The following is a 70,753-nucleotide window of genomic DNA, read 5'->3' on the forward strand; positions in this document are numbered from 1 at the left end:
AGAGGTTAAGCTCCCCCTGGCGGTTTTACAAGGCGACGCTGGATAGCTAGTCACGTGACACACGTGATACCGCGTGATACCCCGGTGGGCGTGTTGCGGTATGCCGTGAAATACCTCACCCATTTTGAATGGCTGCATCTGTACAAATGTCAATTTTTTTTTGTAGATTTAAAGGTGTTCTCTGTTTTCAAAGGATAGGTTCTTAAGTGGCATTATGATTTGTTATTGATTTTGTATCATTGTATTATAAAGTTTGTGCTTTCTGTGTTTATATCGTATTGTGAACTTATTTTTTAAACAAATGCTTACAAAGGCAAACACGGCACACATCTGTTTATACCAGTGGTGAATTGTACATTTTTATTAAGTACAAGCTACTGTGCACTTCTGGGAGTATAACAGGTTCGATATAAAGTGGCAAAAATATAAAAGGGGAAAATACCCCAGACTGCGTGTAAAGCCCTCGTTGTGACTTTTTTAGATTAAAATGGTGTACTGTGCACGAAATGTTGCAGAAACACAATCTGATATTTTGATAATTATTATTTTAATAATTTGATCAAATTGAGGCCCAGGATCCAAATCTTCAGTTCTGACTTTTTTAAGTGATATCTTTCCTTCCTGTCGAGGAAGTCACACGATGTGAGCAATTGTTTTTTTTACGTTGCGATCCAAAGAGCCTCAGACGCACTGTAACCAAACCAGGATGGATTCTGCTGGGAGCCGGACTGAGCTCATTCTCACTCCCTGTGCTAAAAACAGAATAAGCTCTTCCCCGAACATCGTCTACAGTTGCTGGATGGTGCTCTGCGTCTTACTGCTCCGGCAATTACTTTGACGAAAGACAGATCACTTGTGCGCTTTTAACCTTCTCGCAGCTACGGGCGAGACTGACGCTCACGAGATGAAGGCACCCGCTGGAACACATTCTCTAACTTTCACAATCGCGACAGACTTCGCTGTGTCAGTGTTCTGTGTAAAACGTCGGTTTGAACATCATGGGAGCTGTTTTTAATAAGCTGCTGAGAAAAGAATATTTTAATCTTCCTGCTGTCAGTAGTATTGTGAATATAGTTGACCCTTACCTGAATGAAAACAGGATGTAAAGGAAGGGTTTCAGAAATCAAAAGTGTAACGCTTACGGTCGACAGGCGCTGTGTAAGAGCCGGCGTACCAGAGCGGGTGACGTCACCGCCCTTCCCTGTGATAGCAGGACCACAGCTACTGGGCTGTGGAGAGATCTCTCTTTGGCTCACGGGGCTAGGTCGCTGCAGAGAGACGCGGAAGTCCCGGGTTCGAGCCCTGGACGGTGCAGGGGCCGACCTAATGCGGCAAGGGCGCCCGCCTGAGCCCCCGTTGCGTTACATTGGTGTCAGAAGTGGGATGGGATAGCCCTTCGCCGGGGACGGCGATTTAAGCGGGGGAGAGTGTAACGCTTACGGCCGACAGGCGCTGTGTAAGAGCCGGCGTACCAGAGCGGGTGACGTCACCGCCCTTCCCTGTGATAGCAGGACCACAGCTACTGGGCTGTGGAGAGATCTCTCTTTGGCTCACGGGGCTAGGTCGCTGCAGAGAGACGCGGAAGTCCCGGGTTCGAGCCCCGGACGGTGCAGGGGCCGACCTAATGCGGCAAGGGCGCCCGCCTGAGCCCCCGTTGCGTTACACAAAGCTTTATTCCCGTGCTTACAGTCTGGGTAATGGGAGACTGCGCTGTTCTGCTTCCTATGGTCATATACGGGTTTTTCGCATGAAGCCGTATTGAACAGTATTTCTCGCGTTGTGAACGTGTGCACACAGCTGTCCCCCGGGTTCCAGTTCGTGCGTAATTACGCATCGATGAAAAACCGGAGGTGGAAAAAGGGTGTGGAAATATCCACAAGTCGTGGTCTTTAAAATGCATTTGGTTTGACGGCGTTCTGTGCTTCCATTGCGAAGATATGGACAAAAGAATATTCGTGCTTGGTCAAAAAAATGTCATAAAACCGAAAAAGTAAAGGCTGAGAAATCATCCACAATGTATTTTGTACACAAAGCAAGTGTTTTTGTAACTCTAAGAGGTTTCGTGAAAGCGCTACAGGCGTGCTAAAATCGTTTTCGAACTTCGAGCTAACTTTACCCCGGTCTCAATAAAAATGATCAGAAACCGAAAGCGCTTCCTATCCGGATCAGTATATTCCGATACCACTGGTTCTACCGAAGAAATAAGAAAACCCGAACTCAAAGCAGTGTGTTGCCATTACGGGTACTCTGTCTGCAGCTGCTTTAAGATCTACTCACACCGTGTTGCCATTAAGGCTACCTAGTTAAAAAAAACTTATCGTCACCTTTTTGAACGTGATTATTAGACACCCGCTAAATCTCCACCGAGTTTTCTTGAGAGATCGTTCAGCGAGCAAGTAATAAAAACTACTTCGCTTCCAACCTCTGCTGTCACGATAAACTCGAACGTGATGTTCTGCAGATGTGCAGTGTACCTTTCCTCTTGTCGTATTCAAGAGTACTCACTGTGTGAGCTCCTCACTGCGTGTTCTGTACTCTACTGTGATTTAATTTAGATGATTACGTGGAGTAGAGTGACAAGATCTACTTGAACATTTTCGTTTTTTGAAATGAAACACTAAATACACTACTGTAAATACAAGTAATGGACATTTAAAATAACCACAGTACAGCTAGAAGAGTGAAAGATAAAAGACTATTTAGAATGACATTCACAATAGAATTAAAAACGGCACAGCCGCCCGAACAGGGACTTGAACCCTGGGCCCTCAGATTAAAAGTCTGATGCTCTACCGACTGAGCTATCCGGGCTCTGAAAGAAGACCGACACTGTCGGGATCCTCGCAAGTCACGTGTCTCTTGTTCCGAGAGCAGTCATACCTGACCCGTCTGGAATGACCACTGACAGACTATCCAGAAGCGACGGCACCAATCCCAGTAGAATGAGTGAGAAATACAGCATGACATGGGTAGTAAAGGGGCTCCCACAATCCATCTTTCCTCACATTACTGATTTTTTTCAATAGCATTTGGACCTTTTTTCACATTCAGATTTTTTTCTCATTTGATAAAATCTTTTAATCAACAACATTAAAAAGAAAACAAATGGAACATTTTTTGGAACAATAATTAAAACAATCTTTCAATGCCTTTGTTGTATACGTGTGCACACCCTTTATAAAGGGAGTTGCAACAGTGCTGAAATTTAAAGAGCATTTCTGTAGAGAAAACAGCCTTGATGTTAAGCTTAGGGAGCCTGTCTTTTAGAAATTCTATTTCTTAACACCTTGCACAGCCTCCCGACAGACTAACAAATATTTTTTGGAGAAATTGGCTCACACACCGGAAGACACTCACGTTTATTTACGTTAGAGTATGTGAATAACAGTTTAACCGAACAAGTTTGTAATTGTGATATTGTTAAAATTCAATAAATCGTCTCTCAACAGTTAGAATTTATTAAGAAATTGTTTTATTTCATAAACTATAAGACAATTAAGAGAGTTTATAGGTCATATCCGTCGCTTATGTTCTTTTAACTCTAGAGTTCAGGATCCAAACCCAGCTGCGGACGATTGTGTTTCTTGAATCTCTTGTTATCATCAAAAGTCGATGTGTAGTCCTTCAGTACTTTCTCGAGTTGTGCCATGGATATTTTATACGTTCAATACTTGTCATGCTCTTTTGCATTTTCCTTAACAAACGGAAAAAGTTAAAAGTGTGTTTATGGCTGTGCTTCACATCTACACGAGAGCACTTGTAACAGTACAGGACACGCAGTGAGGAGTTCGTGAAGCTTTCAGTTTAGTGCGGAGTTCAGAAGGAGGATTCGCTCGCTGAATGATCTCTCAGGAAATCCCGGGTGAGATTCAACAGGTGTTTTCTGCAACAGCCACGACAAGTGTGAAGCAATCTCAGGATTTCTTGAATTTGAACTAAATTATTAGTTCAAATTTAGGATTTAACAGAACTAAATGAGGTACATTTAAAACAGCAGCGGAACTCTGCAGCACGTCGAGTGTGCCTGCATTTAATTGTGTAAACCTGGCTCTCTCTGAACACGAGCAAAGAGTTCTCACTCAACAACAGATTGCAATGTGAGTACTGTAAGATAAAGCACCTGGAGATGCCAGGGATCGAACCCAGGACCTCATACATGCGAAGCATGCGCTCTACCGCTGAGCTACATCCCCGATGCTAAAATTTGCGGAACAGACTTAGAGATGTGCAAATGCTCACTGATCACACCACTCACGAAGAATGCCTGCAGTTTCCCACTTTCGCGTTTCTTCTACTACAGAGTAAATTCATAGGAATGAAGAAATAAGGAAGGAAAAATAATCGCATCGAAGCTTAAAGAGACTGGGCACAAATTAATCTGTTATTTTTGTATCCAGTTACATGGGCGACGGTGGTTGATTCCCAGACGGGGGAGTGCTTTTTTTCTACCTCCTTACTCGACTGTCTTTCAATTCTATTTTATTTGTAAGCTTTTTGCATCTTTTAAGTGCTCTTGATTAAACTATGCATAGAAAAACAGCAGTGCTGATGATTTAATGTAAAAGGGTGAAAGGACGCCCCAACCACAGGAATGGTAACAGGAAGGATCGTGTTCTTATTTAATATGTCCTTTTGAGATGTCTTGTCAATGCACACAGGCGGTAGAGCTGAATAATTTACTTTTAGTGGTGTTTTTAAACAAAGATGGAACACGTTCTTTCTATACCAGGAAGAAAGGAGCAGACTTTACTTTAAGAGGCAAAATGACACCTTATCAAAGCTAATATTAATTAAAATGACATCACAACAAAAGAGTGGAGCCTTGAGTGAATAAAGCCTTGAGTGGAGCCTTGAGCTTTCATTGGACGTCTGTGTCTCCATAACTTTGTAGGTAAGAGAGGATTGTGATAATTTGCAGGCGCTTCTCGGAAGTGCGTTGGTGGTACAGGCGCCTTCCAAATAATTGAGCCAGGTTTGAATCCCAGCCAGTGCAAACCCAAATCTTTTCAAGATAATCTGTGGTCCGCTAACACATCTTTTGAAACACTACAACAGGTAACACCCCGTGTAAAACATCATGAGCATCTGTTAAACCTCTCTACCTGCCCGTTCCTCACAGAAACATGACGAGGGTCTAAAGGGACATTTTGAGCCGTAGAAACATTTTATCATTCCGTACTTTCCTGTGCAGTCAGGCCAGTTCTACTTTAACTGCGCCCGACAACGGAGGTAGTTTTGAAAACAACGAGAGTAAAGGCACACTGCACGTCTGCAGAACATCACATCCGAGTTTAAGGACAGCAACATCAGAGATTGGAAGTTAGGGAGTTTCAGGTCTGTGTTTTCATTATAGGTTCAAGAAAATCTGAATACCTTTTCAAGAAGTATTTCAGAATCCCAGTCAAAGACAGTACGAATGCCGCATAGATCTGCATTGTACAATTAGTATACTGTTTGTCCGTTGAATCAAACACGCCTTATGAAGCATTTCTAAAACAGGAGAGATCGTTAGGGAATACGTCTTCCTGTAAAAATAAAATTACTTCAAGGGCACTATAAGCAGAGGTGTGAAAGCCTGCTCTACAGAAGAACAAAAGCCAGAGATGCCAAAGAGGTCGAGATTTCACCACATGAGAGAAAGCATCTCAGAAAACGAAGTTGCGGTCGTTTCCACACATTATAAAACCACTAGGTCAAACAAGAGCTGAAGAGCCGCTGTTGAAAGTAACACGGCCGAGCGCTCTAAGGAGCTGGCTTAAACCTTAAGCCTCTTCAGGAGCATCTGTTGGAGTCACACTGCTACAGCGTATCTCCTTGTTAAGTATCCCTTTTATTGTTGTTGCTACCTCCAAAAAACTAGCAATGTGGGAGTCTCAATAGTAAGAAAACATAACTGTTGCCAGTGATTAGTGCATATCCTGCCTTGATTTTTAGTCAACAAAGCTTGTCTCTCTTCACACCCATCTTCCGAATGATCGCCTCAGCATTGGGAAGGAACGTGCGCTTGGTACAGCCCCCCACTCCATGGTCTGATCACAAACAGATCCGGTGAGCTGTCAGTCGAGGTTGGAAGTAACTAAAGCACTAAGAATCTGACTTAGGAACGAGAAGACCGTGTTTTTTTAAACGAGTAAGGCTGACGTGCCTGTCGAAATTGTGTTTCCCTTTCACTGTGTTGTATTTGCCCTATTAGTACAACATCAATTGTGATGTCATCATTGCCCATTGGTTTGTCTTGTTGTCATTGTGTATTTTACATTACAGGAACTGAAAGTACAGACTGCTTTAATTATAAGAAAGTTTTTTTTCTCTTTCCTGATGTATTGGTATTTGAAGGCTATTGGGCAGCAAGGATTTATCTTCCTGAACTCTCTATATAAGATATGGGTCCATGATCATCTTAGTTTAGATGTACCTTTTAAAGGTGGTATTATTCTCCATTGTTCAGCCTTCAGACATACTTGGAAAGTTTTAGGCACAGACATAATCTTTCTTAATCCCCTTTTATCCTGAGGTGACGTCCCAGGCACGCTTGCCCCCTGGGAATATTCACTGTGCTCTTCAGGCTTTTTTTCTGATTCTTCACAGATTTTTTCTCCTTCAAACATGTCACCACTGTCTGTGCTGCTGTGTGCAGCCCATGCATCTTCTGTATCTCCTGATGAACTTCTGAGCTCTGTGTTGCCTTCCAAACTATGTCTCTCACTTTGACTTGAAATATGGACTATAGATTGTATACTGTCATCTGGTTTTGAATACTTACCAATACTCACCTCCTTCTGCGCCCTAAGCACTTGGATTCTTACTTTTTTTCTATCTTCATGCCAAATCACTGATAACCATTTCCTGTTGCTGGAGCAATCCTCTCCAAGGACTCTGTTTGACAGTGTTGACCACATATTGTCATGCCACTTAATTTTTTTTTCTAGCTTAAAAAACTTCAGAAATTCTTTGATCTCATTCCCTACTCCACCAGCCACAGGTCTGGCCTCCTACTTCTCTGTCCTTCTTTAAAATGTGGCATTGCCAACAATCTGAAAAATAGGGAACACATCTGAATGAAGTGGAAACATAATTGAAATTCAACTCCCAATGGATGTTAATAGTGTAGGAGTGCAACAGATGTACAAATCCATTCAATGTTTTTATTTCTGTGTTTAATTTTTGAGGGACCCTATATTTTGATATAGCATCAATCACAAAACAGCATTCTGTCAATGTCACGACCACCAGCCAACTGGTGGAGATCAACATGTGTTAATCCACCAGCACATGCTCTACTGTGCAGCAAGCAGCACTGTTTTAACCATTCAAACCCGCTTCCCGCTACTCGGTATTGAGTCTTCTCTTTGAGAGCTCTACCTCGCGTTTACTCTGAATCTCGCTTACTGGTTATGGACTCTCTTTTGCCTCTCAACCTTGGACCTCGCCTGACGTTCTGGATTGTTCGCCTGTCTCAATAACTACTTACATCTGCACAGGATCTGCATACCTTTTCACTGAGGATTTCTGACAGTCACAGCCACATAAAAAACTAGAAAAGAAGTATGTGTTTCTTAAAAAAAAAATACCCCCCGAATTGTTTTTGTTTTTTTTAAAGTCAACATATCTGGGTTGTGTTTGCAAGATTTTTAAAAATTGCAAAGTTTGTGTGGGTATGATTGTAAAAAATCAAATCATAACTGAAGAAGGCTCCATGGTCAAAACATTGTGTTTTCTTCTTCTCTTTTCAGCATGGAATAAACCTATTACTTATTCCTTGGAGATTACCATGTGCCAATAAGATATGATCACTGTATTGACCATATACAATTTCTTGCATTAGGAATTCCTATTTTGCATACCACAGCTTGCTCTCCTTGAGACACGCATACAGGGAGAGAAGCTGGGGGTCAGAGTACAGGGTCAGCCATTTATATGGCACCCCTGGAGCAGTTGGGGTTAAGGGCCTTGTTCAGGAGCCCAATGGAGTAGGTGTCACGCCCTCTGCAGCCAGAGGGCGCTCCTTCTCTGTCCCGTCCCTAGTTTCCGGTCTGCTGTCCTTCCGGTCTTTCTCTTTCCCTTGGGCTATATATTTCCGGGTCTTGCACTCTGTCCTCACTCAGCATTGACGTTCGGATGTCCTGAGACCCGCCTAGCACCAGGGCGCCCCACGTCCGCTCCCTGAGGGCATAGGTTTCTATACGGCATTCCTGAACTCTTTGCACTAATGAGCCCGGGCCTTTTTCCCGTCTTGCCGCTACGCATATGGGTCTTTTTCCGCTCTCCTGCTCCCCACGGTGAGTCCCTTTGGATGTCCGTGACAGTAGGATTCCTCTGCCGACTGTGGGATGTAAACCAGCAACCTTCCAGCCACAAGTGCAGATCCTTAGCCACAGAGCCACCGCTCTGCCAAATGTGCCAATTCTTTAAAGGAAGTCCAAAAAAATGCTAATTTATTTTTAAAAATAGTTGCTGTAAATAACATCAGTGGCTATTGAAGAGTACATACAAGCACAGAGACAAGTTAATAAACTTGGAATGACTACTTACAGCTCTGGAAAGACCGAAGAAATTGTTTCCGGTTGTTAAGGAACAAGTAATAGGTTTATTCCAGGCTGAAAAAAAAAAAAGAGAGAAAACAATGTTTCGGCTGTGGAGCCTTCTTCAGGTGTGAGAGAGAGAAGGCAGTAGGCAAAGGTAATGTAGTGGGAGAACAAAGGCTGGGAGGGAGGAGGAGTGAGAGATGGGAGCAGGGGACAGAAAGAGAGGGCAATCAAGAGGTGTGAAGTCAGAATAGGTGTTGAGATGTGTGAAATACAACTTCCAATGAATGGAGAAAATTTAGTAGAATAGTAGTCTGTTGTTTAGAGAAGGGGGAAGGTGTGATCCTAGCTGCAGGATAAGTTTGGTTTCGGTAGTCTTTCTAATGTATGAGTTCAGAAAACCATCTTTGAGAACACAGATGGAGAGATTAGAGTGGTCATGGCCATCAGAGGTGAAATGAGAAACAGTGGTTTTTGGAGAGATCTTCAATCTTCACAGCCCTGACATGTTCTCTGAAGCGGTCTCCAAGTCTCCTTCCTGTTTCTCCAATATAGAGAGAAACTGGGCATTTACTGCAAGAGATACAGTAAATAAGGTTGCTGGAGGTACAAGATGCCATCTGGGTGATCCAGAATTGTCCTGAGGGGCCTTGAATGAGTGTGGTGTTGGATGTGTACTTGCAGGCGATACAGCGAGCTCTGTTGCAGGGGAAAGTACCTGGTGTGGATGGTTGCTGAGAGCGGTCAAGGGAGCTGTGAACACGAAGGTTGCGCAGATTAGGTGATTGGCGATATGAGATGATGGGGCGGTCAGAAAAGAGGGCCCCAATGGAGGGATCATCCTGTAGGATGGAAAAGTTGTCGTTAACAGTCCTGGGTATAGGAAGTGTGTTAGGGAAGCACCAAAGGAATGCGGTTGTTATGGTGGGAGTTCCTGATTGGGTTGATGGTCCGAGGGGTGTTTTTGGCTCGGGCAAGGGCCCTGTCAATAACACTGCTGGGGTATCTTCTGTTGATGAAAAAGGAGTAGATTTTGAGGGTTTGATTCTGGAAGTCGATGTCGTTGCTGCATATTTGTTGTAGCCGAAGGAACTGTGAAAAAGGGAGAGAATTTTTAGTATGTTTGGGGTGAAAACAAGAGATAGCTGTGTGAATCCGTGGGTTTGTAATAAACGGAAGTGGAGAGTCTGGGGTAGTTGATGGAGAAGTTGATGTCCAGAAACGGAAGAGTAGTGGAAGATATGTTAACCATATATTTGAGGGACAGGTGGAAGTTGGTGAAATGGTGCAGGAAGCACTTAAGCTGATTGTTGGAGCATGTGGCGGCACTGACGCAGTCATCAATATATCGCTTGTAGAGGTCAGGGACATAGCCAGTGTAGGAAGTGAAGAAGCGTTCTTCTACCCAGCCAACAAAGATATTGACATAGCTGGGTCCCATTCTGGTGCCCATGGCAACTCCACTCACCTGTTGGTAAAAAAGATTATTGAAGGAGAATGTGTTCAGTGTGAGAACCAGTGTTTCTGGTTGTTGTCCTTTAATTGATCTAATTTAATTGCACTAATTTCCCCCCCCTCCCACTCATCAGCTTTTGGATGAGAGATTCTGACCACTATATAAGATCAGAAGCAGTAGAAGAAACTGGCTTCTTTTCTGCTTATTTAACACACTCCTAATGCAAACAACACATTAAGAGTACAACGGAAAGGTTGCACCAAATGGGATCAAGCAATTTAAAACATATGTTCAAGGTACAGGAAAATTGTTATAGAGATGAATGGTATTCATGAAACAAATAATGTTGCAAAAAACTTTGCCAAAAGTCACAACCCATTTAACATTCATCAGACAGGTTGAATCAGTTGGATATCTCTTAGGTTCAAAATGCACTCAACGGCTGTATAATGCAAGCTCAAGAGTCAAAAGAACAGTAGTGAACTACAGTTCTTACAATAATAAATAGCCATTTGATCTTGTGAACGATCTATCATACACCCTTGAAATGATGTTACAGATTTGGAAGTTTGCACAGCTTGTAGTCTTTCTAACTCCATGAGACACACAGACAGGGAGAGAAGCTGGGGGTCAGAGCGGGTCAGCCACTGTGCTCTTGTGCCAAACAGGTCATACAAAGACTGCCATTCCTTATATCTTTCCCTGAACCTGTGTGTCACTTCCTCACCTTCCAGAAGCAAAATATCGAGCTTCCACACAATAAAAATTGTACATGACAGCAGACAATGGTCAGAGAAAAAAAAACAGGGGTTAGGCCTGTGGTCTTGCAAGTAAAATCACGTATCAAAACAAAATGCGTGAGGCTTGGGTCCCATTAGACTAGTGCCATGTGAAACCTGCCCTCCCCTGACTATGAAGTTTGAAGCCATCTTTCAGTTTAAAATCTTTACATAATGTTTGCAATAATATTGATGATTTATCAAATTGGACCCATCTCTCGCCCCTCATTCTGCCTTCTCTTTCTAAAAGATAATTAAAATCCCATCCCAATCAATATACTCAGTTCCTGAATTAGGACATATCTGTCATGTGAGCAACTCAGACAATATATATTTAAGAGTTTAAATTAGACATTCATGAAACCCAGATACACCACCAGTGCTCTCCCTGGTTTCATTACAGGGTGCTGACGTACCTCTACCATCTTATTTTAAATTAGAACAGCTATACCGTCAGATTTATTTTCTTTGGACCCACTCCAGATTGATGGGCCCAATGTCCACAGTTCTTCCATATCCTTATAGCAGTTTTTAAAGGGTAACCCACACTCCTGTAACAACACAATATCAGCATTTACCTTCCTCACAAATGATAGTATAGTCCTTGCCCTTAACTTGGAGCGAATGCTTCTCACATTTATTGACACAATATTAAGAGCCAAACTTAAAGTAGGACCAGGGGAGAATAAAAGCTCTGGCTACAATCATTCAGTAGGTGACACCTACCCAACAGGCCTCCCCCCCCTTTTGCTTTAATTGTCTCCTCCTCCACCACCCCCACAATCCATAGGATATTTCACCACCTGCCCTCCTTGAGTCTTTGGTTCTAAAGCTTGGTCAGTAAGATCACATATATTAGAGACATCTAAACCCATGGGAGAACCTACCTGAGGACTCGGAAAATGATCTTCCCTCACTCTTCTGCTCGGAGTTAAATCATTTTCTAAATCCAATGTCTCTTTTAGACTGCACCCTCTGTTCTGTACATTTCATTTGAGCACTTTCAGTCTCCACAGGTGGCAGGCTATTGGAAGAGCAATGGTCTTCCCAGTTTTGTTCTATTTGCAAAGGAATTTGGACAGTCTTTAAACACATGACCTTCACACTCACAGAGATTACATTTCCTCACACTTGTACATTCAGTATATGCATGTCCAATTTCCTTGCACTTAACACACACCACCTTTGTACAGGCATCCACAAAGTGACCCAGCTCCCCACATCTCCTGCACGGTTTTGGCTGCCGTTGGTAGAACACAAGGCCTCTATTTTCACCTAATCCAATCAAAGAAGGAATGTGTTTAAATCCACCATAACCATTTTTTGTCTTCATGCAATGAAACAGGTACTCTCCATGCACAGTTCCAGATGCCATCATCATCCAAGACTTTCTGAAGCTCACCTTTCACTAAACAATACTTAGACAACCATGTCAAAACATCTTCCTTCATCACCATCTCATTAAACATGCGAACAATCACAGTCCTATTAATTAATAATAATTGCTTACACTTATACAGTGCTTTTCTGGACACTCCACTCAAAGCACTTTACAGGTAATGGGGACTCCCCTCCACCACCACCAATGTGCAGCATCCACCTGGATGATGCGACGGCAGCCATAGTGCGCCAGAACGCTCACCACACATCAGCTATCAGTGGGGAGGAAAGCAGAGTAATGTAGCCAATTCATAGGGGGGGATTATTAGGAGGCCATGATTGGTGAGGGCCAATTGGAAATTTGGCCAGGACACCGGGGTTACACCCCTACTCTTTTCGAGAAACGCCCTGGGATTTTTAATGACCACAGCGAGTCAGGACCTCGGTTTTACATCTCATCCGAAGGACGGCGCCTGTTTACAGTCCAGTGTCCCCGTCACTATACTGGGGCATTAGGACCCACACAGACCACAGGGTGAGTGCCCCCTGCTGGCCCCACTAACACCTCTTCCAGCAGCAACCTTGGTTTTTCCCAGGAGGTCTCCCATCCAGGTACTGACCAGGCTCACACCACATTACAAAGATCCATCAGCTTCTGCCATTCAAACATTCTAATCAGGCCCACATCTTTTTTTCTACTCTATTTTTATCCAAAATTGTTCCAGTAACTTCGCCGATTGAAACTAATGTCAAAACCAATTCCCTTCAGCAAAGTGATTAAGCATTTGACATCTAATGCCTTAATCCTTTCTCTAACACCTTCCTTGAAAAGTCCAACCGTGAAATATCACCCGAGTGAGCCAAACCCTCACCACCCTTATACACCAAAAGTGAACAAATGTAACGGTGCATGCCGACCCTACAGGCCGCCATGGCCGTTACAAATGTGTCAAAAGCAAACTAAACCTAAACCGAAACCTCTGCTGTGCACCAAACCCACCAAAACCCTATTCCCTTAATCTTACACTTATACAAAAACTCCACTCTCGACTTCTGGGTTTAACCCTTTACATCTCGAACACTGGTTAGAGACTCAGTGTGTCCCAGGCTCAGCGGTTATATAGGACAGGACTCGGTGAGCTGCAGGTGAAACTCGTTGTTCTGTGCTCCCCGTGCGGAATGCGCGTCTCCTCCCTCCAGACTCATCAAACCGCCTTCATACTCTACAGCGGGAAAAAAAAACTCCCTTTACTGTCTTCATACAGTACATCCCTCTTAAATCCCAGAAACACAGAAACTCCAGGGCGTTTCTGTGAGTCAGTACTAGGTTTCTCTGTTCGAGGTTACAAGCAGAAACAATAAAAGCGCTGAAAGCAGGAAGTTATTTCTCCTCATAGGCATAAATGTGTAAAAATAAATGTTCTGATTCCTAAAACCTAATAAAATCCATGTAAGTCTCCTTTTCATCCCTAATGCATATAACTGAATAGAAACCAGTCAAGTTCAGCTACTTTTCTGATGTATATGAATACACTAGTTCTGGTGCAGCTCTTACAACAAAGATACTTAAGAACTTTTTTTTCATACGAGCTCTTGCCTTTTTTAAATTGAATATTTTTTCATTTCAGTAAATCACACGAAACACCAGCAACACTCATTGTAAGCATCTGACCAATCACATTCCTGAATTTTAAACCCATTTAGTATTTATTTTTAACTTGTTTTATTTTTTTTAAATTTCAAAACCTGTTTTAAGTATTCTTGCCATTTTTAGCATATTGTAAGTGGATTTTTTCAAATATTTTATTTTTTAAATCATATCAACCCATTGTAAGTTCCCATTGATAATTCCTGAGCTTTATAACTGTGTATTATTTCTTTTTACCTTTTTTAATTTTTTTATTATTTTACAGAGCTTTTTAATATATTGTGAGCATTTTAGTGTCATTTTAAAATAGGACTATCAATGCTCCTGACTTTTAAACCTGTATTTATTCTGACATTATTCTCTCCACCTGCAGATGAGGGAGGTATTTGATTTTAAATTTGTTGATTTGGGGGGAAAATGTACATTCATTTCCTTGTATGTATCACCAGTGGGAAACTTTTTTTGGATGAATTGCATTTTTGGATGAATTGCAATCTTTACTTCAAGGCCTTCAGGCTGATATAGAAATGACGGGAGATTTAAATGACACATTTGATAAATCAGACAGGAACAGCATAACATCTAAAATGGCAGAACCCTCTAAAGTACTGAAAAAATTCCGGCACATTCATAATAAATACAATTTATTTAATTTAAAGCATAAAATTTGCTTTAAAAAGAAAACCACAATTTGTACGATATCATATTTCAATATCGACCTTCAGATGAAGAATTTGAGGATTTGAATATCATTGAAGAGTACATCGATTTTGGGACAATGTTTGCATCTGAATAATCCTTCCTCCTGGAGAGAAGGAAAAAAAAGTTTTGAGTCTCAGTCTTCAGGATCCCCCCCAAAAAACGTGCAAATTTGTTTCTGATGTATTTTGGATAAAGATATAACTCTCATAGAAGATACATTTTATCAGTTGAATGCAGTCGATACTTTCGACTTTTTATATGATGATAGGACCTACATTTAGGGCTCAGTACTGATAACACTGCTGCTATTGATGGAATAGAAATAACTGATGTACTGGCAGTTTTTTTTCTGAGGCAAGAGGTCCTAGAACACCTCCTATAAAAATGTTACGATTCAGAGCAAGAAATATTTTTCCACCTCACCTAATGCTATTGCATTAACGAGGCTGAAGTTGGCTTCTTATTCGCCAGCTGCTGCTTTGCGTTTTTCGTTCCATCTTAAATGCTACTGGTGTCATGTTATGTCGTCTTTCGCCTGTAGATGGCTCTCTACAGTCATTTTTAAAAATACTTATCCGGATGTATTATTGTACATTTCCTCAGTAAAGGGGAATATGTAAGTAGAGACTGTCCAAATTGCATTTTTGTATGAAACACATTTCAGAAACACAACTCACAATAAAACAAACTGGCATGTTATACCACGAGTAAATAAGACAAAGGCAAAACGTAAATTCACTGGCACTTCCTGCATATTTTCCACGACCTTGCCTTCTGATCATAAAAAGTCTCAAACTCTTGCATTTTACAAGAAATTTTAATATAGCAGTTTTAAATGGGACATTTAGAACATGGCATATGAGACTATATGGTTAACTGAGGATGAGCAGAGGGTGATCGAACCTACCTCCTGGTTATAAAAATGTCTAAAAATTCTGACACAGATGTGTGATAGACAATGGAAAAGACTATCAAAATCCTGAACTTCAGGACATTGTACTGTACCGTTTTTTTAAATACGACCCTCTGAACATGGCACGAGAGAATACATTGTCAAATGGTAAATGCAATGTTTGCTATATTTCTAGGACCCTCCCTCTTGATTTTAAAATCATCTCATATTTCTGACATCAAGGTGTGAGACACAATATAACAGACTGTCAAAATCCTGAACTTCAGGACATTTTATGATACCATTTTAAAAATATGACCCTCTGAGCATGGCATGTGAGAAAATGGCATGTGAGAATGCATTGGGAAAAGGTGAATGCAATTTCTGCTGAATTGCTATTGCCCTCCCTCCTGATTACAAACTCGTCTCACAATTCTGAGACTTAGGTGTGAGACACAATGTAACAGACACTATTAAATTTTGAAGTACAAGAGATTATACTGTTACGTTTTTTTTTTAATATTGACCCTCTGGCATGTGAGGACTTGTAGTCAACAAAGTAGCACACATTCTGCCAATTTGCTTTGTCCCTCCTTCCTCGATACCAAAACATCTTAGTATACCGACACTAAGGTAAATGTCTCTAAATCCAGAAGTTAAGTTGTCAAAGTATATCGGAGTCAACCGATACTGATCAGGTTCTGCTGCTGCTGAGCCCGCAGCCTTCACCATAAGGTCCAATTCCCCAAGCCTGTACCCTTCAGAAATTGCAGTATAGAATGAAAAAAACTCCAATAGATATCGGCCACTGTTGGCGATTTTCCTTTAAGAGAGATAGATAATACTTTATTAGTCCCGTAGGGAAACTGACAAATGATTCTCCAGAAATTTATCACTTTCACTTTCACTCCAGTGTATCACTTTCACTGAGACCGAGGAGTGTTAAGCTGTACATGAGTCTTTGTGGCTCGGTTGTTAACAAAAAGGGTGGTGGTTTGAGCCTTCCCAGGGACGCTATGAGCCTTTTAATGTACACACCCGTCTCACTTTACCTCCACGGCCGGTCTTGTACCGCAATCAAATACAGAGCCCGCAGGGGGCAGTAGGCTCGCAAATATAGCTCACTGTGTATATAATGAAGAAGCAGAGGTTAGTTTCTCATCTGCATGTTGCAGAGCCTTATGCAACTCACAACAACAGTTGGGGTTTGATCCCTGCACGGGCTATTAGTTGAAAGACCATTGTAAATGACGTGTAACAGATTTATCCAGCTGGCTTTTATGTTTCATACTAAATTGCTATCTTGAAACCAAAATAATTAGAAATATGGAACACAACTGTTGTTCCCCATGAAGGAAAGCTGTTTTACACTGACGTCACTCCTTTTTATTTAATCCAGATTTTAAAAACAACTCCGCCCTATCAAAGGAAAATGTTACACAAAAGTTGGAAAGCACACTCTGAATCCATCTGTATATTTGATTTCCGCAATCCGTTCAAGGCTGCCTATGTTAATCGTAAGTGTATAGATGAAACATTTAATATATTGTTCAGTTTAAATCAAAATGCTTTAATACTACAAGAGAGAAGTATAGTATGGAGGTTGCGACAAATGTGTGATTTCTTGGAAGAAAACTACTTTTCTTTGCGTTAAAAATTAATTCGAAACAATTGACACACAAACCCTTTGTCTTTTTTAAAGAGATTATATCTTTAAACAGACAAATGTATAAAATGTGTTTTTTTTTACCTAGAGATTTTGGACAGGGGCGATGTATTACTAGTAGAGGCTGCTGACTAACACTGTACTGTCTGGAGATCAGCTCCATTTGCAATAAAAAAACGTGCGTAACAAAGCTGGAGAGCAGCTGAACTTGTGCTCAGTAGTCAGTATGGTGCTGAGGGTTCAATACTGGCGTTGTTGTATTAGCACAAGCTGCACAGGCTCTGAATCAGACCATTTCAATTAGTCTGATCAGTGCAGGACAAGTTCATGTAGAATTATTGCTTTGTCTGTCTCTTGTTTGTATATAAATGGATGTCTCTGATAACTTAATGTTAGTTTTTATTTTAGTTTTAGTTTTACGATGTAGGTCATGCGTTGATATATGACATGTCTCATTCCTGATTCAGCTCATGCTCCATAGGAGAGAAGAGATTCCTCCTGTTTCTCGTACAACAATATCAGAACAGAAGCCCATGTCACCCATCTCTGATTCAAGATCGAGTTGCATCTTCAACATTTTGTTTTTGTTTCTGATCATAATTTTCTTTAGTTATGATCGATATTGAACTTTTTCTAAGTAAAACAAAACTAATCAAACATGCAGGCAGATTTTTGAAAAGTATTAGGAGTTGACAGGGCGCTCCTTAGGAATAGTCGTCAGAAAATGTGAGAAAAGGAAAGTTACATAAACTCTCACACACAGCATTAAAGACTGGAATCTGATCATAAAAAAACTAGCTGTCTCCCCGTCGGTAATCAAACCCCGGTTTCCCGCATGACAGGCAGGGACACAAACAACTTTACTAACTAGGAGCGTTTGCTAGCTATTAGGAGGCATTTACTCTTAAATATGTTACTGTTTTGGGTTTCGACCTTAATTTTCCCGATACCAGTTTTTTACAAAAGTAAAGGCACACGGTACATGTGTGGCACATCACGTCCGAGTTTAGTGACAACTACCTCAGAGATTGTAAGCTGGGTAGTTTCAGATCAGATCACTTTTTGTATCAAAGGTTCAAGCAAACCCGAATACTTTTGCAAGAGACATTTCAGAATCCCAGTCAAATCCAGTACGATTGCTGGATCCTTTGAATTCGACTGAACTATAGCACAGATCTGCAGTCCACCATTAGAATACTGTGGGTGTGCTGTATAAGCCATACCGCCCAAAATAGTTCTAAAACAGGAGAAGCATCCTCGTTTAGGAATGTGGTATAAAGTGAAATGGTCTGGGAAGAGTCCTACGTTTGAACAGTTCAAAATAGACGTCAAGGGGTATTTACGGACTCTTTCGAAATGTAAGAACAAGCTGTGCGGACCTTATCTTTATTTACCTTGTGTAATCGTTTTTCATAAAGTGTAATTGTATTATAGCATGTGCCCCTGACGATTTTCTTGATACGTTATATGTGCTCTTGTTTGTATTGTATGTAGTTTTGTTGTTCAAATAAAACGTAAAAGACACAACTTTCCGGATGCGGCTGCTGTAAAAATAAAATGACATCAAGGGTGCTGTACGCAGAGGTCTGAAACCTGCTCCACAGAAGATCTTTATCCAGAGGTGTTAAAGAAGTCGAGATCTCGCCATGAGAGGGGAAGCATCTCAGAAAAAGCAGGTGCAGTCGGTTCCACGATCATAACGCCACTAAGTCGGGCGACAAGAGCAAAACCCACCCGGCTTCCTCCGGGCAAGTAATGAGACAAAGAGACAACACACAGTGGGTAGCGTGGCCGAGCGGTCTAAGGCGCTGGATTAAGGCTCCAGTCTCTTCGGGGGCGTGGGTTCGGATCCCACCGCTGCCAGGTGCTTCTGTCGAGACCCCCTTTCAGCTGGCTTCAGACGAAAGGGAGGGAACTGCTTTTTGGCAGTCTCTCGAGAAACTAAGCAAAGTGTTTAAAGATACTTTCTCAGCTTGACATCAAGGCACAAAACAAAAACCTTCTTGCGTCCTCTCAACCCAAAAGCGCTTTGCCACTTTTTGCGTTATGCAGGGAACGACGTCTGCCCAGATCACTTTTGTGTCAATGCAAATCGTAGTGTGCCCTCCGTTTTAATGTTGGCTGTGCTGGCGTGGTGCTTCTGTCTGTGAAACTTGAATGTTCTGCTTCTTCACACCAAATCGTCGGCGGGGGTTGAGCTTGTTAAATCTTTGCGCATAGCGCTCCTTTGGAAGTACTTTGTCCAAGTTCAAAAGCGATCGTAGGATTTACTTCATGCGTGCCAAAAAGCATGCCTCGCACGACAGATTTAAATGGGGAATGGAGCCTGCTTCTTGCTGTTTTTCCTGTGGTTGCAGTTACAAAGTTGATCGTGCTTTCACATTCTGTTAACAGTATTCACTGGCTGAGCTTTATCAGTTGGTTCGTAAAGGAATCTCTGCTTCGGTTCCAGAAAAGTCATCTGTGGTGTGTTTTTTTCCGTGCCCATGGCAGTCTTTTAAAGCTGGTAGTAGTGGCGGCGAAGTTAATTTTTTATCCTCTTTAAAAGAATAAGGACGGGCTGGGGCGAGCTCCATTTACCACTCTTTCAGCTAACCGCCGAATTCGCGAACTGATTACACTGCAGAGCCACAGGCGCCTCGCTTTTCTCCATTCTCTGGGTCAGGGTGAAAAAAAACTTGCTGGTATTAGCTGGCCTGCTGGGAGCACCTCTTCTTCACTGATAAGCAAGATTTGTGTTTCATCTTTCTCAAGCTGTATAGATTTCTTTCAAAACAAGTTGTTCCAGAAAGGAAACGAACACTTGCATTCACCTGAATTAAAAGGCATGGGATTTGCCCGTAAGGATAAATTCTGTACAGTAAGACAGGAAGAAAGGCACCGCTGGGAATCGGACCCAGGATCTCCTGTTTACTAGACAGGCGCTTTAGCCAACTAAGCCACGGCGCCGGCAAAGTGCTGTCCTTTGACAGCCACATGGACACGTCTCAACTGCTCTGAGACATCTGCATTCGGTGTGCACCGAGCCTGCTCGCCTTGCAAGTTTCCTCATTTACATGCGATAGCTCCACCACTAAGAGAAAGGATGAGAAATGGCTTTTATCTGGCACTTTTCATGTCAGAGGATCTCAATCTGCTTTCCGTGTACAAGAGGATGTCCAACTCATGTAGCTAAAGACGTAGACGACAGTGCTCCACTGAAATCTTGATCTCACAACCCTCGGCATGACTCCGCTGTGTTCTGCTTTAGACAAAGGGGGGAAAAGACTTCTTTCATCACACGTTTTGCACTGTTTACGGTGTTCGCAGTGCTCTTTCTTAAATGAAAACCAGGAATCGGCACCATATGAGGTGAGACTAGATAATATTGGATCAAGTAGCCTCGCCATTCCATGCGTGACGTGCGCAAAGTGTAATTCCTGTCTTTATAGTGTGCTTGTTAGAGACTTAGCTGGCACCCAGAGCGCTTTAAATCCGGGAGTCAGCAGCCCAAGACAATAGAGCTTCCTTCGTCTATGTTTTTTGCGTGATGGGGGAAACCATGCGTGTGCTGCAAACGATCTTAGTATCGAAGTGCCGTCCCACATAACCGATCCGAACAATCTGCTTTACAGAGGAGCACTGCCGGAGCTTATCGTTGGCAAACTGAAGACCAGGCTGACCTCTTCTGTGACTCTTGAACACTGAGTCTCAAGGTTGTGAATTCAAGCTCCACGCTGGCGGGAAATTCCATAGGTAATGATCACATTTTCTTGCATGCTAATCAAAAGAAATATTAAGAAACTTTTCCCGATACCAGTTTTTTACAAAAGTAAAGGCACATGGCACATGTGTGCCACATCACGTCAGAGTTTAGTGACAACTACCTCAGAGATTGTAAGCTGGGTAGTTTCAGATCAGATCACTTTTTGTATCAAAGGTTCAAGCAAACCCGAATACTTTTGCAAGAGACATTTCAGAATCCCAGTCAAATCCAGTACGATTGCTGGATCCTTTGAATTCGACTGAACTATAGCACAGATCTGCAGTCCACCATTAGAATACTGTGGGTGTGCTGTATAAGCCATACCGCCCAAAATAGTTCTAAAACAGGAGAAGCATCCTCGTTTAGGAATGTGGTATAAAGTGAAATGGTCTTGGAAGAGTCCTACGTTTGAACAGTTCAAAATAGACGTCAAGGGGTATTTACGGACTCTTTCGAAATGTAAGAACAAGCTGTGCGGACCTTATCTTTATTTACCTTGTGTAATCGTTTTTCATAAAGTGTAATTGTATTATAGCATGTGCCCCTGACGATTTTCTTGATACGTTATATGTGCTCTTGTTTGTATTGTATGTAGTTTTGTTGTTCAAATAAAACGTAAAAGACACAACTTTCCGGATGCGGCTGCTGTAAAAATAAAATGACATCAAGGGTGCTGTACGCAGAGGTCTGAAACCTGCTCCACAGAAGATCTTTATCCAGAGGTGTTAAAGAAGTCGAGATCTCGCCATGAGAGGGGAAGCATCTCAGAAAAAGCAGGTGCAGTCGGTTCCACGGTCATAACGCCACTAAGTCGGGCGACAAGAGCAAAACCCACCCGGCTTCCTCCGGGCAAGTAATGAGACAAAGAGATAACACACAGCGGGTAGCGTGGCCGAGCGGTCTAAGGTGCTGGATTAAGGCTCCAGTATATTTGGGGGCGTGGGTTCGAATCCCACTGCTGCCAGGTGCTTCTGTCAAGACCCCCTTTCAGCTGGCTTCAGACGAAAGGGAGGGAACTGCTTTTTGGCAGTCTCTCGAGAAACTAAGCAAAGTGTTTAAAGATACTTTCTCAGCTTGACATCAAGGCACAAAACAAAAACCTTCTTGCGTCCTCTCAACCCAAAAGCGCTTTGCCACTTTTTGCGTTATGCAGGGAACGACGTCTGCCCAGATCACTTTTGTGTCAATGCAAATCGTAGTGTGCCCTCCGTTTTAATGTTGGCTGTGCTGGCGTGCTGCTTCTGTCTGTGAAACTTGAATGTTCTGCTTCTTCACACCAAATCATCGGGGGGGGTTGAGCTTGTTAAATCTTTGCGCATAGCGCTCCTTTGGAAGTACTTTGTCCAAGTTCAAAAGCGATCATGGGATTTACTGCATGCGTGCAAAAAGCATGCCTCGCACAACACCTCTACATACCCGACCACCACTGCATCATACAGCTGCCAGGGCACCTCACCGTGTCAGGCCACCACTGTGTCACACATATTTCAGCATGATATATTTTATGGATATTATGGAATATAATGGATGGATATCTTAGTTATCTTTCTAGTTCACAGGTTTGCATGCATAATTTAATTTTGAAAGCCACTGAGACATCAGGTACTACTGTTGTATTTATGAAAAAAAAACAAAACAAAAAACATACTAACAACTGTGCCATCCTACTCCTTAGTTAATACATTTTATTATTCATAAACAGTTAACATTGTTAGCAAAATATTTTGAATTATATTTAACCCTATTTTTTCTTTAGTTTTGTATTTAACTTATTATATGATAGTCAGACTTAATGTATATTGGAACAATGAAAATATATTTTTACAAGATTTTACATTAAGCACTTAAAATTAATATGGATAATAATAGTAAACTGTAACATTCTGTAACAAGATCGGTTAAACTGTGAAGAAAATGCTTTCAGAGAAAATGTTTCAGGTGTGAAGAACATAGATCTCCAATGCAATTTCAACCAAACCTGTTCCCACACACCCTGCCCCCACTACCATTAGAATATACACAAACATTTTAGCGTTTCATTCTGAGCAGAAGACCCTCACACCTGAAGAGTGCTGGCTGTGACGAATTAAACCAGTTTTACAGGTTTCAATCACAGACCATGTGACATGGGAGTCAGGAAACTAACACACAGCGCCACTGGATTTGATAACGCTATAAAAACGCTATAAAATAATGTGACTTGGCACAGAACAAGTTTACAGCACAGTACAAAAAGAAATGCTGACCATGACTTTAGAAGCATAAATTGCCTTACACTCAATTTAAACACAAGCTGTCTTTAGCCCTCTAAGCTGGTTCATACAGAAATGTAGAGATCCAGGCTCAGAACACACAGCTTCATTAGCGAATACATATGCAGGACAACTAGAGAAGACGTTTTACAGAGGATGGATTTTTGAAACATCCCATCAGTGACATCACTGAAGTCAACTCCTAGGTACTGTAACTGTCGTGTGGATAGTTTCACAAGAATCAGACAAAGGTTTAAGCATCGCTTGTTCTAGATAAAACTGCAAAAAAAAAAACAACAACCAATAATTAACTTCTTTGCGGCTCTGTTTGCCCAAATCATATATTCACAACGTGAAATCTAGAAAATAATATTACGTAACCAAAATCCGCAATATGGAAACAGAACCTGTGTAATTGTTGATAGATGATGTACACGTAACATTTTTTCAAGACGAAATACAACATTTAAAAAATGACTTGTATGTACTTGATATCTCTAATCAATCCACGGGGACATTGTTAAAAGCAGAGTCCCCGCACAAAACGAAACTAAAACACATACCGTTTCGCGCTTCTTATTAGTTGCTCAAAAGTAATTTGACCGTATGAAATGCATAATATAAACCTAGAAACATATACGTGAGCAGTACTTAAGCACTGTAGTATCGGTGTTAAGACATACCTTTCAAATACTGTAAATCAAGTTAAAAATATCTCAAGACCGATTCTGGTCATAATGAAACCATGTTTCGTGTATGTTTTCTTTTTCATCTTGAAATAACTCATTTCTAAATACCTTTTTCACTGTTAACATCTTGCAGCAACTCTGCAACAAAACATACACTCTGACAGTTCATCCTGCTACCAACATTAAATAAAACAAATCTTAAGATTTCTATATTTATGTCTTTATTTAGTGGTTTCATTAGTGACAAAGGCTAAACTTTCTTGGAAAAATGTCTTTTATGTGTTGCGGAAAAAACTGACTTGCTTTAACAAAATATGTTTACAAATCCTTTCACCTGGCATTTTCGTAGTTAGAAATTATGGAACGCTCTGTTAAAAGCAAGGAAGTGTTTATGTCCGTTGCAGTTCTTTTGCAACATGAATTTAATTATATTGTTATTAATTTCTTGAGATACTCGATTCCATATTATATTACCTTTTAATAAAATTCTAAAAGTATGCTTGTTGACTACGGTATCACGTTAGTTAAAGACTTCGAAGCTTACAATGTTTAGGGAGAAATGGAATACTGGTGTGTATTTTTTTCTTTAAAGTACCGAGACCAGCCATATACTGTATGTTTATGTTCCAAAATTAATATAGTTTATGGCCTTCACACGCGTTACAGTATGCTCCTATTCTTTTTATGCTCAGCTACTAAGATTTCCCTTCAGTGGTAAAATTAGATATGAATATTCAATACTTAAACGGGCACAGTTAAGACATTAAATATACATATACATACTGTATACAGTACAGTTTGCATACGGTAATATGTTTATGTTACGCGATTAAAAAATAAATAAATAAAAATGAGGAGTCCAGCACCAGCTGGATTTGAACACACAACCTGCCAGTTGGTAGTCATGCACCTAGACCAGTAAGCTACAAGACAGCTCACATGAACAGGCAGGCGAAACAGCCCTACAGAGCCCTGTCGCAGTACATGGATATAATCATACCGTTATTAAATTCTTGAGATACGCGATTCCATATTATATTCCCTTTTAATCAAATTCTAAAAGTATGCTTGTTGACTCCGGTATCACGTTAGTTAAAGACTTCGAAGCTTACAATGTTTAGGGAGAAATGGAATACTGGTGTGTATTTTTTTCTTTAAAGTACCAAGACCAGCTATATACTGTATGTTTATGTTCCAAAATTAATATCGTTTATGGCCTTCACACGCGTTACAGTATGCTCCTATTCTTTTTATGCTCAGCTACTAAGATTTCCCTTCAGTGGTAAAATTCAATATCTACAACGGGCACAGTAAAGACGTTTACAGTAAGTCTTTCTACGACAGACCAACGGACCACGAGTGCCCCTGTCGGTCAACCAATCACGCACCGCGGTATTTTGCGTCATCGCGCGTCACGATGCACGACGCCGTAGCCAATTACCTCCGGTACGTGTCTGTACCGCGCACTTTGAATGGCTGCATCTGTAAGGAGATTGGAAAATATAAGAGCGTCTGAAACGTATAAGTACAGTACAGGTGGACGTAAAAGTAGTTAGATAAACAGTTTTTGTATTTTTATACAATTAGTTGCAATAGTGGAAACAATTTGGATTTTTTCGAATGTCTCGAAACCAGACATGCTGAAACGCTGTAGGTTTAGAATCGAGACTGGGGTGAATAACATCTTGTGAGAAGATCTGTTTACCTAACGATTAGATCCTGTAAATCCCTTGTAGCCTCCCTAAGTCTGTCCCAGTCCAGTGGATAAAAATGTATTGTTAATGGAGTGTTGGTTTCTCTGTTAGGGGATACTGGAGCACTACTGTCATGCTTGTTTCACTCCTCTGTTCAACAGTGTGCTATAGAGTAATGTATATGGGGAGATGGCAGGAAGCCACAGGAGTATTGGGGCAGCAAGTTTTACTTACCGAGTACCAGATTTTAATGGGTGGTTTTATCCCAGATCTATTGGGTTGGAATATTATGCATTACAAAGAATGACTATCCAGAACAGGGTATCACGTGGCTTCAACTGACTGTGATCACTCAGTATGTTGATGGTATTCTGAGTGCTTCCCCTGACGAGGAAACCCACAAGTCTGAGTTGCTTCAGCTTTAGAGTGTCTAATATTAAGCAGTTATAATAAGGCCCTTTTGTGTCGAGCATTGTGGAATTTTAACAGGGCCAGGGTGCAATGTTTTTACGGGGTGAGCACAACTTTTAACAGATCTGCTTAAGGGGGGAGTGCAGTACAAGGACAAGATTGCCTTGGTTCCAGCAGCAAAAGCTGCCTGTAATAATTTGAAACAAGCTCTCTTACAGGTGCTGAGACTGGGGTTTCCTCAGATGGATCAACCATTCCTTTATATGTAAGTGTGGACAAAGGGTTACTGTATATGTATATAATGTATGTATTTGTTGCATGTAGGCCACAATTCTGGATGGCTATGGAGAAATAGGATTCTCTCACAACGGCAGGGACTCCAGTTAAGAATACTGGGCTTGTCTCTGAACTGATTTGTAGTTTTACAGCTGCCGACAGAAGCAGCTTGAGTAAGGTGTAAATAACACAATAAATAAAGAATTCCAGTAACTCAAGGTAACAACCATGCAGATGCAGATGCCAGACGAGCGGCACTGGGAGAGCGGGAGTCTGAGACCCCTGTGAAACCTCTATTGGGGAAAGGGGAGAATTCAGGTTGAGGGCTTTAATAGATGTTTAATAGTGGTTAGAACAAATGTGTAAAAATGTGGGGTTGTATAATGATGGGATGTGGGCTGGCACATACCCAAGTGTATGACAAAGATGATCCCGTGGTACGGACTGCCCTTCCCCTTGGATACTGATCTAGGGGCATACTACACTGGGAAGGTGTGCCAGGCTGTAATTGCCTCACTAGGGGTAAGTTAGAAGTCACATTGCCCCCATCACCCACAGTCTGAAAGACCAACTAAGGAAATATCAACTGAAGGAACACCGTGGGTAGATGCTCTACCTGCAGTCCTGTGCGGTTTGCGGGCTGGAGCAAACAGAACTGTGAGACTGAGCCCATTTGAGATCATCACGGGCAGCCAAAGAAACTCCCTGGAGGCCAAGTTTGGCTAACGCACTGATGAATTAACTAACTCTCTATTAAAGTATTTTAGGTTTGTTAACTGAAGCAGTGCACAGGGCTCGTGAACACGTGCCGGACGCTTGGGGACCTCCAGTAGAGGGGAGACACGACCGGATACCTGGCGAGTGGGTGTAGGTGAAGAAGAGATACCCTGCCAGACGTTGCAATCCTGCTGGGAGGGACCATATCAAGAGCCACCAACTACTGACTGTGCCATCTGAGTGACAGGATGAGATCGCTGGATCCGCGTATCGCACTTTCACCGACCCACGGCACCAGAGACTGAGTGAACAGAAAGAAGGATGTTGTTACCGTTTCTGTGTCTGATGTTTCCTAAGACCAACAGTGTGCTTGTTAGGCCTGAGGAGCATTTCTGGGGATATGGTATCAACACATTCCGGGTGTTGGCATATCTATAAGCCAAAAAATTATAATCGGAGTTGGGTCAGTATTGCTGTTCCAAGATCCTGACGATAGATCTCCACATGGCTGAGGTCTGCGTTTGGGTCCTGGAGTAGGACTTTATGTATTTGTAGGATTAGGGTTGTTTTATATGTATAATTGTAACTATCACTTGTACAAAAACATCAATAACATCTTGTTGTAACTGTGGAACACACAATGTCATGGTAATGCATGCCTGTACATCTAAAAAGGAAAGATCTGCCCTGACATTGTATGTGTAAAAATAGGCAGTCCTGACGTATGCCATATTTTATAAGGGGGGAATGAAGTAAGAGATAAGATGTAAAAAGGGTTAACTTAAGTCAGTTCTGCCTGAAAATTAGACTTCTAAGCAACAGGGGTTTATGGCAGGAAAGGGGGTTAACTGATAAGGATTCCAGATGCGAACAAGGAACCCCCTGGGGGCATAATCTTAAACTGACCATTTGGGCCTCTTAACTGGCCAAATACCATGACCCTCCCCCCCTTACCATAACATTGAATGACGTCTGAAGCAGCAAGCAAGGACTATATAACCTAAAAGTTTGTACCGGCACATCGAACAATACTTCGGTTTTGTTGTTTCGTGCGGGAAACAAGACTTCAGCTTTATTGTTCCTTGCATGCAATAAACTCATCTGTTTTACTTCATCTTGGGATCAAGAACCTTATTCCTTCTGTTACAACAGTACCAAACGCACGTTTCTTCTGTAACCGGAGCCGATCATTTGCAATTGGGCTGTGCCGACAGACCAGGACGAGCTCTGTCGGCTCAAAAGCAGCGCAGGACCTGCAAGTACAAGAGAAAGATTAGCATCCAGCGGGGGCCTCTTAGTGAGCCCAAGATCTCATCAAGAATCGGCTCCAGCAACAGGGCTGGGCGCATTGTTCCATTCTCCGCCCACTCTCGGTGTAAACAAGTCCCTCCTGGTCTCTGCTTGAAATGCACTTTCCTGCGTTTGCTTTGGTGTAAGTGGCTTCCCCTGCATGGGCGAATGTGAAGAAGATCCTTAGTAAGTCATTGAAGAAAACCGAGAAGAGGTCGGAGTGGCCTCTGTCGTTCATCAACGATCAGTCAGGCAGTACTCCTCTGTAAAGCGACGTTCGTTCACATCGATTGGCTTTTTCTTGCTTTCATTCGTGCAAGTAGTAAAAGCAGACGCCCCTATTCTGCCGTGACCCGGATTCAAACCGGGGTTGTTGCGGCCACAACGCAAAGTACTGACCACTATACGACCACGGCGAGTTACCGATACACATGGAGCAGGGCGGAAAAGGATGTGCTCTCTTCGTGTGACAGAATTCGGAAAAGTCCTGACGTTGCATTTCAACTGAGCCCCAGTATACATCGACCCTTCGACACTCTGAGTGACAACTCTCTTGCGTGTTCTCATATTTATGTAGTTTGCTTGCATGATGCCCGGAACAGCAGGGTTGTGTGCTCCCATATGGTTTAGCGGTTAGGGTTCCTGGTTTTCACCCAGTCAGCCCGGATTCGACTCCCGGTATGGGAACGTGTCAGTTTTGCCACCTGCTTTCCAAAAGATCAGCACCGTGTACGAAGGAGCCGCATTAAAACTACTCGAACGTGCAAAACGTGCGAGAAGAGGGGGAGCTTGTTTCCAGCCGAAACTTCTCGCGTGTGAGACGAGCTGATCATCGCTGCAGGAGGGTTACTCTGGTAGACAGGGCTGACCTTCGGCAATAGGATTTATAGTCTCCAAGATGATATTTGCACTTTCTGGAGAGGCGATTTTCTCCACTTCAGTAGCCCGATTTCGTCGATTGCGTGGAGAGGGCTGTAGAATGTGGCGCCGCCTTTCCTGCTCCGTCCATGACAGGCGTGCTGGTCTCTGGAGAGAGAGCACGGTCCATCAGCGCACTCCAATAAAGGCACTGGAAGCAGCTGAATCGCATTGGCGAAGCTCAGCGCTGGGCCGCTGGGCAATTCTTACCACCGTTTCCGTAGTGTAGTGGTTATCACGTTCGCCTCACACGCGAAAGGTCCCCGGTTCGAAACCGGGCGGAAACAGACATCTTTTGTCGCCAGGCACAAAAGGGGATTGGGGATTCGTCGAGCGCTGTGATCGAACAGACCCACTCACCTCTTAGTGTGGCGGGATCTGCACAGTGCATGTCACAGCGAATCCTGCTTTCACTTCAATGCGCGTCCTGATGTACCCCAGTCTCCCGCGTGACAGGTGGGGACAGGTGACAGGTCCTATACTAACGAGGAAGACATCGCTCTCTCCGACCCCCGGCATCGTGTCCCGACCCACCGTGCTGGAAGCCGACGCGTGCTGTGATTCCTTTACGGAGCAGAAATGACAACCGAGGAGCCGAGAGATCATTTCAGCATTTCGCGTCTGAACGGAAAACACAAACGACCAACTCGGAATGACTTGCCTTTGACGCTTCTCAAAGCGTTCTTTGTGCATCGAACAGACCCACTCACCTCTTAGTGTGGCGGAATCTGCACAGTGCATGTCGCAGCGCTTCCTGCTTTCACTTCAATGTGCTTCCTGATGTCGAGTCGTGTGCCGTGCGGAGGCTCTGAAAGCGAGAGCAATGAAAAGGTGCACGACGCTGTGAAAGAAAACAGAGAAGTGAAAGGCAGTCATTTCTCTAAGGAGGTGAAAGAAAAGCTACTCCCCGTCGGGGAATCGAACCCCGGTCTCCCGCGTGACAGGCGGGGATACTTGCCACTATACTAACGAGGAAGATATCACTCTCTCCAACCCCCGGCATCGCGTCCCGACCCAGCATGCTGGAAGCCGACGCGTGCTGTGATCCCTTTACGGAGCAGAAATGACAACCGAGGAGCCGAGAGATCATTTCAGCATTTCGCGTCTGAACGGAAAACACAAACGACCAACTCGGAATGACTTGCCTTTGACGCTTTTCAAAGCGTTCTTTGTGCACGACGACTGCGCCGCCTAGCAGATACAAATGGGTTGTACAACTTTGAACTAGCAAATGGAAGAGGGCTAAGCCCCCTCTCTTTTAGCCCAGGTTCGATCTGTCTCCCAGAATCACCAGGGCGCACACACACACACACCCGTGCCGTTGAAGTGCTCTGCTTCATTTCTAAGGGCAACTCAACATTCACTCCTACCCCGAGTGCAGAAAAGACAGCATCCACAGCAACAACAGCTCAGGTCTCTGCACAGGAGCTAAGCTGCCCTCATCTCCTCTGCTCTGCGGCTCCTGCGGAGTGGAGTCCCGCCTGGAGCCGTGTTTGCAGGCGGCGGCTCCCCGCGCCCTGTCTGTGAGTCGTGTCCAAGAGCTCCTGGGAGGAAGAGAGAGCCCTCCCACTCGGGGGCTTTTCCACGGTCTGTGTGAGGAGGGGCGGGTGTGTCCAGTAGCTTATCGAGCGGAAGCCTGGGGCGGCGGAGAGCTGTGATCGTGCAGACCTTGAGGTGTCACCTCTTTGTCTGCTTTCCCGCCCCCCCTCCGCCCAAGCTCTGCTCCAAAGTAGCCCGGCAACCCCTCACACCTGCACGTGTCACAACCTAAGGTGCGGTCATGAGACACCCATGGGGTGTCGTTCTGTTCTTGCTAATTGTTTCCTGCCCGTCGCAGGCAGGAGTCCATGCGAGGAAGATGCGCTGGACAGAGCTCAGAGGGCGCAGCTGGGTGGCTTTCCTTCTGAGTGACGTTCCTGCAACACTCTCCCGCTACTCTTGGTGCGCTCATGCCACAACACAGGAAGGCTGGAGCAGGTGGCTGTGGTCTTTGCGCACTGCCGAAATAGCTCAGTTGGGAGAGCGTTAGACTGAAGATCTAAAGGTCCCTGGTTCGATCCCGGGTTTCGGCATTTTGTTTCATCGCGCCCTTTGTTCCTCTCTCCAGCGCCACCTGCCTAAAGTGACGCGTCCCTTTCTCAGCCCGAAACGCAAGCGAGACACCAGCAGCAGTCCCTACAGGTTTCCGTAGTGTAGCGGCTATCACGTTCGCCTAGCACGCGAAAGGTCCCCGGTTCGAGACCGGGCGGAAACAGCCTCGTTTTGCACGCTCCTGTACTTCACAGAGGTCTTGAGCGACCGGTCATTTGTTCCCAATGTATTTCCGGTGCCTTCGTGCACTCTTGTACCAAACGCACGTTCCTTCTGTACGCGGAGCCGATCATTTGCAATTGGGCTGTGCCGACAGACCAGGTCGAGCTCTGTCGGCTCAAAAGCAGCGCAGGACCTGCAAGAACAACAGAAAGATTAGCATCCAGCGGGGGCCTCTTAGTGAGCCCAAGAGCTCATCAAGAATCGGCTCCAGCAACAGGGCTGGGCGCATTGTTCCATTCTCCGCCCACTCTCGGTGTAAACAAGTCCCTCCTGGTCTCTGCTTGAAATGCACTTTCCTGCGTTTGCTTTGGTGTAACTGACTTCCCCTGCATGGGCGAATGTGAAGAAGATCCTTAGTAAGTCATTGAAGAAAACCGAGAAGAGGTCGGAGTGGCCTCTGTCGTTCATCAACGATCCAGTCAGGCAGTACTCCTCTGTAAAGCGCCGTTCGTTCACGTCGATTGGCTTTTTTTTGCCTTCATTCGTGCGAGTAGTAAAAGCAGACGCCCCTATTCTGCCGTGACCCGGATTCGATCCGGGGTTGTTGCGGCCACAACGCAAAGTACTGACCACTATACGATCACAGCGAGTTACCGAGACACACGCAGCAGGGTGGAAAGGGCTGTGCTCTCTTCGTGTGACATAATTCGGAAAAGTCCTGACGTTGCATTTCAACTGAGCCCCAGTATACATCGACCCTTCGACACTCTGAGTGACAACTCTCTTGCGTGTTTTCTCATATTTATGTAGTTTGCTTGCTTGATGCCGTGAACAGCATGGTTGTTCGCTGCCATATAGTCTAGCGGTTAGGGTTCCTGGTTTTCACCCAGGCGGTTCGACTCGGTTTTGCCTCCTGCTTTCCAAAAGATCAGCACCGTGTACGAAAGAGCCGCATTAAAACTACTCGAACGTGCAAAACGTGCGAGAAGAGGGGGCGCTTGTTTCCAACCGAAACTTCTCGCGTGTGAGACGAGCTGATCATCGCTGTGGGAGGGTTACTCTGGTAGACAGGGCTGACCTTCGGCAATAGGATTTATAGTCTCCAAGATGATATTTGCACTTTCTGGAGAGGCGATTTTCTCCACTTCAGTAGCCCGATTTCGTCGATTGCGTGGAGAGGGCTGTAGAATGTGGCGCCGCCTTTCCTGCTCCGTCCATGACAGGCGTGCTGGTCTCTGGAGAGAGAGCACGGTCCATCAGCGCACTCCAATAAAGGCACTGGAAGCAGCTAAATCGCATTGGCGAAGCTCAGCGCTGGGCCGCTGGGCACGTCTTACCACCGTTTCCGTAGTGTAGTGGTTATCACGTTCGCCTCACACGCGAAAGGTCCCCGGTTCGAAACCGGGCGGAAACAGACATCTTTTGTCGCCAGGCACAAAAGGGGATTGGGGATTCGCCTAGCGCTGTGATCGAACAGACCCACTGGACCCACCTCTTAGTGTGGCGGGATCTGCACAGTGCATGTCACAGCGCATCCTGCTTTCACTTCAAGGCGCGTCCTGATGCACCCCAGTCTCCCGCGTGACAGGTGGGGACAGGTCACAGGTCCTATACTAACGAGGAAGACATCGCTCTCTCCGACCCCCGGCATCGTGTCCCGACCCACCGTGCTGGAAGCCGACGCGTGCTGTGATTCCTTTACGGAGCAGAAATGACAACCGAGGAGCCGAGAGATCATGTCAGCATTTCGCGTCTGAACGGAAAACACAAACGACCAACTCGGAATGACTTGCCTTTGACGCTTTTCAAAGTGTTCTTTGTGCACGACGACTGCGCCGCCTAGCAGATACAAAGGGGTTGTACAACTTTGAACTAGCAAATGGAAGAGGGCTAAGCCCCCTCTCTTTTAGCCCAGGTTCGATCTGTCTCCCAGAATCACCAGGGCGCACACACACACACACCCGTGCCGTTGAAGTGCTCTGCTTCATTTCTAAGTGCAACTCAACATTCACTCCTACCCCGAGTGCAGAAAAGACAGCATCCGCAGCAACAACAGCTCAGGTCTCTGCACAGGAGCTAAGATGCCCTCATCTCCTCTGCTCTGCGGCTCCTGCGGAACGGAGTCCTGCCTGGAGCCGTGTTTGCAGGCGGCGGCTCCCCGCGCCCTGTCTGTGCGTCGTGTCCAAGAGCTCCTGGGAGGAAGAGAGAGCCCTCCCACTCGGGGGCTTTTCCACGGTCTGTGTGAGGAGGGGCGGGTGTGTCCAGTAGCTTATCGAGCGGAAGCCTGGGGCGGCGGAGAGCTGTGATCGTGCAGACCTTGAGGTGTCACCTCTTTGTCTGCTTTCCCGCCCCCCCTCCGCCCAAGCTCTGCTCCAAAGTAGCCCGGCAACCCCTCACACCTGCACGTGTCACAACCTAAGGTGCGGTCATGAGACACCCATGGGGTGTCGTTCTGTTCTTGCTAATTGTTTCCTGCCCGTCGCAGGCAGGAGTCCATGCGAGGAAGATGCGCTGGACAGAGCTCAGAGGGCGCAGCTGGGTGGCTTTCCTTCTGAGTGACGTTCCTGCAACACTCTCCCGCTACTCTTGGTGCGCTCATGCCACAACACAGGAAGGCTGGAGCAGGTGGCTGTGGTCTTTGCGCACTGCCGAAATAGCTCAGTTGGGAGAGCGTTAGACTGAAGATCTAAAGGTCCCTGGTTCGATCCCGGGTTTCGGCATTTTGTTTCATCGCGCCCTTTGTTCCTCTCTCCAGCGCCACCTGCCTAAAGTGACGCGTCCCTTTCTCAGCCCGAAACGCAAGCGAGACACCAGCAGCAGTCCCTACAGGTTTCCGTAGTGTAGCGGCTATCACGTTCACCTAACACGCGAAAGGTCCCCGGTTCGAGACCGGGCGGAAACAGCCTCGTTTTGCACGCTCCTGTACTTCACAGAGGTCTTGAGCGACCGGTCATTTGTTCCCAATGTATTTCCGGTGCCTTCGTGCACTCTTGTACCAAACGCACGTTCCTTCTGTACGCGGAGCCGATCATTTGCAATTGGGCTGTGCCGACAGACCAGGTCGAGCTCTGTCGGCTCAAAAGCAGCGCAGGACCTGCAAGAACAACAGAAAGATTAGCATCCAGCGGGGGCCTCTTAGTGAGCCCAAGAGCTCATCAAGAATCGGCTCCAGCAACAGGGCTGGGCGCATTGTTCCATTCTCCGCCCACTCTCGGTGTAAACAAGTCCCTCCTGGTCTCTGCTTGAAATGCACTTTCCTGCGTTTGCTTTGGTGTAACTGACTTCCCCTGCATGGGCGAATGTGAAGAAGATCCTTAGTAAGTCATTGAAGAAAACCGAGAAGAGGTCGGAGTGGCCTCTGTCGTTCATCAACGATCCAGTCAGGCAGTACTCCTCTGTAAAGCGCCGTTCGTTCACGTCGATTGGCTTTTTTTTGCCTTCATTCGTGCGAGTAGTAAAAGCAGACGCCCCTATTCTGCCGTGACCCGGATTCGAACCGGGGATGTTGCGGCCACAACGCAAAGTACTGACCACTATACGATCACAGCGAGTTACCGAAGGTCAGCCCTGTCTACCAGAGTAACCCTCCCACAGCGATGATCAGCTCGTCTCACACGCGAGAAGTTTCGGTTGGAAACAAGCGCCCCCTCTTCTCGCACGTTTTGCACGTTCGAGTAGTTTTAATGCGGCTCTTTCGTACACGGTGCTGATCTTTTGGAAAGCAGGAGGCAAAACCGAGTCGAACCGCCTGGGTGAAAACCAGGAACCCTAACCGCTAGACTATATGGCAGCGAACAACCATGCTGTTCCCGGCATCATGCAAGCAAACTACATAAATATGAGAAAACACGCAAGAGAGTTGTCACTCAGAGTGACGAAGGGTCGATGTAAACTGGGGCTCAGTTAAAATGCAACGTCAGGACTTTTCCGAATTATGTCACACGAAGAGAGCACAGCCCTTTCCGCCCTGCCGCGTGTGTCTCGGTAACTCGCTGTGATCGTATAGTGGTCAAAAAAGCCAATCGATGTGAACGAACGGCGCTTTACAGAGGAGTACTGCCTGACTGGATCGTTGATGAAGGACAGAGGCCACTCCGACCTCTTCTCGGTTTTCTTCAATGACTTACTAAGGATCTTCTTCACATTCGCCCATGCAGGGGAAGCCTGGAAGGCTCCACAGCCGAAACATTGTGATTCTTTTCTTCTCTTTTCACCAGGAATAGTCCTTTACTTGTTCCTTTGCAGCCTACGCATGCTGACGCAGCTACCCACCCGATATCTAACATTCTATAATCACAACTATGAATGTCCACTTTGGGTATTTTTTCCATGATTATTTATTATTATTATTTATTCTGTCATTGAAGCATATTTTATGTCATACTGAAGTGTCATAATCACTGAAAAAATATTTTTTTAATTTAGAAAGTAAGAAAATGATAAATCACTAGGAATTGTATTTAGCCTTTTCTGATCTAGATTTTCTATATACTTTAACATGCCATGTTCATGTCACAACTCATAAATGAAACAATGAAGTGTCGTAATTACAAATGTACATAGCGTCGGGACATTGAGATGTTTTGGTAATGAGGAAGGAGGGACATGCAATGTTCACAGGGTCAAATTTATAAAACGCTACAGTAAAATTTCTTGTATTTCGGGAATATGATAGCCTGTTACATTGTGTCTCACACCTCAGTGTCAGAATTTTGAGACATTTTTATAACCAGGGGTAGGTTCATAGCAATAAGCAGAAAGTGCGATCATCCTTTGCTCATCCTCGGTTAACCATATATTCTCATATGCCATGTTCTGAATGTCCCATTTAAAACTGCTATATTAAAATTAAGACTTTTTATGATCAGAAGGCAAGGTTGTGGTAAATATGCATAAAGTGCAAGTGAACTTATGTTTTGCCTTTGTCTTGTTATTGTGAGTTTTGAAAATTGGTTTTCGATTTTCTGAAATGCGTTTCACACAAAAATGCAATTTGGATAGTCACTACTTATATATTCCCCTTAACTGAGGATATGTACAGTAATCCATCCCGATTAGTACTTTTAAAAATTACTGTAGAGAGCCATCAGAAAGGGAATGAAAACTTGCATTAAACAAAATCAAGCTGCATGTAATCATCCATAGTGAAACATTTTGTAAGACAAGACAGGAAGAAAGACACTGGTGGGATTTGAGCGCAGAATCTCCTGTTTAATAGGAAAAAAACTTTAACCAAATCAGCCAAGATGCTGTCAGAGTATTAAAATCATGTCTGCGTCAGTGGTTACAGCTGACTATCGCTGGAGGACAGTTCACTGTGAACAAGTCAGCCTGAATAATGAGGGGGAAGAGACTGACCTCTGTGATGCACTATAGAGTTACACTAACCTTCTATCCAACTGTTCTATGCTGCATTCTACCCTAGTGGTAAATATTGATTTCTGTGGGTGTAATATTCCTTTTTTTGTCAAATATTATCAAGCACAAATTTTGCTGTTGAAAATAAGCCTAGTGGTTTTCAATGTTGTGATCCTTTTTCCCCAGTGTCACCCAAATTGATACATTGTGCTTTGGCAATTCTTCAGGCTATATTTTTTAGAGGAGCTCAGTTGAATTAGTTTATATAAAGTATTTCTTTTCCCTTTAATCCTTTAAAACATATTACATTTTCAAAACATTGGATCTTACTTCCTACTAATTGTAGCGGCAATGCTTGTCAATAAGACAGAATTAAGTGTTGCTGTGCTTTCCCAAATGAGGCCCCATCTCTCTCTTCATCTCTGTGGTGCAGCCACAGAGAAGCTATTCAGGCAGGCTGATTTAAAGATGTTTTCTTTTGATAAGGGACAGCTCCCAAATGGGGATGCATTTAGCTAAGCCTGGCTATCATGATCAATGGGCATCCATTGGCGCCTATCTGTCTAGGGAGTGCCAGATGGACATCTGGACTGCATTCCTAAGTGTCAGGAGTAAGTGACTCATATCTCACCTTGATCAACCAATCAGGGACTGGTAGGGCAGAGTAACCCACGTGGGTCTCTGATGCCCATGAAACTTTCATCCAATGAACGAGCTGAAGTTCCTCCAGGTAAAAACAGGCAACACAGAGCTCCAAGACTATTCTAAAGGGAATTCAAAGGAGAATTCCAGGGCTGTGAGATAATTCCAGGGCGGGACGGCCCAGGAGCAGAAAGGCTCCCAAGGGCAGAACATTCTCGCAGCGCGCCTCCTGACCATCCTGAGACTCAGCCTGGACCACCACGGAACGGCCAGTGTGTCCGAGTGCCAGAACTTTCCTTTGTTCTAAGAGTCGAGAGCGGAGGTTGCCAGAGAGTAACCAGAGGATCCACCCGAGGTTAGCACCAGCAGCAGGCCTGGTGAAAAGGTCAGAACTGTGGACAGCTGAATTACTATTCAGAACTAGCGCTTCATCAGGAACGAACTGGTCTTCTTCCTGACCTGCTGGGACTCACAGTCATCTTTTCTCCTGTGCACAAACTTCGCTAGTTTCAGCCAAAACTAACTAGCCAGTATTCAGAGAGCATCAGCAGCGCACCGTCACAAGCCGCACAGCACAGCCTGGCACGGAGCCAGAGAGTGTGGATTGGACAGCAACAAGCCTGCAACTGTTTCTTTGTGCCCGCAGGAGATCTGAATCCCCAGAGATCGGAAGAGTATTCAACTTCACTGCATTACTGCTCCAGAATTCTATTGTTATCCCAACCAGTTGATATCAATGTAATTCCTAAGAGTTATGTACTTGTTTTGAGTATCTAATGCAGAAGTTGTAACCAAGTTAAATTACGAAACGGTCTAAATGAATGATATACCGAACGTATGTCCTCTTGATATGTGTAACTCTTTGTAACTGAATGAATATATATCTTTTGTATTCTGATAACCCTTACGATAAGATCTGTTTGGTTTACATGCATATTATATATATTAATGAATGTATCCTCGTGTATTAGTACCTGTGTGTGCGTTGTTTGAGTTATCTCGCATGGTTGGATTCTGAGACCATTAAAAGAATCAATTTTGTGATTAACTGCCACAATTAATAATTGTCCCAGTAAATGCACAAACCCCTACAGAACTGGTGCCTCGTGAGAGCACACTACAACAGTGTGTGATCTCCTGTCCCAGCCTGAGGAGCAGACACCGAACCTGTCTCTCAATAATAATAATACAGTGTGTGATCTCCTCTCCCAGCATGAGGGACAGACACCGAGCCTGTCTCTCAATTATAATAATACAGTGCGTGATCTCCTATCCCAGCCTGAAGAACAGACAGTGACCCTGTCTCTCAATAATAATAATACAGTGTGTGATCTCCTGTCTCAGCCTGAGGAGCAGACAGCGAGCCTGTTTCTCAATAATAATAGAACAGTGTGTGATCTCCAGTCCCAGCCTGAGGAACAAACACTGAGCCTGTCTCTCAATAATAATAGTACAGTGTGTGATCTCCTGTCCCAGCCTGAGGAACAGACAGCGAGCCTGTCTCTCAATAATAATAATAATACAGTGTGTGACCTCCTGTCCCAGCTTGGGGAACAGGGAGCCAGACTCTCAATAATAACAACAGTGAGGAACAGTGAGTTTATCTGTCAATAATAATAATACAATGTGATCTCCTGTCCCAGCCTGAGGAACAGTGAGCTTGTCTCTCAATAATAATAATACAGTGTGTGATCTCCTGTCCCAGCCTGAGGAACAGACAGTGAACCTGTCTCTCAATAATAATAATACAGTGTGTGATCTCCTGTCCCAGCCTGGGGAACAGACAGTAAACCTATCTCTCAATAATAATAATCCAGTGTGGAATGTCCTGTCCCAGTCTGGGGAACAAACAGTGAGCATGTCTCTCACTAATAATAGAACAGTGTGTGATCTCCAGTCCCAGCCTGAGGAAAAGTGAGCTTGTCTCTCAATAATAAAAATACAGTGTGTGATCTCGTGTCCCAGTCTGAGGAACAGACAGTGAGCCTGTATCTCAGTAATAATAATAATACAGTGCGTTACCTCCTGTCCCAGCCTGAGGAAGAGACAGTGAGCCTGCCTCTCAATATTAATAATACAGTGTGTGATCTCCTGTCCCAGCCTGGGGAACAGAGAGTAAACCTATCTCTCAATAATAATAATCCAGTGTGTGAGCTCCTTTCTTAGCCTGAGGAACAGACAGTGATCCTGTCTCTCAATAATAATAATCCAGTGTGGGATGTCCTGTCCCAGTCTGAGGAACAAAAAGTGTGCTTGTCTCTCAATAATAATAGATCAGTGTGTGATCTCCTGACCCAGCCTGGGGGGCACTGAGGCTGTCTCTCAATAATAATAATACAGTGTGTCATCTCCTGTTCCAGCCTGAGGAACAGTGAGCTTGTCTCTCAAAAATAATAATACAATGTGATCTCCTGCCCCAGCCTGAAGAACAGACAGTGAGCCTGTCTCTCAGAAATAGTAATACAGTGTGTGATCTCCTGTCCCAGCCTGAGGAACAGACGGTGAACCTGTCTCTCAATAATAATAATAATAATAATACAGCGTGAGACCTCCTTTCCCAGCCTTAGGAAGAGACAGTGAGCCTGTCTCTCAATAATAATGATACAGTGTGGGATCTCCTGCCCCAGCCTGGGGAACAGACAGTGATCCTGTCTCTCAATAATAATACTCCAGTGTGGAATGTCCTATCCCAGTGTAGCGGCAATGCTTGTTAATAAGACAGAATTAAGTGTTTCAGTGCTTTCCCAAATGAGGCTTCATCTCTCTGTTCATCTCTGTGGTGCAGCCACAGAGAAGCTATTCATGCAGGCTGATTTAAAGATGTTTTCTTTTGATAAGGGACAGCTCCCAAAGGGGGGTGCACTTAGCTAAGCCTGGCTATCATGATCAATAGGCATCCATTGGCGCCTATCTGTCTAGGGAGTGCCAGATGGACATCTGGATTGCATTCCTAAGTGTCAGGAGTAAGTGACTCATATCTCACCTTGATCAACCAATCAGGGACTGGTAGGGCCGAGTAACCCACGTGGGACTCTGATGCCCATGGAACTTTCAGCCAATCAACGAGCTGAAGTTCTTCCAGGTAAAAACAGGCAACACAGAGAGCCTTAAGTGTAGAATTCTGTGGACTTTTCTAAAGGGAATTCAAAGGAGAATTCCAGGGCAGGACGGCCCAGGAGCAGAAGGCTCCCAAGGGCAGGACATTCTCGCAGCGCGCCTCCTGACCATCCTGAGACTCAGCCCGGACAACCACGGAACGGCCAGTGTGTCCGAGTGCCAGAACTTTCCTTTGTTCTAAGAGTCGAGAGCGGAGGTTGCCAGAGAGTAACCAGAGGATCCACCCGAGGTTAGCACCAGCAGCAGGCCTGGTGAAAAGGTCAGAACTGTGGACAGCTGAATTACTATTCAGAACTAGCGCTTCATCAGGAACGAACTGGTCTTCTTCCTGACCTGCTGGGACTCACAGTCATCTTTTCTCCTGTGCACAAACTTCGCTAGTTTCAGCCAAAACTAACTAGCCAGTATTCAGAGAGCATCAGCAGCGCACCGTCACAAGCCGCACAGCACAGCCTGGCACCGAGCCAGAGAGCGCAGATTGGACAGCAACAGCCTGCAACTGTTTCTTTGTGCCCGCAGGAGATCTGAATCCCCAGAGATTGGATGAGTATTCAACTTCACTGCATTACTGCTCGAGAATTCAATTGTTATCCCAACAAGAGTTATGTACTTGTTTTGAGTATCTAATGTAGAAGTTATAACCAAGTTCAATTACGAAACGGTCTAAATGAATGATATACTGAATGTATGTCCTCTTGATATATGTAACTCTTTGTAACTGACTGAATATATATCTTTTGTATTCTGATAACCCTCTCGATAAGATCTGTTTATATGCATATTCTATGTATTAATAAATGTATCCTCGTGTATTAGTACCTGTGTGTGTGCGTTGTTTGAGTTATATTGCATGGTTGGATTCTAAAGCCATCAAAAGAATCAATTTTGTGATTTACTGCTACAATTAATAATTGTCCAAGTAAATGCCCAAACCCTACAGAAGCATGCAAGAAAATGTGATCATTACCTATGGAATTTCCCGCCAGCGTGGAGCTTGAATTCACAACCTTGAGACTCAGTGTTCAAGAGTCACAGAAGAGGTCAGCCTGGTCTTCAGTTTGCCAACGATAAGCTCCGGCAGTGCTCCTCTGTAAAGCAGATTGTTCGGATCGGTTATGTGGGACGGCACTTCGAAACTAAGATCGTTTGCAGCACACGCATGTTCCCCCTTCACGCAAAAAACATAGACGAAGGAAACTCTCTTGTCTTGGGCTGCTGACTCCCGGATTTAAAGCGCTCTGGGTGCCAGCTATGTCTCTAACAAGCACACTATAAAGACAGGAATTACACTTTGCTCACGTCACGCATGGAATGGCGAGGCTACTTGTTCCAATATTATCTAGTCTCACCTCATATGGTGCCGATTCCTGGTTTTCATTTAAGAAAGAGCACTGCAAACACCGTAAACAGTGCAAAACGTGTGATGAAAGAAGTCTTTTCCCCCCTTTGTCTAAAGCGGAACACAGCGGAGTCATGCCGAGGGTTGTGAGATCAAGATTTCAGTGGAACACTGTCGTCTACGTCTTTAGCTACATGAGTTGGAAGTCCTCTTGTACAGGGAAAGCAGATTGAGATCCTCTGACATGAAAAGTGACAGATAAAAGCCATTTCTCATCCTTTCTCTTAGTGGTGGAACTATCGCATGTAAATGAGGCAACTTGCAAGGCGAGCAGGCTCGGTGCACACCGAACGCAGATGTCTCAGAGCAGTAGAGACGTGTCCAAGTGGCTGTCAAAGGACAGCACTTTGCTGGCGCCGTGGCTTAGTTGGCTAAAGCGCCTGTCTAGTAAACAGGAGATCCTTGGTCCGATTCCCAGCGGTGCCTTTCTTCCTGTCTTACTGTACAGAATTTATCCTTATGGGCAAATCCCATGCCTTTTAATTCAGGTGAATGCAAGTGTCCGTTTCCTTTCTGGAACAACTTGTTTTGAAAGAAATCTATACAGCTTGCGAAAGATGAAACACAAATCTTGCTTATCAGTGAAGAAGAGGTACTCCCAGCAGGCCAGCTAATACCAGCAAAGTTTTTTTTCACCCTAACCCAGAGAATGGAGAAAAGCGAGGCGCCTGTGGCTCTGCAGTGTAATCAGTTCGCGAGTTCGGCGGTTAGCTGAAAGAGTGGTAAATGGAGCTCGCCCCAGCCCGTCCTTATTCTTTTAAAGAGGATAAAAAATTAACTTCGCCGCCATTACTACCAGCTTTAAAAGACTGCCATGGGCACGGAAAAAAACACACTACAGATGACTTTTCTGGAACCGAAGCAGAGATTCCTTTACGAACCAACTGATAAAGCTCAGCCAGTGAATACTGTTAACAGAATGTGAAAGCACGATCAACTTTGTAACTGCAACCACAGGAAAAACAGCAAGAAGCAGGCTCCATTCCCCATTTAAATCTGTCGTGCGAGGCATGCTTTTTGCACGCATGAAGTAAATCCCACGATTGCTTTTGAACTTGGACAAAGTACTTCCAAAGGAGCGCTATGCGCAAAGATTTAACAAGCTCAACCCCCGCAGACGATTTGGTGTGAAGAAGCAGAACATTCAAGTTTCACAGACAGGAGCAGCACGCCAGCACAGCCAACATTAAAACGGAGGGCACACTACGATTTGCATTGACACAAAAGTGATCTGGGCAGACATCGCTCCCTGCATAACGCAAAAAGTGACAAAGCGCTTTTGGGTTGAGAGGACGCAAGAAGGTTTTTGTTTTGTGCCTTGATGTCAAGCTGAGAAAGTATCTTTAAACACTTTGCTTAGTTTCTCGAGAGACTGCCAAAAAGCAGTTCCCTCCCTTTCGTCTGAAGCCAGCTGAAAGGGGGTCTCGACAGAAGCACCTGGTTGCGGTGGGATTCGAACCCACACCCCCGAAGAGACTGGAGCCTTAATCCAGCGCCTTAGACCGCTCGACCACGCTACCCGCTGTGCACTGTCTCTTTGTCTCATTACTTGCCCGGAGGAAGCCGGGTGGGTTTTGCTCTTGTCGCCCGACTTAGTGGCGTTATGACCGTGGAACCGACTGCACCTGCTTTTTCTGAGATGCTTCCCCTCTCATGGCGAGATCTCGACTTCTTTAACACCTCTGGATAAAGATCTTCTGTGGAGCAGGTTTCAGACCTCTGCGTACAGCACCCTTGATGTCATTTTATTTTTACAGCAGCCGCATCCGGAAAGTTGTGTCTTTTACGTTTTATTTGACCAACAAAACTACATACAATACAAACAAGAGCACATATAACGTATCAAGAAAATCGTCAAGGGCACATGCTATAATACAATTACACTTTATGATAAACGATTACACAAGGTAAATAAAGATAAGGTCCGCACAGCTTGTTCTTACATTTCGAAAGAGTCCGTAAATACCCCTTGACGTCTATTTTGAACTGTTCAAACGTAGGACTCTTCCCAGACCATTTCACTTTATACCACATTCCTAAACGAGGATGCTTCTCCTGTTTTAGAACTATTTTGGGCGGTATGGCTTATACAGCACACCCACAGTATTCTAATGGTGGACTGCAGATCTGTGCTATAGTTCAGTCGAATTCAAAGGATCCAGCAATCGTACTGGATTTGACTGGGATTCTGAAATGTCTCTTGCAAAAGTATTCGGGTTTGCTTGAACCTTTGATACAAAAAGTGATCTGATCTGAAACTACCCAGCTTACAATCTCTGAGGTAGTTGTCACTAAACTCTGACGTGATGTGGCACACATGTGCCGTGTGCCTTTACTTTTGTAAAAAACTGGTATCGGGAAAAGTTTCTTAATATTTCTTTTGATTAGCATGCAAGAAAATGTGATCATTACCTATGGAATTTCCCGCCAGCGTGGAGCTTGAATTCACAACCTTGAGACTCAGTGTTCAAGAGTCACAGAAGAGGTCAGCCTGGTCTTCAGTTTGCCAACGATAAGCTCCGGCAGTGCTCCTCTGTAAAGCAGATTGTTCGGATCGGTTATGTGGGACGGCACTTCGATACTAAGATCGTTTGCAGCACACGCATGGTTTCCCCCATCACGCAAAAAACATAGACGAAGGAAGCTCTATTGTCTTGGGCTGCTGACTCCCGGATTTAAAGCGCTCTGGGTGCCAGCTAAGTCTCTAACAAGCACACTATAAAGACAGGAATTACACTTTGCGCACGTCACGCATGGAATGGCGAGGCTACTTGATCCAATATTATCTAGTCTCACCTCATATGGTGCCGATTCCTGGTTTTCATTTAAGAAAGAGCACTGCAAACACCGTAAACAGTGCAAAACGTGTGATGAAAGAAGTCTTTTCCCCCCTTTGTCTAAAGCAGAACACAGCGGAGTCATGCCGAGGGTTGTGAGATCAAGATTTCAGTGGAGCACTGTCGTCTACGTCTTTAGCTACATGAGTTGGACATCCTCTTGTACACGGAAAGCAGATTGAGATCCTCTGACATGAAAAGTGCCAGATAAAAGCCATTTCTCATCCTTTCTCTTAGTGGTGGAGCTATCGCATGTAAATGAGGAAACTTGCAAGGCGAGCAGGCTCGGTGCACACCGAATGCAGATGTCTCAGAGCAGTTGAGACGTGTCCATGTGGCTGTCAAAGGACAGCACTTTGCCGGCGCCGTGGCTTAGTTGGCTAAAGCGCCTGTCTAGTAAACAGGAGATCCTGGGTCCGATTCCCAGCGGTGCCTTTCTTCCTGTCTTACTGTACAGAATTTATCCTTACGGGCAAATCCCATGCCTTTTAATTCAGGTGAATACAAGTGTTCGTTTCCTTTCTGGAACAACTTGTTTTGAAAGAAATCTATACAGCTTGAGAAAGATGAAACACAAATCTTGCTTATCAGTGAAGAAGAGGTGCTCCCAGCAGGCCAGCTAATACCAGCAAGTTTTTTTTCACCCTGACCCAGAGAATGGAGAAAAGCGAGGCGCCTGTGGCTCTGCAGTGTAATCAGTTCGGGAGTTCGGCGGTTAGCTGAAAGAGTGGTAAATGGAGCTCGCCCCAGCCCGTCCTTATTCTTTTAAAGAGGATAAAAAATTAACTTCGCCGCCACTACTACCAGCTTTAACAGACTGCCATGGGCACGGAAAAAAACACACCACAGATGACTTTTCTGGAACCGAAGCAGAGATTCCTTTACGAACCAACTGATAAAGCTCAGCCAGTGAATACTGTTAACAGAATGTGAAAGCACGATCAACTTTGTAACTGCAACCACAGGAAAAACAGCAAGAAGCAGGCTCCATTCCCCATTTAAATCTGTCGTGCGAGGCATGCTTTTTGGCACGCATGAAGTAAATCCCACGATCGCTTTTGAACTTGGACAAAGTACTTCCAAAGGAGCGCTATGCGCAAAGATTTAACAAGCTCAACCCCCGCCGATGATTTGGTGTGAAGAAGCAGAACATTCAAGTTTCACAGACAGAAGCAGCACGCCAGCACAGCCAACATTAAAACGGAGGGCACACTACGATTTGCATTGACACAAAAGTGATCTGGGCAGACGTCGTTCCCTGCATAACGCAAAAAGTGGCAAAGCGCTTTTGGGTTGAGAGGACGCAAGAAGGTTTTTGTTTTGTGCCTTGATGTCAAGCTGAGAAAGTATCTTTAAACACTTTGCTTAGTTTCTCGAGAGACTGCCAAAAAGCAGTTCCCTCCCTTTCGTCTGAAGCCAGCTGAAAGGGGGTCTCGACAGAAGCACCTGGCAGCGGTGGGATTCGAACTCACGCCCCCGAAGAGACTGGAGCCTTAGTCCAGCGCCTTAGACCGCTCGGCCACGCTACCCGCTGTGTGTTGTCTCTTTGTCTCATTACTTGCCCGGAGGAAGCCGGGTGGGTTTTGCTCTTGTCGCCCGACTTAGTGGCGTTATGACCGTGGAACCGACTGCACCTGCTTTTTCTGAGATGCTTCCCTCTCATGGCGAGATCTCGATTTCTTTAACACCTCTGGATAAAGATCTTCTGTGGAGCAGGTTTCAGACCTCTGCGTACAGCACCCTTGATGTCATTTTATTTTTACAGCAGCCGCATCCGGAAAGTTGTGTCTTTTACGTTTTATTTGAACAACAAAACTACATACAATACAAACAAGAGCACATATAACGTATCAAGAAAATCGTCAGGGGCACATGCTATAATACAATTACACTTTATGAAAAACGATTACACAAGGTAAATAAAGATAAGGTCCGCACAGCTTGTTCTTACATTTCGAAAGAGTCCGTAAATACCCCTTGACGTCTATTTTGAACTGTTCAAACGTAGGACTCTTCCCAGACCATTTCACTTTATACCACATTCCTAAACGAGGATGCTTCTCCTGTTTTAGAACTATTTTGGGCGGTATGGCTTATACAGCACACCCACAGTATTCTAATGGTGGACTGCAGATCTGTTCTATAGTTCAGTCGAATTCAAAGGATCCAGCAATCGTACTGGATTTGACTGGGATTCTGAAATGTCTCTTGCAAAAGTATTCGGGTTTGCTTGAACCTTTGATACAAAAAGTGATCTGATCTGAAACTACCCAGCTTACAATCTCTGAGGTAGTTGTCACTAAACTCTGACGTGATGTGGCACACATGTGCCGTGTGCCTTTACTTTTGTAAAAAACTGGTATCGGGAAAAGTTTCTTAATATTTCTTTTGATTAGCATGCAAGAAAATGTGATCATTACCTATGGAATTTCCCGCCAGCGTGGAGCTTGAATTCACAACCTTGAGACTCAGTGTTCAAGAGTCACAGAAGAGGTCAGCCTGGTCTTCAGTTTGCCAACGATAAGCTCCGGCAGTGCTCCTCTGTAAAGCAGATTGTTCGGATCGGTTATGTGGGACGGCACTTCGATACTAAGATCGTTTGCAGCACACGCATGGTTTCCCCCATCACGCAAAAAACATAGACGAAGGAAGCTCTATTGTCTTGGGCTGCTGACTCCCGGATTTAAAGCGCTCTGGGTGCCAGCTAAGTCTCTAACAAGCACACTATAAAGACAGGAATTACACTTTGCGCACGTCACGCATGGAATGGCGAGGCTACTTGATCCAATATTATCTAGTCTCACCTCATATGGTGCCGATTCCTGGTTTTCATTTAAGAAAGAGCACTGCAAACACCGTAAACAGTGCAAAACGTGTGATGAAAGAAGTCTTTTCCCCCCTTTGTCTAAAGCAGAACACAGCGGAGTCATGCCGAGGGTTGTGAGATCAAGATTTCAGTGGAGCACTGTCGTCTACGTCTTTAGCTACATGAGTTGGACATCCTCTTGTACACGGAAAGCAGATTGAGATCCTCTGACATGAAAAGTGCCAGATAAAAGCCATTTCTCATCCTTTCTCTTAGTGGTGGAGCTATCGCATGTAAATGAGGAAACTTGCAAGGCGAGCAGGCTCGGTGCACACCGAATGCAGATGTCTCAGAGCAGTTGAGACGTGTCCATGTGGCTGTCAAAGGACAGCACTTTGCCGGCGCCGTGGCTTAGTTGGCTAAAGCGCCTGTCTAGTAAACAGGAGATCCTGGGTCCGATTCCCAGCGGTGCCTTTCTTCCTGTCTTACTGTACAGAATTTATCCTTACGGGCAAATCCCATGCCTTTTAATTCAGGTGAATGCAAGTGTTCGTTTCCTTTCTGGAACAACTTGTTTTGAAAGAAATCTATACAGCTTGAGAAAGATGAAACACAAATCTTGCTTATCAGTGAAGAAGAGGTGCTCCCAGCAGGCCAGCTAATACCAGCAAGTTTTTTTTCACCCTGACCCAGAGAATGGAGAAAAGCGAGGCGCCTGTGGCTCTGCAGTGTAATCAGTTCGGGAGTTCGGCGGTTAGCTGAAAGAGTGGTAAATGGAGCTCGCCCCAGCCCGTCCTTATTCTTTTAAAGAGGATAAAAAATTAACTTCGCCGCCACTACTACCAGCTTTAACAGACTGCCATGGGCACGGAAAAAAACACACCACAGATGACTTTTCTGGAACCGAAGCAGAGATTCCTTTACGAACCAACTGATAAAGCTCAGCCAGTGAATACTGTTAACAGAATGTGAAAGCACGATCAACTTTGTAACTGCAACCACAGGAAAAACAGCAAGAAGCAGGCTCCATTCCCCATTTAAATCTGTCGTGCGAGGCATGCTTTTTGGCACGCATGAAGTAAATCCCACGATCGCTTTTGAACTTGGACAAAGTACTTCCAAAGGAGCGCTATGCGCAAAGATTTAACAAGCTCAACCCCCGCCGATGATTTGGTGTGAAGAAGCAGAACATTCAAGTTTCACAGACAGAAGCAGCACGCCAGCACAGCCAACATTAAAACGGAGGGCACACTACGATTTGCATTGACACAAAAGTGATCTGGGCAGACGTCGTTCCCTGCATAACGCAAAAAGTGGCAAAGCGCTTTTGGGTTGAGAGGACGCAAGAAGGTTTTTGTTTTGTGCCTTGATGTCAAGCTGAGAAAGTATCTTTAAACACTTTGCTTAGTTTCTCGAGAGACTGCCAAAAAGCAGTTCCCTCCCTTTCGTCTGAAGCCAGCTGAAAGGGGGTCTCAACAGAAGCACCTGGCAGCGGTGGGATTCGAACCCACACCCCCGAAGAGACTGGAGCCTTAATCCAGCGCCTTAGACCGCTCGGCCACGCTACCCGCTGTGCGTTGTCTCTTTGTTTCATTACTTGACCGGAGGAAGCCGGGTGGGTTTTGCTCTTGTCGCCCGACTTAGTGGCGTTATGACCGTGGAACCGACTGCACCTGCTTTTTCTGAGATGCTTCCCCTCTCATGGCGAGATCTCGACTTCTTTAACACCTCTGGATAAAGATCTTCTGTGGAGCAGGTTTCAGACCTCTGCGTACAGCACCCTTGATGTCATTTTATTTTTACAGCAGCCGCATCCGAAAAGTTGTGTCTTTTACGTTTTATTTGAACAACAAAACTACATACAATACAAACAAGAGCACATATAACGTATCAAGAAAATCGTCAGGGGCACATGCTATAATACAATTACACTTTATGAAAAACGATTACACAAGGTAAATAAAGATAAGGTCAGCACAGCTTGTTCTTACATTTCGAAAGAGTCTGTAAATACCCCTTGACGTCTGTTTTGAACTGTTCAAACGTAGGACTCTTCCCAGACCATTTCACTTTATACCACATTCCTAAACGAGGATGCTTCTCCTGTTTTAGAACTATTTTGGGCGGTATGGCTTATACAGCACACCCACAGTATTCTAATGGTGGACTGCAGATCTGTGCTATAGTTCAGTCGAATTCAAAGGATCCAGCAATCGTACTGGATTTGACTGGGATTCTGAAATGTCTCTTGCAAAAGTATTCGGGTTTGCTTGAACCTTTGATACAAAAAGTGATCTGATCTGAAACTACCCAGCTTACAATCTCTGAGGTAGTTGTCACTAAACTCGGACGTGATGTGGCACACATGTGCCGTGTGCCTTTACTTTTGTAAAAAACTGGTATCGGGAAAAGTTTCTTAATATTTCTTTTGATTAGCATGCAAGAAAATGTGATCATTACCTATGGAATTTCCCGCCAGCGTGGAGCTTGAATTCACAACCTTGAGACTCAGTGTTCAAGAGTCACAGAAGAGGTCAGCCTGGTCTTCAGTTTGCCAACGATAAGCTCCGGCAGTGCTCCTCTGTAAAGCAGATTGTTCGGATCGGTTATGTGGGACGGCACTTCGATACTAAGATCGTTTGCAGCACACGCATGGTTTCCCCCTTCACGCAAAAAACATAGACGAAGGAAGCTCTATTGTCTTGGGCTGCTGACTCCCGGATTTAAAGCGCTCTGGGTGCCAGCTTAGTCTCTAACAAGCACACTATAAAGACAGGAATTACACTTTGCGCACGTCACGCATGGAATGGCGAGGCTACTTGATCTAATATTATCTAGTCTCACCTCATATGGTGCCGATTCCTGGTTTTCATTTAAGAAAGAGCACTGCAAACACCGTAAACAGTGCAAAACGTGTGATGAAAGAAGTCTTTTCCCCCCTTTGTCTAAAGCAGAACACAGAGGAGTCATGCCGAGGGTTGTGAGATCAAGATTTCAGTGGAGCACTGTCGTCTACGTCTTTAGCTACATGAGTTGGACATCCTCTTGTACAGGGAAAGCAGATTGAGATCCTCTGACATGAAAAGTGCCAGATAAAAGCCATTTCTCATCCTTTCTCTTAGTGGTGGAGCTATCGCATGTAAATGAGGAAACTTGCAAGGCGAGCAGGCTCGGTGCACACCGAATGCAGATGTCTCAGAGCAGTTGAGACGTGTCCATGTGGCTGTCAAAGGACAGCACTTTGCCGGCGCCGTGGCTTAGTTGGCTAAAGCGCCTGTCTAATAAACAGGAGATCCTGGGTCCGATTCCCAGCGGTGCCTTTCTTCCTGTCTTACTGTACAGAATTTATCCTTACGGGCAAATCCCTTGCCTTTTAATTCAGGTGAATGCAAGTGTTCGTTTCCTTTCTGGAACAACTTGTTTTGAAAGAAATCTATACAGCTTGAGAAAGATGAAACACAAATCTTGCTTATCAGTGAAGAAGAGGTGCTCCCAGCAGGCCAGCTAATACCAGCAAGTTTTTTTTCACCCTGACCCAGAGAATGGAGAAAAGCGAGGCGCCTGTGGCTCTGCAGTGTAATCAGTTCGGGAGTTCGGCGGTTAGCTGAAAGAGTGGTAAATGGAGCTCGCCCCAGCCCGTCCTTATTCTTTTAAAGAGGATAAAAAATTAACTTCGCCGCCACTACTACCAGCTTTAAAAGACTGCCATGGGCACGGAAAAAAACACACCACAGATGACTTTTCTGGAACCGAAGCAGAGATTCCTTTACGAACCAACTGATAAAGCTCAGCCAGTGAATACTGTTAACAGAATGTGAAAGCACGATCAACTTTGTAACTGCAACCACAGGAAAAACAGCAAGAAGCAGGCTCCATTCCCCATTTAAATCTGTCGTGCGAGGCATGCTTTTTGGCACGCATGAAGTAAATCCCACGATCGCTTTTGAACTTGGACAAAGTACTTCCAAAGGAGCGCTATGCGCAAAGATTTAACAAGCTCAACCCCCGCCGACGATTTGGTGTGAAGAAGCAGAACATTCAAGTTTCACAGACAGAAGCAGCACGCCAGCACAGCCAACATTAAAACGCAGGGCACACTACGATTTGCATTGACACAAAAGTGATCTGGGCAGACATCGTTCCCTGCATAACGCAAAAAGTGGCAAAGCGCTTTTGGGTTGAGAGGACGCAAGAAGGTTTTTGTTTTGTGCCTTGATGTCAAGCTGAGAAAGTATCTTTAAACACTTTGCTTAGTTTCTCGAGAGACTGCCAAAAAGCAGTTTCCTTCGTCTGAAGCCAGCTGAAAGGGGGTCTCGACAGAAGCACCTGGCAGCAGTGGGATTTGAACCCACACCCCCGAAGAGACTGGAGCCTTAATCCAGCGCCTTAGACTGCTCGGCCACGCTACCCGCTGTGCGCTGTCTCTTTGTCTCATTACTTGCCCGGAGGAAGCCAGATGGGTTTTGCTCTTATCGCCCGAATTAGTGGCGTTATGACCGTGGAACCGACTGCACCTGCTTTTTCTGAGATGCTTCCCCTCTCATGGCGAGATCTCGACTTCTTTAACACCTCTGGATAAAGATCTTCTGTGGAGCAGGTTTCAGACCTCTGCGTACAGCACCCTTGATGTCATTTTATTTTTACAGCAGCCGCATCCTGAAAGTTGTGTCTTTTACGTTTTATTTGAACAACAAAACTACATACAATACAAACAAGAGCACATATAACGTATCAAGAAAATCGTCAGGGGCACATGCTATAATACAATTACACTTTATGAAAAACGATTACACAAGGTAAATAAAGATAAGGTCCGCACAGCTTGTTCTTACATTTCGAAAGAGTCCGTAAATACCCCTTTACGTCTATTTTGAACTGTTCAAACGTAGGACTCTTCCCAGACCATTTCACTTTATACCACATTCCTAAACGAGGATGCATCTCCTGTTTTAGAACTATTTTGGGCGGTATGGCTTATACAACACACCCACAGTATTCTAATGGTGGACTGCAGATCTGTGCTATAGTTCAGTCGAATTCAAAGGATCCAGCAATCGTCCTGGATTGGACTGGTATTCTGAAATGTCTCTTGCAAAAGTATTCGGGTTTGCTTGAACCTTTGAAAAAAAAAGGGATCTGATCTGAAACTACCCAGCTTACAATCTCTGAGGTAGTTGTCACTAAACTTGGATGTGATGTGGCACACATGTGCCATGTGCCTTTACCTTTGTAAAAAACTGGTATCGGGAAAAGTTTCTTAATATTTCTTTTGATTAGCATGCAAGAAAATGTGATCATTACCTATGGAATTTCCCGCCAGCGTGGAGCTTGAATTCACAATCTTGAGATTCAGTGTTCAAGAGTCACAGAAGAGGTCGGCCTTGGTCTTCAGTTTGCCAACCATAAGCTCCGGCAGTGCTCCTCTGTAAAGCAGATTGTTCGGATCGATTATGTGGGACAGCACTTCGATACTAAGATCGTTTGCAGCACACGCATGGTTTCCCCCTTCACGCAAAAAACATAGACGAATGAAGCTCTCTTGTCTTGGGCTGCTGACTCAAGGATTTAAAGCGCTCTGGGTGCCAGCTATGTCTCTAACAAGCACACTATAAAGACAGGAATTACACTTTGCTCACATCACGCATGGAATGGCGAGGCTACTTGTTCCAATTGTAGTGTGCTCTCTGAAGGCACCAGTTCTGTTGGGTTTGGGCATTTACTGGGACAATTATTAATTGTAGCAGTAAATCACAAAATGATTCTTTTGATGGCCTTAGAATCCAACCATGCGATATAACTCAAACAACGCACACACACAGTTACTAATAAAAGAGGATACATTTATTAATACATAGAATATTCGTAAATGAACTTGGTTATAACTTCTACATTAGATACTCAAAACAAGTACATAACTCTTAGGAATTAAATTGATATCAACTGGTTTGGATAACAATTGACTTCTCGAGCAGTAATGCAGTGAAGTTGGATACTCATCCAATCTCTGGGGATTCAGATCTCCTGCGGGCACAAAGAAACAGTTGCAGGCTGTTGCTGTCCAATCCGCGCTCTCTGGCTCAGTGCCAGGCTGTGCTTTGCGGCTTGCGACGGTGCGCTGCTGATGTTCACTGACCGGCTAGTTAGTGTTGGCTTTAACTAGCAAAGTTTGCGCACAGGAGAAAAGATGACTGTGGGTCCCAGCAAGTCAGGAAGAGGACCGGTTCGTTCCTGATGAAGAGCTAGTTCTGAATAGTGATTCAGCTGTCCACAGTTCTGACCTGTTCACGAGGCCTGCTGCTATGCTAACCTCGGGTAGATCCTCTGGTTACTTTCTGGCAACCTCCGCTCTAGACTCTTAGAACAAAGGAAAGTTCTGGCACTCGGACACACTGGCCGTTCCGTGGTTGTCCGGGCTGAGTCTCAGGATGGTCAGGAGGCGCGCTGCGAGAATGTCCTGCCTTTGGGAGCTTTCTGCTCCTGGGCTGTCCTGCCCTGGAATTCTCCTTTGAATCCCTTTAGAAAAGTCCACAGAATTCTCCACTACAGGCTCTCTGTGTTGCTTGTTTTTACCTGGAGGAACTTCAGCTCATTGATTGGCTGAAAGTTCCATGGGCATCAGAGTCCCACGTGGGTTACTCGGCCCTACCAGTCCCTGATTGGTTGATCAAGGTCAGATATGAGTCACTTACTCCTGACACTTAGGAATGCAGTCCAGATGTCCATCTGGCACTCCCTAGACAGATAGGCACCAATGGATGACCATTGATCATGATAGCCAGGCTTAGCTAAGTGTATCCCCCTTTTTGGGAGCTGTCCCTTATCAAAAGAAAACATCTTTAAATCAGCCTGCATGAATGGTTTCTCTGTGGCTGCACCACAGAGATGAACAGAGAGATGAGGCCTCATTTGGGAAAGCACTGAAACACTTAATTCTTTCTTATTAACAAGCATTGCTGCTACATATCCCCCCTTTTTGAAGGTCACGAGGTCCTGAGGCATTGTTGCCTTCAAAACAAAACAGAGTTAAGTGATGTCCCTTGCCAATAGAACATTAACCTTAAATGTCCACATTACTCCTCGAGAATTCATACCGGAACCAGCATTGGATACAAACAGGATGAATAACATCTGGAGTATGTATAAACACGGTAGGAGACATCGTCTCAGTCTAGGCATTACACATCAGGAAGTTCACTGTCAATATCTGATACCTCTGTAGTAGATATTTGGGGAGAAGTCACTTCCTTTCTTTTGATATGCTACCTTTGACTCATTCGTGCTACCCGGAGTACATCTTGATGTGAGTGTACAGCATTCAGAGTACATCCAGTCATGATCCAGCTACCCGGCAGTAGTGTTACAATAACAACAGTTCCTGTTCCCAGCCCCCCGATAAACCACAACACCTGTGTTAGGTATCTGCTAGGGTGGTTTGGAGGTTTGTTCCATTAAAGCAAACTAAATACCTGTACCTCTTCAGGGCATACTGTTTCTTGGATTTCCATCCAATTCAATAGTGTGGCACCTGAAGGCATCCACGACCTCAAGTTTGGTCTTATATTGTCTGGTTCTAGACCGTACAGTGTTAAGTTCAAGCTGTACTATGGCCTTCTCGGGAACTTGCAGGAAAACTGTTTGATTAGGTAGCTGCATTGCGGTAGCTGTATCATGCCTGTCACAAGTCATAGTGACAGTTAAATGTGGTGTGCTGACCAGCAATTTACTTCCCACCTGCTCTTCATGGGGTTCATTAACCTCCCTCTGCCCATTAGTAGCTTTACACCCTTCATTGGTGAATTGATTAGACACAGCCAATGGATAGCCATATCCATCTCAAGATTTGGAACCGACTTCAATCTTGGTTTGCCTTCTGGGTGAGCTATGAACGATGGGGTGAATGTCACATACTCCTCTACTGAGAAGAGTGGAATCAAGTGGGTTTGGGAATTGTGCCATGGTTAGATTGGCTACAGTGGCACTAAGCTCCCTTAACAGGTCTTGTGTCAACATTCTGGCCTGTTGCACACAAGCATAAACCCACTGTATAACACTGGCAATCATGTCCACTGGTTGGGGGATAAGGTTTAACCCTGTTGCATAGGAAGTTGCCTGTAGGATTTTTCCTAAGCTTTCCAACTTTTGCTGCTGTTGATACAGTCTGTCACTACCCTCTGGCATCTCTGACACCTGCTTTCTTGGGGCAGTCAGGGGGAGAGTGCCAGTAGCACACAAACCTACCAGAAAAAGCAAACGTGCAACAGTGGCGACAGCAATCAGTCCTCCCAAAAGTATTTTCGGGTGGCTGATCCCAGTCATCTCCTTCTGAGTGACTGTTGCCTTTCTAAGCTGGCGCAGTGTGTACATGGTGTCTTTCTCAGTATGCCCTGTGGCATCTTGGGCACCACCATCCTGGAAATCTGGGGAGATCTGACGCAGCGGCTGATGCTGCTCCTCCGTTTCCAGCGCATCTGCTTTTTCGATTTGTTCATGCCTGTGCTCTAGGAACCCTGCAGGGGGCGGTGTAGCGGTGGAGCATGCCTGACCCTCGGCTGAGTGGTCATCTGGAGCACCTGAGTGATCTGGGATTGTTACCCCATTCTCACTGTTCCGGTCCACCCTGCACACCTCCTGATTGAGGAATCCCTCTATCGGCATGTTTACAGTCGTTCGCTGGGGGTAGGTGTAGGACACCTGTTTACTCCCCCCTTCCCTCGCTAGGGGTTCAGGGAGCTGCCCCAGCACTGGGATAGCTAGTTCACAGTCTTTGAACTCACTATCACTCACCAGGCCCATGTCAGTGCAGGCGGGGATTCTGACACCCCTCTTTGCGATGTCCTGCACTGGCAGGCGGGTGGCTTGACCATCCAGCTCCAGTCTGGGTGAACCACTGTTGGTCAGACTCAGACTGACAGACTGAGCTGGTGGCTGTGAGAAAACCGTGTCGGCTTTCATTCCCTGTCCCTTCCTGGGGACTGGGTTTGTTGGCAACCCTGCCGTTGAGGCAGGAACAATCAGGTCAGTCTCACTCACTACCTGGTAGTTGTGAGAAATAATGTTACCTGACTGCAGGTTCCCTGGGTCACAGCAGAGGGAATCGGCATCTGGGATCAGGTGTGTCCACAGCGCAGTAGTCTCAGGGTCCAGCTGGACCTCCTGTCTAACCTGTGAATGTTGCACCAGGGACACCTGGCGGTGGCCCTGCGACAGCTGCTCAAGCAGATCGTTACTAATAGAGGACCTCTCAGGGCTAAGGGTGAGGGCTACATCACCAACCTGCTCTCCTGCCATCTGGATCCCTTCCACCACTGCAGGGTGGTGGTCCTGACCCCTCTTGGGTGCCAGGATGCACAGGGAAAGCTCCTTTTCATCACCAGGTGGGGAGATCAGCTCCTCTTAAGGGATGTAAAAGGGGTGTGCTTTACCTGGTGGATCAGGCGGCTGCTCGGAGCACCGCTCCTGTGGCAGGGAGGCTGCTGGGACCTCGGACAGGACACGACTTCCCTGTATATTCGAGGAACAAGAAAATATTTTTATTTCTTGTCCAGATGAAACAGAAGGAATCTCCGCATTGGCTTCTGTGTTCGGTGGGCACTGTGTGAGCACAGTCTGCCTCTTGGCCCCCCTTTCCTTCTGTACAGAAGGCTTAGGAGCCTTGACCTGTTTCCACACTTTGCCTTTCTGGTGATCCACCAAAGGTTCCTCTCTGAGTTGCATGCCCTTTTCTTTTTCAACCTGTTTGAGCTTGCTGTGTGACATCAAACACCTTTCAACCTCAGTGTCAATCAGTGTCTCACTGGGTAAGACATCTCCCATGGCAGCCTTGAGGTAAAAGCTTCTTGCTTTTCCTCTGTGTTTTACTGCCTGCTCTGTGACTTCAGGGGTGGAGTCAGCACTCGCTTGGGAGTGGCTGACCTCATCCAGGCAGGAACCCTTCCGCTCAATCAGATAGACTGAGGGAGGGAGAGGGGGCGGGTCTCCACCTCCTCCAGTGGAGAGTATTAGCTCATTCACGCTTCCGGCAGCCTTGGGGAGCGGTTGTCCCTGTCCTAATAAAGTTTGTTCAAGCCTGGCCAGGCGGGCGGCTACTGATTCCTTTTGTTCAGCCTTTTCTAGCCCTTTCCCTCCCCCGGTGTTCTCATGGCACTTAGAACGCTGGGTGCGGTCCTGTGTGCCTGCATTGGAACTTGTCCCACACTGGAGGAGGACAAACAAACTGCACGGAGGAGCACAAGGCAAGTCTTCACAAGACAAAAACCTCCAGTGTGTTTTCAGAGTGCTGTGTACTGGAGGTTTTTGTCTTGTGAAGACTTGCCTTGTGCTCCTCCAGTGCAGGACAAGCCAACACAAGGGAGCACATTCGCCAACATCCAGGCACGCAATGCGATTTGGAAAGAAGCTCATTTCCAATGAGTTGCACACGAACAATCCTTCAGTCCCGCTCAGGGGACACGGAGCCCCCGCCACACAGCTTCAAGTAGTGAGTCAGACGCCACTGCTTTCACTTACGGCCACACCACCCTGAACACGCCCGATCTTGTCTGATCCACCACTGGTTTTTCGTATAACTATGCATATATTCATTTCTGCAAAGGAACAAGTAATAGGTTTATTCCATGCTGAAAAAAAGAAGAAAGAGAACACAACGTTTCGGCCGTGGAGCCTTCTTCAGGTGTGAGAGAGACAGGGCAGTAGGCAAAGGTAAAGTAGCGGGAGAACAAAGGTTGAGAGGGAGGAGGAGTGAGAGGCGGGAGCAGGGGACAGAAAGAGAGGCCAATCAAGAGGTGTGAAGTCAGAATGGGTGCAGAGAGGTGTGAAATGAAACTTCCAATGAATGGAGAAAATTTAAAAGAACAGTAATCTGTCGTTAAGGGAAGGGAGAATGTGTGATCCTAACTGCAGAATAATTTTAGTTTCGGTGGTCTTTCTGATGTATGAGTTCGGAAAACCGTCTTTGAGAACACAGACGGAGAGATTAGTGTGGTCGTGGCCGTCAGAGGTGAAATGAGAAACAATGGGCTTGGAGAGATCTTTAATCTTCACAGCCCTGACGTGTTCTCTGAAGCGGTCTCCGAGTCTCCTTCCTGTTTCTCCAATGTAGATGGCTGGGCATTTACTGCAAGAGATACAGTAAATAAGGTTGCTGGAGGTACAAGATGCTGTCTGGGTGATCCGGAATTGTCCTGAGGGGCCTTGAATGAGTGTGGTGGTGGCTGTGTACTTGCAGGTGATACAGCGAGCTCTGTTGCAAGGGAAAGTGCCTGGTGTGGATGGTTGTTGAGGGCGGTCAAGGGAGCTGTGAACAAGGAGGTTACGCAGATTAGGTGGTCGGCGATATGAGATGATAGGGCGATCAGAAAAGAGGGCCCCAATGGAGGGATCATCCTGTAGGATGGAAAAATTCTGGTTAATGGTCCTGGGGATAGGAAGTGTGTTAGGGTGGTAAGGAAGCACCAAGGGAATGCGGTTGTTACGGCGGGAGTTCCTGATCGGGTTGATGGTCCGGGGGGTGTTTTTGGCTCGGGCAAGGGCCCTGTCAATCACACTGCTGGGATATCCTCTGTTGATAAAAAATGAGTACATTTCGAGGGCTTGGTTCTCGAAGTCGATGTCGTCGCTGCATAGTCTTCGTAACCTAAGGAACTGTGAAAAAGGAAGAGAGTTTTTAGTGTGGTTGGGGTGAAATGAGCTGTACAGGAGGTAGCTGTGTGAATCCGTGGGTTTGTAATAAACTGAAGTGGAAAGTCGGGGGTAGTTGATAGACCAGTGGATGTCTAGAAACGGAAGAGTGGTGGAAGATATGTGAACTGTATATTTGAGGGACGGGTGGAAGTTGGTGAAATGGTGCAGGAAGAACTCGAGCTGATCGTTGGAGCATGTGGCGGCACCGACGCAATCATCAATATATCGTTTGTAGAGGTCAGGGACATAGCCAGTGTAGGAGGCGAAGAAGCGTTCTTCTACCCAGCCGACAAAAATGTTGGCATAGCTGGGTCCCATTCTGGTGCCCATGGCAACTCCACTGACCTGTTGGTAAAAAAGATTATTGAAAGAGAATGCGTTCAGTGTGAGGACCAATTCTGCAAGGCGTACCAGGGTGTGGGTGGGTGGATCAAGCACTGTGCGTTTGTCCAGCGTGTGCTTGAGTGCTGTAAGGCCGTCATTATGGGGAATGACGGTGTACAGAGATGTGATGTCCATGGTAAAAATGTGACATTCGGTACCCTGAAATTGGAAATCATTGAAAAGTTGGAGCGCGTGGTTGGTGTCTTTGATGTATGAGGGAAGATCTTCAACCAGCGGTCTCATGAGGCTGTCGAGAAAGGCTGAGATGTAAGTAGTTGGACAGTTACATGCTGATACGATGGGGCGTCCAGGGGTGTCCGGTTTGTGGATTTTGGGGAGGAGGTAAAATTGAGATACCTGTGGATGTTCCATGATGAGCCGGTTCGCCTCCTGGGGGAGCTCGTTACTGCTGATAAGAAGGGAAATGGTGGATACCACTTCCTTTTGGTAGTCAGTGGTAGGGTCCTGTTGGAGAGGGAGGTAGGCAGAAGTGTCAGTTAGTTGTCTAGAGGCTTCAAAGATATATAGATCCTTACGCCACACCACAACAGCACCTCCTTTGTCCGCTGGTTTGATGACGATATCATCCCTTTCTTACTGATTTCACTCATTGAGCACGGATGCGATAGAGGTACAGCCATTCACTATTTGACATGTCTGCCCTGGTCCAGAACCAAGCAATCATAAAACAGGTGAATCTGTCTTGAGAATTAGCATACAGTACCGAGGCCCCCATGACCAAATAAAGGCTAACCTCGATAATCAGCCTAAATAATGCAGACTACAGTGTAGCAGCAATGTTTGTTAATAAGACAGAATTAAGTGTTGCTGTGCTTTCCCAAATGAGGCCCCATCTGAGACTCAACCCGGACCACCACGGAACGGCCGGTGTGTCCGAGTGCCAGAACTTTCATCTGTTCTAAGAGTCTAGAGCGGAGGTTGCCAGAGAGTAACCAGAGGATCCACCTGAGGTTAGCATCAGCAGCAAGCCTCGTGAACAGGTCAGAACTGTGGACAGCTGAATCACTATTCAGAACTAGCGCTTCATCAGGAACGAACCGGTCTTCTTCCTCACCTGCTGGGACCTACACTCATCTTTTCTCCTGTGCACAAACTTTGCTAGTTAAAGCCAACACTAACTAGCCGGTCAGTGAGCATCAGCAGCGCACCGTCGCAAGCCACACAGCACAGCCTGGCACGGAGCCAGAGAGCCCGCAGGAGATCTGCATCCCCAGAGATTGGATGAGCATTCAACTTCACTGCATCACAGCTCGAGAATTCAATTGTTATTCCAACCAGTTGATATCAATTTAATTCCTAAGAGTTATGTACTTGTTTTGAGTTTCTAATGTAGAAGTTATAACCAAGTTCATTTACGAAACGGTCTAAATGAATGATATACTGAACATATGTCCTCTTGATATATGTAACTCTTCGTAACTGATTGAATATATACCTTTTGTATTCTGATAACCCTCTCGATAAGATCTGTTAGGTTTACATGCATATTTTATGTATTAATAAATATTTCCTCATGTATTAGTACCTGTGTGTATGCGTTGTTTGAGTTATATCGCATGGTTGGATTCTAAGGCCATTAAAATAATCATTTTATGATTTACTGCTACAATTAATAATTGTCTTAGTAAATGCCCAAACCCTACAGAACTGGTGCCTCGTGAGAGCACACTACAACTGTATTATTATTATTATTATTTTTATTATTGAGAGACAGGCTCACTGTTCCTCAGGGTGGGACAGGAGATGACACACTGTATTATTATTATTGAGAGACAGGCTCACTGTATGTATTTTTATTACTGAGAGAGAGGTTCACTGTCTGTTCCTAATGCTGGGAAAGGAGATCACACACTGCATTATTATTATTGAGAGACAAGCTCACTGTTCCTCAGGCTGGGACAGGAGATGACACACTGTATTATTATTATTTGGAGACAGGCTCACTGTTCCTCAGGCTGGGACAGGAGATGACACACTGTATTATTATTATTGAGAGACAGGCTCACTGTTCCTCAGGCTGGGGCAGTAGATCACACTGTATTATTATTATTGAGAGTCTGGCTCACTGTTCCCCAGGCTGGGAGAGGAGGTCACACACTGTATTATTATTATTGAGAGACAGGCTAACTGTCTGTTCCTCAGGCTGGGACAGGAGATCACACACTGTATTTTTATTATTGAGAGACAGGCTCACTGTTCCTCAGGCTGGGACAGGAGATCACACTGTATTATTATTATTGAGAGACAAGCTCACTGTTCCTCTGGCTGGGAGAGGAGGTCACACACTGTATTATTATTATTGAGAGACAGGCTCACTGTCTGTTCCTCAGGCTAGGACAGGAAGTCACACACTGTATTATTATTATTGCGAGAAAGGCTCACTGTCTGTTCCTCAGGCTGGGACAGGAGATCACACACTGTATTATTATTATCGAGAGACCTGCTCTTTCCTGACTGTTCCTTAGGCTGGGACAGGAGATCATAATCTGCTTTATTATTATTGAGAGACTGGCTCACTCCTGTCTGTTCCCTAGGTTGGGACAGGAGATCACACACTGTATTATTATTGAGAGACGGGCTCACTCCTGTCTGTTCCTCAGGCTGGGACAGTGGATCACATACTATATTATTATAACTGAGAGACAGGCTCACTTTCTATTCCCCAGACTGGGACAGAAGATCACACACTGTATTATTATTGAGAGACAAGCTCACTGTCTGTTCCTCATGCTGGGACAGGAGATCACACAGTTTATTAATATTATTGTTGAGAGACATGCTCACTGTCTATTCCTCTGGCGGGGGCAGGAAATGACACACTGTATTATTAGTATTGAGAGACAGGCTCAGTGTTCCCCAGGCTGGGACAGGAGATCACACACTGTATTATTATTATTGAGATACAGGCTCACTGTCTGTTCCTCTGGCTGGGACTTGAGATCACACACTGTTCTATTATTATTGAGAGACAGGATCACTGTCTGTTCCTCAGGCTGGGACAGGAGATCACACACTGTATTATTATTATTGAGAGACAGGCTTGCTGTCTGCTCCTCAGGCTGGGACAGGAGATCACACACTGTATTATTATTATTGAGAGACAGGCTCACTGTCTGTTCCTCAGGCTAGGACAGGAAGTCACACACTGTATTATTATTATTGAGAGACTGGCTCACTCCTGTCTGTTCCTCAGGCTGGGACAGGAGATCACACACCGTATATGTTACGGATTCGGTAAGAGAAACCGAAACCAGTGAGAGAACCCACTTGCAGGAGCTGACAAAGCCTAGCCATGATCCAAAGAAAGCCACAGTCCAAGGAACGAACCGAGACTCCAGGGGAAGCCAGAGATCCAAAAGGGAACGAGTTACCGAAGCCAAAGCGTGATCCGAAATCGAAGACAATAGAGTAATCCGATAGTCCAGGGGTAGCCAGAGATCCAAAACAGAGCGTGAGTAACGAAGCCAAGCCGTGATCCGAAAAGCCGTAGTCAAAAGTGGAAAAACCGTAAACCGAAAGCCAAGAAGAACACTAGGTAGAAGAAGGAGTAGCGCAACCAGGAAGCTCGAAAGGGAAACCAATACTGAGCAAGGAGGTAGGGAAAGACAGGTGTTTAAGTAGGATGAGACGGGGGTGTGGTGGTGAATAGGAAAACTGATAGGAAAACTGATGGAGTAGGGCTACGCCTACTTCTGCCTCTTCCGTTGCCGGGAGGCAGGGATCGTAACAGTACTATTATTATTGAGAGACGGGCTGACTGTCTGTTCCTCTGGTTGGGGCAGAAAATGACACACTCTATTATTATTATTGAGAGACAGGCTCGCTGTCTGCTCCTCAGGCTGGGACAGGAGATCACACACTGTTGTAGTGTGCTCTCACGAGGCACCAGTTCTGTAGGGGTTTGGGCATTTACTGGGACAATTATTAATTGTGGCAGTAAATCACAAAATTGATTCTTTTAATGGTCTTAGTATCCAACCATGCGATATAACTCAAAAAAACGCACACACAGGTACTAATACACGAGGATACATTTATTATTATATGGAATATGCATGTAAACCTAACAGATCTTATCGTAAAGGTTATCAGAATACAAAAGATATATATTCATTCAGTTACAGTTACACATATCTAGAGGACATACGTTCAGTATATCATTCATTTAGACCGTTTCGTAATTGAACTTGTTTACAACTTCTACATTAGATACTCAAAACAAGTACATAACTCTTAGGAGTTAAATTGATATCAACTGGTTGGGATAACAATTGAATTCTCGAGCAGTAATGCAGTGAAGTGGAATACTCATCCGATCTCTGGGGATTTAGGTCTCCTGCGGGCTCAATGGCTCCGTGCATGGCTGTGGTGTGCGGCTTGCGACGTTGCGCTGCTGATGCTCTCTGAAGACCGGCTAGTTAGTTTTGGCTGAAACTAGCGAAGTTTGTGCACAGGAGAAAAGATGACTGTGGGTCCCAGCAGGTCAGGAAGAAGACCAGTTCGTTCCTGATGAAGCGATAGTTATGAATAGTGATTCAGCTGTCCACAGTTCTGACCTGTTCACGAGGCTTGCTGCTGGTGCTATCCTCGGGTTGATCCTTTGGTTACTCTCTGGCAACCTCTGCTCTCGACTCTTAGAACAAAGCAAAGTTCTGGCACTCAGACACACTGGCTGTTCCGTGGTTGTCCAGGCTGAGTCTCAGGATGGTCAGGAGGCGCGCTGCGAGAATGTTCTGCCCTTGGGAGCCTTTCTGCTTCTGGGCCGTCCCGCCCTGGAATTGTCTCACAGCCCTGGAATTCTCCTTTGAATTCCCTTTAGAATAGTCTCGGAGCTCTGTGTTGCCTGTTTTTACCTGTAGGAACTTCAGCTCGTTTATTGGATGAAAGTTTCATGGGCATCAGAGACCCACGTGGGTTACTCGGCCCTACCAGTCCCTGATTGGTTGATCAAGGTGAGATATGAGTCACTTACTCCTGACACTTAGGAATGCAGTCCAGATGTCCATCTGGCACTCCCTAGACAGATAGGCGCCAATGGATGCCCATTGATCATGATAGCCAGGCTTAGCTAAATGCATCCCCATTTGGGAGCTGTCCCTTATCAAAAGAAAACATCTTTAAATCAGCCTGCCTGAATAGCTTCTCTGTGGCTGCACCACAGAGATGAAGAGAGAGATGGGGCCTCATTTGGGAAAGCACAGCAACACTTAATTCTCTTATTAACAAGCATTGCCACTACAATTAGTAGGAAGAAAGATACAATGTTTTGAAAATGTAATATGTTTTAAAGGATTAAAGGGAAAAGAAATACTTTATATACGCAAACTAATTCAACTGAGCTCCTCTAAACAATATCGCCTGAAGAATTGCCAAAGCACAGTGTATCAATTTGGGTGACACTGGGGGAAAAGGATCACAACATTGAAAACCACAAGGCTTATTTTCAACATCAAAATTTGTGCTTGAAAATATTTGACAAAAAAAGGAATATTACACGCACGGAAATCAATATTTACCACTAGGATAGAATGCAGCATAGAACAGTTGGATAGAAGGTTAGTGTAACTCTATAGTGCATCACAGAGGTCAGTCTCTTCCCCCTCATTATGCTGGCTGACTTCACTGTCCTCCAGCGATAGTCAGCTGTAATCACTGATGCAGACATGATGTTAATACTCTGACAGCATCTTGGCTGATTTGGTTAAAGTGTTTTCCTATTAAACAGGTGATTCTGCGTTCAAATCCCACCAGTGTCTTTCTTCCTGTCTTGTCTTACAAAATGTATCACTATGGATGATTACATGCAGCTTGATTTTGTTTAATGCAAGTTTTCATTCCCTTTCTGATGGCTCTCTACAGTAATTTTTAAAAGTACTAATCGGGATGGATTACTGTACATATCCTCAGTAAAGGGGAATATATAAGTAGTGACTATCCAAATTGCATTTTTGTGTGAAACACATTTCAGAAAATTGAAAACCAATTTTCAAAACTCACAATAACAAGACAAAGGCAAAACATAAGTTCACTTTCACTTTATGCATATTTACCACAACCTTGCCTTCTGATCATAAAAAGTCTTAATTTTAATATAGCAGTTTTAAATGGGACATTCAGAACATGGCATATGAGAATATATGGTTAACCGAGGATGAGCAAAGGATGATTGCGCTTTCTGCTTATTGCTATGAACCTACCCCTGGTTATAAAAATGTCTCAAAATTCTGACACTGAGGTGTGAGACACAATGTAACAGGCTCTCATAATCCCGAAATACAAGAAATTTTACTGTAGCGTTTTATAAATTTGACCCTGTGAACATTGCATGTCCCTCCTTCCTCATTACCAAAACATCTCAATGTCCCGGCATTATGTACATTTGTAATTACAACACTTCACTGTTTCATTAATGAGTTGTGACATTGTGAACATGGCATGTTAAAGTATATAGAAAATCTAGATCAGAACAGGCTAAATGCAATTCCTAGTGATTTATCATTTTCTTACTTTCTAAATGAAAAAAATATTTTTTCAGTGATTATGACACTTCAGTATGACATAAAATATGCTTCAATGACAGAATAAATAATAATAATAATAATAATAATAATAATAATAATAATAATAATAATAATAATAATAATAATAATAATAAATAATAATCATGGAAAAAATACCCAAAGTGGACATTCATAGTTGTGATTATAGGAATGTTAGATATCGGGTGGGTAGATGCGTCAGCATGCGTAGGCTGCAAAGGAACAAGTAAAGGACTATTCCTGCTGAAAAGAGAAGAAAAGAATCACAATGTTTCAGCTGTGGAGCCTTCTTCAGGTGTGAGAAAGACAGGGCAGTAAGCAAAGATAATTTTCTTTTTATCTTTGCTGAGTGCAGTTTATCGCTCATGACAACATCAAAGACATTAAGGAGTTTTTACGGCTAACAGCTCCACATCAACTTCCTTTCATAACTAACCTCATCAGATCCTTCAACTCCCAACTCTTCCAGTTTCTCACTTCAGAGAAGGATAAAAAACTCAAAATCCTCTACAGAGAAAAACCATCAACACCCTTATCACCTCTGACCTTTCCCTTTCACCCCTTTGCATCCTCAGCTAAAATATTTTAATAGTACAACAAAATTACAATAGATTGTACAGTATTTATGTTTAAAATTAAAGTAAATGTGTCAAAATATCGAAGTCCAAATGCACGGTGCTAATGTAACAATGCTTGCAAGTTCCTTAACAAGTCTGCATTGTATTTTTAAAATATTTCAGCAGAGGATGCAACGGGGGTATAAATGACGACTCGACTTTTTCTTGGGTGAATATGGTTTTCTGGGGAGTTGCGACGTTGGGCATACAGTAACATTTGTTGACATTTCCCGGTGATTCTGACACGTGTTAAGCACTCGCATTTCCTGCAAATATTAAAATGGTAAAGGTTTCGCTGAGAAATCCAATCGACCTTTGCGAAGACAATGTTTACATCGCAAAAGAAACCTGTCCCTGGGTGGACTGGAACCACCAACCTTTCAGTTAACAACCAAACACGCCACACAGAGGGAATGGTGGGTCCGTGTCTTGCATCACAACTTTCCGGTTAAAAAAAAAACTTTTTTTGCCAGCTGGTAATATTTCTTCTGCACTGATAATCAAGAATTGAATTTCATTTCTCGCAAGCTGTGTGAATTTCTTGAAATACAAGTTTCCCAGAAAGGGTATAAATACATGCATTTAACGAAATCAAGCCCTTTGTGACAGTCCGAAATGGTACGTTATGATAGAAGAAGATAGGAAAAAAAACATGACTGGGATTTTAAGCTACGTGACCTACGGTACCAGACTGGGGTAAAGTTAGCTTGAAGTTCAAAAACGATTTTGGCACGCCTGTAGCATTTACACGAAACCTCTAAGAATCGCGAGAATACTTGTGTATAAAACACATTGTGAATGCTTTCTCAGCCTTTACTTTTTCATTTATATGACATTTTTTTGACCAAGCACGAATATTCTTTTGTCCATATCTTCGTAACGGAAGCACAGAACGCCTTCAAACCAAATACATTTTAAAGACCACGACATGTGGATATTTCCACAGCCTCTACATCAAAGTATCAGTGAGCTAATTATCTTTTTTTAAACCTCCTGTTTTTCATCGATGCGTAATTACGCACTAACTGGAACCCGGGGGACCGCTGTATACACAAGTTCACAACACGAGAAATACTATTCAATACGGCTTCATGCGAAAAACCTGTATATGACTATAGGCAGCAGAATAGTGCAGTCTCCAATTACTCAGACTGTAAGCACGCGAATAAAGCTTTGTCTGAATTCTCAAACCCTTCCTTTACGTCCTGTTTTCATTCAGGAAAGAGTCAACTATATGCACAATACTACTGGCAGCAGGAAGATTAAAATATTCTTTACTCAGCAGCTTATTAAAAACAGCTCCCATGATATTCAAACCGATTTTTTACACAGAACACTGACACAGCTTTGTGTTCTGAATCTCTTTTTCTCGTGCGTTTATTTAATGTGGCACAATGCACTGGGATAGGGGTATTCTGTTCACAAACCAATAGCATTTAAACCACAGCACCCACAATGCTGCAAGTAAGTGTTTTGCACACTAAGCAGAGAGCGATGTCTTCCTCGTTAGTATAGTGGCAAGTATCCGCACCTGTCACGCGGGAGACCGGGGTACATCAGGACATGCATTGAAGTGAAAGCAGGATGCGCTGCGACATCCACTGTGCCGATCCCGCGACACTAAGAGGTGAGTGGGTCTGTTCGATCACAGCGCTAGGCGAATCCCCAAACAGTGTGTGTGGCAACAAACGAAACGGGCCTGTTTCCGCCCGGTTTCGATCCGGGGAAATCGGGCCCAGTGGTGGCGGGATCTGAACAGTGCATGTCGCAGTGCTTCAATGTGCTTCCTGATGTCCTACCCCGAGAACAGAAAGGACAGCGTACACAGCAACAACAGATCAGGTCTCTGCACTGGAGCTAAGCTGCCCCCATCTCCTCTGCTCTGCTCTGCTCTGCTCTGCGGCTCCTGCGGAGTGGAGTCCTGCCTGGAGCCGTGTTTGCAGGCGGCGGCTCCCCGCGCTCTGTCTGTGCGTCGTGTCCAAGAGCTCCTGGGAGGAAGAGAGAGCCCTCCCACTCGGGGGCTTTTCCACGGTCTGTGTGAGGAGGGGCGGGTGTGTCCAGTAGCTTATCGAGCGGAAGCCTGGGGCGGTGGAGAGCTGTGATCGTGCAGACCTTGAGGTGTCACCTCTTTGTCTGCTTTCCCGCCCCCCCTCCGCCCAAGCTCTGCTCCAAAGTAGCCCGGCAACCCCTCACACCTGCACGTGTCACAACCTAAGGTGTGGTCATGAGACACCCATGGGGTGTTGTTCTGTTCTTGCTAATTGAAGAACAGAACAACTGAAGCTAAGCAGGTGTGAGCCTGGTCAGTACCTGGATGGGAGACCTCCTGGGAAAAACTAAGGTTGCTGCTGGAAGAGGTGTTAGTGGGGCCAGCAGGGGGCGCTCACCCTGTGGTCCATGTGGGTCCTAATGCCCCAGTATAGTGATGGGGACACTATACTGTAAACAGGTGCCGTCCTTCGGATGAGACGTAAAACCGAGGTCCTGACTCTCTGTGGTCATTAAAAATCCCAGGGCGTTTCTCGAAAAGAGTAGGGGTATAACCCCGGCGTCCTGGCCAAATTTCCCATTGGCCTTAACCAATCATGGCCTCCTAATAATCCCCATCTATGAATTGGCTTCATTACTCTCTGCTCTCCTCCCCACTAATAGCTGATGTGTGGTGAGCGTTCTGGCGCACTATGGCTGCCGTCGCATCATCCAGGTGGATGCTGCACATTGGTGGTGGTGGAGGGGAGACCCCATTACCTGTAAAGCGCTTTGAGTGGAGTGTCCAGAAAAGCGCTATATAAGTGTAAGCAATTATTAATTATTATTATTATTAATTGTTTCCTGCCCGTCGCAGGCCATGCGATGAAGATGCGCTGGACAGAGCTCAGAGGGTACAGCTGGGTGGCTTTCCTTCTGAGTGACGTTCCTGCAACACTCTCCCGCTACTCTTGGTGCGCTCATGCCGCAACACAGGAAGGCTGGAGCAGGTGGGTGTGGAGAGTGTTAGACTGAAGATTTAAAGGTCCCTGGTTCAATCCCGGGTTTCAGCGTTTTGTTTCATTGAGCCCTCTGTTCCTCTCTGCAGCACCCCTTTCCTAAAGTGACGCTTCCCTTTTTCAGCCTGAAACGCAAGCGAGACAGCAGCAGCAGTCCCTGCAGGTTTCCGTAGTGTAGCGCCTGTCATGTCAGCCTAACACCTGAAAAGTCCCCGGTTCGAGACTGGGCGGAACAGCCTCGTTTTGCACGCTCCTGTACTTCACAGAGGTCTTGAGCGACCGGTCATTTGTTGACAATGTATTTCCGGTGCCTTCATGCACTCTTGTACCAAACGCACGTTCCTTCTGTACGCGGAGCCGATCATTTGCAATTGGGCTGTGCCGACAGACCAGCACGAGCTCTGTCGGCTCAAAAGCAGCGCAGGACCTGCAAGAACAACAGAAAGATTAGCATCCAGCGGGGGCCTCTTAGTGAGCCCAAGATCTCATCAAGAATCGGCTCCAGCAACAGGGCTGGGCGCATTGTTCCATTCTCCGCCCACTCTCGGTGTAAACAAGTCCCTCCTGGTCTCTGCTTGAAATGCACTTTCCTGCGTTTGCTTTGGTGTAACTGGCTTCCCCTGCATGGTCGAATGTGAAGAAAATCCTTAGTAAGTCATTGAAGAAAACCGAGAAGAGGTCGGAGTGACCTCTGTCGTTCATCAACGATCCAGTCAGGCAGTACTCCTCTGTAAAGCTCTGTTCGTTCACATCCATTGGCTTTTTTTTGCCTTCATTCGTGCAAGTAGTAAAAGCAGACACCCCTTTAGGGAGCCTGTCAGCACCCGGAGTTTTCCCCTTCTGTAAGCTCTCCATAGCCTCTCAGCTCTTCTACTGTCAAATCCCCCTCAAGTACTTCCCTATCTTCTTCACTCAAAACGTTTTCTACCTTTGAGGTAAAAAATGAATTTCTTCATCCTTTACCTCTGTAGAGCTGTACAGTCTTGAGTAGAAGTGTCACGCCCTCTGCAGCCAGAGGGCGGTCCTTCTCTGTCCTGTCCCTAGTTTCTGGTCTGCTGTCCTTCCTGTCCCTCT

The 70,753-nt window shown here is 44.9% G+C and overlaps 19 non-coding genes across 19 annotated transcripts; 10 read left to right on the plus strand and 9 right to left on the minus strand.

Moving 5' to 3' along the window:
• Positions 1–2,738: 2,738 nt before the first annotated feature.
• trnak-uuu (transfer RNA lysine (anticodon UUU)) lies at positions 2,739–2,811 on the minus strand. The gene has a single exon. It is a non-coding gene; the product is annotated as a tRNA-Lys (tRNA).
• Positions 2,812–4,121: 1,310 nt separating this feature from the next.
• Positions 4,122–4,193, minus strand: trnaa-cgc (transfer RNA alanine (anticodon CGC)). Its single transcript has one exon. It is a non-coding gene; the product is annotated as a tRNA-Ala (tRNA).
• Positions 4,194–18,829: 14,636 nt separating this feature from the next.
• On the plus strand, positions 18,830–18,911 carry trnal-aag (transfer RNA leucine (anticodon AAG)). Its single transcript has one exon. It is a non-coding gene; the product is annotated as a tRNA-Leu (tRNA).
• A 1,012-nt stretch (positions 18,912–19,923) lies between these two features.
• On the minus strand, positions 19,924–19,997 carry trnat-agu (transfer RNA threonine (anticodon AGU)). The gene has a single exon. It is a non-coding gene; the product is annotated as a tRNA-Thr (tRNA).
• A 1,678-nt stretch (positions 19,998–21,675) lies between these two features.
• trnal-aag (transfer RNA leucine (anticodon AAG)) lies at positions 21,676–21,757 on the plus strand. Its single transcript has one exon. It is a non-coding gene; the product is annotated as a tRNA-Leu (tRNA).
• A 7,497-nt stretch (positions 21,758–29,254) lies between these two features.
• On the plus strand, positions 29,255–29,327 carry trnav-cac (transfer RNA valine (anticodon CAC)). The gene has a single exon. It is a non-coding gene; the product is annotated as a tRNA-Val (tRNA).
• A 616-nt stretch (positions 29,328–29,943) lies between these two features.
• Positions 29,944–30,015, minus strand: trnad-guc (transfer RNA aspartic acid (anticodon GUC)). Its single transcript has one exon. It is a non-coding gene; the product is annotated as a tRNA-Asp (tRNA).
• A 1,024-nt stretch (positions 30,016–31,039) lies between these two features.
• Positions 31,040–31,112, plus strand: trnaf-gaa (transfer RNA phenylalanine (anticodon GAA)). The gene has a single exon. It is a non-coding gene; the product is annotated as a tRNA-Phe (tRNA).
• A 109-nt stretch (positions 31,113–31,221) lies between these two features.
• trnaa-agc (transfer RNA alanine (anticodon AGC)) lies at positions 31,222–31,294 on the plus strand. The gene has a single exon. It is a non-coding gene; the product is annotated as a tRNA-Ala (tRNA).
• Positions 31,295–32,634: 1,340 nt separating this feature from the next.
• Positions 32,635–32,707, plus strand: trnav-cac (transfer RNA valine (anticodon CAC)). The gene has a single exon. It is a non-coding gene; the product is annotated as a tRNA-Val (tRNA).
• A 1,233-nt stretch (positions 32,708–33,940) lies between these two features.
• On the plus strand, positions 33,941–34,013 carry trnaf-gaa (transfer RNA phenylalanine (anticodon GAA)). Its single transcript has one exon. It is a non-coding gene; the product is annotated as a tRNA-Phe (tRNA).
• Positions 34,014–34,122: 109 nt separating this feature from the next.
• Positions 34,123–34,195, plus strand: trnav-aac (transfer RNA valine (anticodon AAC)). Its single transcript has one exon. It is a non-coding gene; the product is annotated as a tRNA-Val (tRNA).
• Positions 34,196–34,769: 574 nt separating this feature from the next.
• On the minus strand, positions 34,770–34,841 carry trnah-gug (transfer RNA histidin (anticodon GUG)). Its single transcript has one exon. It is a non-coding gene; the product is annotated as a tRNA-His (tRNA).
• An 8,406-nt stretch (positions 34,842–43,247) lies between these two features.
• On the minus strand, positions 43,248–43,329 carry trnal-aag (transfer RNA leucine (anticodon AAG)). Its single transcript has one exon. It is a non-coding gene; the product is annotated as a tRNA-Leu (tRNA).
• Positions 43,330–45,007: 1,678 nt separating this feature from the next.
• On the plus strand, positions 45,008–45,081 carry trnat-agu (transfer RNA threonine (anticodon AGU)). The gene has a single exon. It is a non-coding gene; the product is annotated as a tRNA-Thr (tRNA).
• A 1,012-nt stretch (positions 45,082–46,093) lies between these two features.
• trnal-aag (transfer RNA leucine (anticodon AAG)) lies at positions 46,094–46,175 on the minus strand. The gene has a single exon. It is a non-coding gene; the product is annotated as a tRNA-Leu (tRNA).
• Positions 46,176–47,852: 1,677 nt separating this feature from the next.
• trnat-agu (transfer RNA threonine (anticodon AGU)) lies at positions 47,853–47,926 on the plus strand. Its single transcript has one exon. It is a non-coding gene; the product is annotated as a tRNA-Thr (tRNA).
• A 1,012-nt stretch (positions 47,927–48,938) lies between these two features.
• On the minus strand, positions 48,939–49,020 carry trnal-aag (transfer RNA leucine (anticodon AAG)). The gene has a single exon. It is a non-coding gene; the product is annotated as a tRNA-Leu (tRNA).
• A 2,759-nt stretch (positions 49,021–51,779) lies between these two features.
• trnal-aag (transfer RNA leucine (anticodon AAG)) lies at positions 51,780–51,861 on the minus strand. The gene has a single exon. It is a non-coding gene; the product is annotated as a tRNA-Leu (tRNA).
• Positions 51,862–70,753: the final 18,892 nt, after the last annotated feature.

Source organism: Lepisosteus oculatus, chromosome 14, assembly GCF_040954835.1.
Source record: "Lepisosteus oculatus isolate fLepOcu1 chromosome 14, fLepOcu1.hap2, whole genome shotgun sequence".
NCBI classification, from domain to species: domain Eukaryota; kingdom Metazoa; phylum Chordata; class Actinopteri; order Semionotiformes; family Lepisosteidae; genus Lepisosteus; species Lepisosteus oculatus.